The 67,320-nt window shown below is 33.9% G+C and overlaps 4 protein-coding genes across 7 annotated transcripts; 1 reads left to right on the plus strand and 3 right to left on the minus strand.

Moving 5' to 3' along the window:
• The first annotated feature begins 2,608 nt into the window (after positions 1-2,608).
• On the plus strand, positions 2,609-3,277 carry LOC120070931 (dynein light chain 1, cytoplasmic-like). The gene is made up of 2 exons (XM_039022843.2): positions 2,609-2,925; positions 3,015-3,277. The coding sequence occupies exons 1-2, from the start codon at positions 2,788-2,790 to the stop codon at positions 3,156-3,158; spliced, it is 282 nt and encodes a 93-aa protein (XP_038878771.1). The 5' UTR covers positions 2,609-2,787; the 3' UTR covers positions 3,159-3,277.
• Positions 3,278-20,135: 16,858 nt separating this feature from the next.
• LOC120070755 (uncharacterized) lies at positions 20,136-23,697 on the minus strand. Its single transcript, XM_039022631.2, has 3 exons — positions 21,336-23,697; positions 21,077-21,221; positions 20,136-20,838 (listed from the first exon to the last, which is right to left on the minus strand). Exons 1-3 carry the CDS (start codon positions 23,055-23,057, stop codon positions 20,210-20,212), a joined length of 2,496 nt encoding a protein of 831 aa, XP_038878559.1. The 5' UTR covers positions 23,058-23,697; the 3' UTR covers positions 20,136-20,209.
• Positions 23,698-36,894: 13,197 nt separating this feature from the next.
• On the minus strand, positions 36,895-39,853 carry LOC120071378 (putative protein ABIL1). Of its 4 annotated transcripts, none has more exons than XM_039023625.2 (8): positions 39,443-39,853; positions 38,703-38,785; positions 38,126-38,273; positions 37,941-38,040; positions 37,791-37,827; positions 37,498-37,700; positions 37,241-37,311; positions 36,895-37,138 (listed from the first exon to the last, which is right to left on the minus strand). In XM_039023625.2, the coding sequence occupies exons 1-8, from the start codon at positions 39,521-39,523 to the stop codon at positions 37,049-37,051; spliced, it is 813 nt and encodes a 270-aa protein (XP_038879553.1). In that variant the 5' UTR covers positions 39,524-39,853; the 3' UTR covers positions 36,895-37,048. The 4 variants fall into 4 exon arrangements, with proteins under 4 accessions (XP_038879553.1, XP_038879554.1, XP_090166978.1 ...); XM_039023626.2 differs by having other exon boundaries at positions 37,513-37,700; positions 39,443-39,679; XM_090310852.1 differs by having other exon boundaries at positions 37,513-37,700; positions 38,126-38,286; positions 39,443-39,615.
• Positions 39,854-39,865: 12 nt separating this feature from the next.
• On the minus strand, positions 39,866-44,290 carry LOC120071377 (proteinaceous RNase P 1, chloroplastic/mitochondrial-like). The gene is made up of 7 exons (XM_039023624.2): positions 42,433-44,290; positions 42,262-42,351; positions 41,984-42,165; positions 41,717-41,837; positions 41,453-41,521; positions 41,138-41,276; positions 39,866-40,374 (listed from the first exon to the last, which is right to left on the minus strand). The coding sequence occupies exons 1-7, from the start codon at positions 44,182-44,184 to the stop codon at positions 40,151-40,153; spliced, it is 2,577 nt and encodes an 858-aa protein (XP_038879552.1). The 5' UTR covers positions 44,185-44,290; the 3' UTR covers positions 39,866-40,150.
• Positions 44,291-67,320: the final 23,030 nt, after the last annotated feature.

Below are 67,320 nucleotides of genomic sequence, written 5' to 3' on the forward strand. Positions count from 1 at the left end.
AGACCTGGAATCATCACTTAAGGGAACAACCTATCTACTATCACTAAAAGCGGGTAGGAGTGAATTCCGTCTTGCACCCTCTTTGGTTAATGAACTTCCATAAAAGTAAGAATTTAATCTCTTAACTTTAGTTTGTAATGGTTGAATCTTTGTACTTTTAAATTTTGTAGCAATTTAGTCTCTAAATATTAATCATGATCAATTTAGTCATTGCACTTTACAATTTATAACTATCTAATCCTTATTGTGGAAAGAGAAATTTTCACGAATAGAAAAATATCAAACTATTTACAAAAATAGAAAAAAAGGGGGAAAAAAATATTGTTAGACACTAATATACTTTTATCTGCGTCTATCACATAGTATCAATGATAGACTTCTATTAGTTTCTATCACTGATAGACACTAATAGACTTCTATCAAGTGTTATTAACCTTTATCAAAGAAGATTAAATTCGCTATTTTGCATAAATAGTTTTTTTTTATTTTTCTATTTTTTAAAATTCCTTTGTGAAAAATACTTTATCCTTTAATTTTTCCAACTTTTTTGGGGTTTTCATGCTAAATTTTAGAATAATGTTCAAACTAATGAAATTGAAAGTTGATAAGAATAATACCTTTTTGGTCTCTAGGTTTTGGATCTAGTTTCTTTTTTGTCCCTAATTCTAAAATGTTACAAATTTGGTCCTTAAAGGAGTTTTATTTCATACATTTTAGTCCCTTAATTTCAAAATGTTACAATTTTACCCTTAAGATTTGAGTTTTGTTTCAATCTGGTCCATGAATTTTAGGAGTTTACATTTTTAACCTCAAATTTTTATTAAATGCTCATTTCCAACCATTGACATCAATTTTCTATTAATTGCAAATAATTATGAAGTGAAATTTTGAATTTAATTTTAAAAATGATAAAAGTTATGAGTGTTCGCACGAGATTTCAATAGAAATTTATTTCATGGAACTTGAAATTTGTATTTGTATTAATTTTGTGGAAAGTGAATACAATTTCTAATACATAATATTTTTATGCTTTCAAAATAAACTATAGTCTTTAAGCTTGTTGATCTTCTTGGATGATCGGCTTTTGGGCTTGTTGATCTTCTTGGATGATCGGCCTTTGGGCTTGTTGATCTTCTTGGATGATCGGCCTTTAGGCTTGTTGATTTTCTTGGATGATCGACCCTGGGCTTGTTCATCTTCTTGGATGATCGACCTTTGGGTTTGTTGATCTTCTTAGATGATCGACCTTGGCTTGTTGATCTTCTTGGATGATCGACCTTTTGGCTTGTTTATCTTCTTGGACAATCGGCCTTTGCGCTTGTTGATCTTCTTGGAGGATTAGTGTTCACACGAGGCTTCCGGAGAAACTTGTTTCGTGGAGTTGAACTTAAGTTGGTGTTGATGTTGATGTTGGTTTGATGTGATATGGTTCGATCTCTAGTACTTGATCCTTTGATTCTATCTCGGTTGAATGCATATGCTTGATGTTTAGAAGCAAGGCGTGTGGATGTTCTTAAACTTCGAGTCTTGGAAGAATGTTTGTATCTTCAAAGGACTTCAGTCTTCAAGCGTGGTCAAAATGCTTGTTTCTTCAAAAGACTTCAGTCTTCAGAATGCTTGTATCTCCAAATGATTTCAGTCTTCAGAATGCTTGTATCTCTAAAGGATTTTAGTCTTCAGAATGCTTGTATCTCCAAAGGACTCCAGTCTTCAAGCGTGGTCAGCTTCAAGAGTCAAGGAGTCTTCTGATTGTAGAGAATTTCCTATAAGCTCTCTAGAGTATAGATTTGCTGACCTCTCCAAATGAGGAAAGCTTCTCTATTTATAGAGTTAACAGGTGGACTTGGGCTTAGTTGATCCATGGGCAAATAATAATATCAAATTGGGTCAAATTAATCTTATCTGATTCAGTGGTCATGATAAAACCACGTCATCGAAATTTTTCTTCAACTTCAGGACATATGTCAACTTCTAATTGAGCCCAAATTTAATGATTTGGAATTTCGTCATTAATTTAGTAAATGAGGTGGCAATTTGTGATTGATCCAAAATTTCTCATTCAACCGTGAGTAATTAATTATAATGATTTTAATGATTTTTAAATTATTAACATTAATTAAATCTAAAAAAAAAGTGAATGTTTAGTGAAAATCAAAACTAAAAATATAAATCTTGAAACATATGGATCAAATTAGAGCAAAACTCATATATTAAGAGCAAAATTGTAACATTTTGAAATCTAGGAACTAAATTAAAATGAAACTCAAAACTTAAAAGAACTAAATAAATAATATTTTGAAATCTAAAAACTAAATAAAAACTATAGACTACCAAAAAGTTATTTTACTCTAGGAATTAATACGGTAAAAAATGATAAAGAAAGTAAAAATAGAGCGAGATAATGTGGGGAAAAAAGGGAAAAAAAGTGCTCGATTTTCACGTGAGTTAAAAATCCCTGAAGAAAAAGAAAAAAGAAAATAAATAAATAAATGATAATAATAATTAAAAAAAAAAAAAAAAAGTAGAAAAAGGTTAGAAGTATTCCATACGCAACCCACCAGTCAGCTCCAACAAGTCGTTATAAAGTAAGATGAGAGAGTTTTTTGTTTGTTTTAGTCTTTTCGCCTATGTATTTCCATCCCCCATTCCAATTTGGCAGCCAGAGATTTGCATTCCCTTTTTTAATTTCTCCACTTATATAATACCATAATAAATAATAATAATCTTCCATATTCACTATAAAGAAATTAAAGAAGCAGCCGTCAGCCGATACCGATACATAAAACGATGTTGGAAGGGAAGGCCACCGTGAAAGAAACCGACATGTCGGAAAAAATGCAGAGTCACGCCATGGCCTCTGCCTCTCACGCCCTTGATCTCTTCGACGTCTCCGATTCTCTCTCTCTTGCTGCCCATATCAAGAAGGTACGCCATACGCTACAATAATTATTCATTTCATAATTAACTTATTTAATTATTTCATTTTTATTTTTAAAAATTAAAATTAAAATTAGGATTTTGATCGGGCTTACGGAAGTGGTTGGCAATGCGTAGTGGGTTCCAATTTCGGCTGCTTCTTCACTCATTCCAAGGGGAGTTTCATCTATTTTTCTCTTGAAACTCTCAATTTTCTCATCTTTAAATCCCCTTCTAATTAAGTTCTTCTTCAGGGGCACCCTCGTCTTTTCCCTCTTCTTCCCTATTATTTACATCACTACAAACCCTATTGTCACATGTATCTTCTAATTTCCCTTAATTATTCTCATTTCTTTCGTAATTCTCTTCATTATTTGAGATATATATGCCCTTTTTCTTAATTGTTATTGCAATTTATATCAAGTTTCCAAAATTAGTTTTTGTTTTTTATTTCAAAATTTGACATGGTGTTGTTTTAGAAAGTTATTCCAGATTTTGACAACGTCCAAGAATGAAGTTGGACTTGGAATATTTCTAAAAAGTCAAAAATAAAATAAAAAGGAAGAAGAAAAAGTTTATGCTAGGAATGCCGTTCAGAACATATCCTCTAATTTACCACAAATAAAATTGTTTGTTATATTAATAATTTGGCTTCCATCTCTAAGCCGTTGAATTTTATTTTCAATAAATCTTAAATTTAATCTCTCAAAATTATTTTTTTTATTAAAATTAGTTAAATAATGATAATAATATAATACAAGAAATATGGTAAAAAAATATTAATACATAACGAAAAGTTTTTTAAATGTAAAAAATAAAAACCAGCAATGAAAATTAAATTTGAAATTTATTGTAAGTACATAAATTAAAATTAGACAATTGAAAATGCAACAATTAAAAGTGGACAAATTTTAAAAGTATAGCTTGGACAAAAATGATATTTTAAACCAAATAATTATTGACCAATTTCCGTTCAAATTTGTTCAAATTTATTTCTTTAAATAAAATCTATCACATATACTTATCTTTATGTTCTAATAGCTTGGATGGAGAATCTTTCTAAGACAATTTAGTATAAAGTCTTACCATATAATACCTAATCACCACTCCCACTTCCTTTTCATTAATTTGTGTATCTCTCATTAATTTTTACAAATTTTCCATCAAAGGCATTAAAACCAATTTTCATCTAAGCATAACCATGTTTTTCATTTTAAGGTGAATATGAAGAGTTTTTAATAAAAAAAATGCAATAACTTTAATTCCATAATAAAAGATCGAATGGTTTATTATAACACACATAAATGCAATAACTTTGAATATTTTCTAATTTCATAATAAAAGATCAAATGGTTTATTATAACACATATTTTCCATTGCCGATAAATAGTTTGTGCATTTATAAGAGTTTCGTTGGCAAATAAATTTTTCATCTTTTTCTCTTTTTGGCAATGTATCTGACCCATGACAATGGTAATTATAGGAAAGTGTATGATTCAAAGTACATCTCAATCTTATGGTTTTTTATCGATAATTTTTTTTTTAATTTTGAATTATGTTGTTGCATTGGATTGTACCAAAAAAATTATATTTGTGCAATTTTTGTTTTTTTGTCAAATAGATTAAAGGTCTCTGATCTTATGACTTTATTTTGGCAAATTGAACTTATTTGTAAAAAACATTATCCCATTAATTTTCTTTTTTTAACCGTAAATGTATGAAATATGAATTGATGTAATAAATACAAAATAATAAATAAATAATGATCCATTAGAATAGAAGACATCTTAAATTCTCTCTCTAACTATAGAGTCTGACGCATTTGTTTTTTTGACTTATTAGAAAGTAGAAAATAATTATTTTTCCTTTGTGGCAAATTTATCATTCATGGTATGTCCCAAATTTTTCCAAATTAATTTATTTTAATTTTGAAAATGTTGCATATCATTGCATTTTCTAAGTCATATAATTAACAAAACGTGATTATGATTTTTTTTTTCAAATAAATTGAAAGCCTCTTTGAATTTTACAACGTTACGTTTACATATAGTTTTATGTATTTGTATTTAGAATTTCAAAGAAAAAAGGTATCAAAATGAGTCTAACTCAACTAACATATGAGCATACTAGTAACTACGAGGTTTGTGATTCAAATCTTTTTATCCCAATTCATAATTGACATGTATTTGCTGAAGGTTCAAATTACTATACTCAAACTTTAATTGTGGCTAAACTATACTAGAACTAACTATTTTTTATAATCAATTATATGAAATATGACAACACTTAGATTTATATTGTAAAATATATGAGTAAATGTTAACGGATACAAAATGTATAACATTAAATATAACTCAACATATAGAGAAAAAAAAGAAGAAAAAGAAAACTCTGCCAATAGAGTTTGAGAGAAAATGTGAGGAATATTAGAGAACTTACATCAGTTCAATAGATGAAATGATATAAAATTGAATAAAAAAAAATTGAATGAAGTTAAAAATAAATATATATTATTTTTCTCAATTTTGATTTCTTGAAAATGGTTAGGATGGTAAAAAAAATAAAACTCACCTTAATTCAATTTTGAGATGAAATGATGTAAAAATTTAACGAAAAAGGCTTGAATGAAATTAAAAGTAAATATGTAGTTTCTTGAAAATAATTTTTATAATAAAAAAGAAAATTTTCTATCGAGATAGCATAACTAATTACTAAAAAAAATTTGAAATTTGGATGAAAATCTCGAGAAGTAGAGATAAATCGAAATTGTTCCCTTACCAAAATTACCGAAATTTCAAACATACGAAATCTCGAGATTGAAATTTTCTATTATGATTAACATTTAGGAAAAAAATTGAGAATAAAGTCATAAACTTTAATTTGAAAGAAAAGAAGGCACTTTCTTCTTTATTTGCTTGTTGACAAGGACAAAGGTCGCCTTCTCTGGCGTGTGGGATGGGATGTTAGAAATCATGTTCTCCTCCAAAAACGTCACAAATCCTAGGGTCAGTTTCAGTATGTAAACTTTTTGTATCTTTGCAATCTTTAATCAATGATATCAATTGCATTATTGAATCCTTCAATTTTCTTTTCCAAAAAGTACGTGTAGATGACAAATGGTAAGATGCTTCCACTTCTTTCTCCTGACTTGTTTGAAATGATTTTTAAGTAAAAAAAATTGTAACGACCTAACCTTTTAAAATGGAAATTAGACCACTATTATTGCATGCATAAATCTTGAAACGGTTTTTTCACATAATTTAACTAAGTTCAAAAGAATACAATAACTTTTTGCTATAAAAACTATATATGAAAAAAAAAAACATAAAATCTCTGCTCCAGATACCCTTAGCCTTAGTTTATAATAAATTAAATAGAAATTAAAAACAAATGAAATATTAAAAGAATTTAAAGGTTTAATTACAAAGCTAAAATTTGTAAACATAAGGAAAACATATGCGGAAGTGTTGTCAAGTCCTAAGGCCTGGTCACAAATTCCTCTTATCATTCGTCAATCTGTAGTTCTGTTCTTTTCTTTACCTAAAAAAAAAATATAGATAACAAAATGAGTATAAAAATACCCACTAAGTGACCCACTACTAGGCTCACTGGGTGCAAATGTTAGTATCCTTATCAAGACAAATGTGTACATTCTGACATAGGCATAGACATAGGCATAAGGAGTGAATTTGAAGGCACGCTTTCATAAGAAGTAACTCTGAAGAGTCACAATAACACAATCGTAGTTGGCGATCCCATTAGAATGCCGAAACATACTTAGAGGATGATCACAGTTCGATGAAGGTGCTAACAGTCACCATCAGTCTTACATACATCATACATCGTCCAAAATCATAACAAACCATGCATATTATAATAAACATAGTAACATATCTCATGAGTTTTCAGAACAATCTCAACAATCCAACCATAGCAAGTTATAGCAATTTAACCCATCAAAATAGAATCATGCTTTTAGTGCGACACAATCTTAATACCAACTTGAGTTCTAGGGCGAACAGGTAGTAAATCACTTACCTTGATTAAACCCAATAAAATAGCCAGTTCAATCCTACTCTTGGCCTGGCTAGAATCTTGGATTAAGTTCCTGTCAAAGACCGTGTTTAGATTTTATTTCATCATTTACGACCCTTAACCATGCTGTCAATTCATTTTAAAGTGTTCCTAAGAATTTATCCAATCAAAACTTAAATAAACAACACAAGGGATGTCGAAGCCTTAAAACTTACCCAAATTGCCAAATTCAACACTTAATAATGTCGAACAACTTGATATAAAATTTCGAAATTCTCCCTAAGCTTGAGTTTAACGCTAAAGGCCCATGGACAACAGTAAATCAAACCATAAGTCAGTAGATTTTCAAGTGTAACTAAAACCCATACAAAACTCACTATGGCTGGTCAGTAACTTGATTTCCTTCAAAACTCCAACCTAAAATTGAAATTCAATGGGCAGCAACTAATTAGTGCCAAAATTCCATGGGTATCAAAATGTCGGGATTGGTGTCCTAAATCTCTCTTGTATTCTTGTAGTTTGTAAATTTTGTATAAACAAATTATTATTTTTTGAGCATACACTAAATCCAATAAACAAAGACCCTAGATTATTTTATGTAATTTAAATATGTATGTAGAGACATACGGGTGGATCATGTTTAAATGATAATCTAAATGGCCTGTAGTAGATGGATAAGGCTGGGTACCTTATCCTAGTGACACTACGGATACGACCCGCTTTGTAAATGTTACTGTTGGGGTTGATGTCCTAAAGTCTCGTGTCCTGCAGTTTGTAAACAGTTTGTATGAACGCTTGTGTTGTATAATATATGATATTTACTTCACATAATTTTTTTTGTTTTTGCTCAATTTCATGTTTTATTTGCTTTACCACAAACCAATAAACTTAAAATCCCTGGTTATCTATATGTAACTTAAGCATGTATGTGGTGACATACAAGTGGATCATGTCTTGAATGATAACCAAAATGGTTTGTAGTATATGAATATAGGAGGGAAACCTTATCCTGGTAACGCTACAGATGCGGTCCGCTTTGTGGAATGGTCATAAGTGTTGTGACTTGTAACAGATGGTCTGATCCTGATCATTCGTGTTGGAGACATGCGAGCGGGGACATCCTAGACAAAGAGTTTGTATAAGACTTGACCACGAAGTGTTAACGTCTCGTTATATAACACTGTTCATGACAAAGACTTCACTTCACTAGGATGATCATAAGTAACATGACCTCAATCCTGAGTGAGTTAGGAACTCCAGCCATTGAGGGCGGTCCTTTGATTTGTATGGGTACGAGTGGCCAGGTCGCGATTCAAACCTACCATTTTGGGGATTCGTCTGATTTGGGAGTTGGGAACTCAGCTATACAAGATGAAATTCACTCATTCCCCGAGGCAGGGGGTAAGTAGATAGATAACTCCCTTAAGGGTTGATTCCAAGGCTTGAACAATGTGGCGCCACATACCTTCTCTTGGCTCGAGAGATGTTCACACATAGTTGGACTATGTTGTATTGTTCATTAGAGGAATCAGTGGTACTTAAGGAGTGAGATGTAACTACAGGGGAAAAACGGTAAATTGACCCAGCTATACTTACGAGCATTTGTGAAGGGTCATCGTACTCATGATTGGTTATATCTGATGGACACAGAAACTCTTTAGTGGAATCACTGACAATTAACAGATGGTGGATCTCGTGGCTAAAGAGTTTAGTCAGCTATTCACGTACCGTTGGAGCTTCGAGCCACATGTCCATTAGGTCACCTGGGTAGCTTGGATAAAGTCGAGAACCATTGTTTCGGTTAATTTGAAATGTTCAAATTGACAAGACGATGTTCAATTATATATGAAATAATTGGACTGGTTAATTATATATGATATAATTGGCTAAATGTATAAGATACATTATTTTGGAGGAAATTAGATATAAATATGATTTATATCAAGTAGAGGAGAAAATACTATAGTAGATATATGATATTAAACTATAGGATATAAATATAATATGATTATATTTATTAATTAAATTAATTGATTAATTATTTGATAATTAACAGATTTATCCACGTTCGGACATGGGAAGTGGGGCTGCGATGGTTATGGTAACCATCAGATTAAAACAATGAAAATCATTTTCATTTTGATCAATTGTGCATTTGTATTATCACGCGCCCAAAAAGAATCCGTGAAAGCGATGCGAGAGCATATACGATAGAAGCTCGTTCGTCTAAACGATCGTCTGCCTCACGTTTTCTCTAAACGATTGTATACGTCTTTCCTAAATGATTATTCAGTTTTTCCTACACGATCGTGTAGCTCTACTATACAATTTCATCTCCCACTTGCTTATCGTCTACACAACGCCTTCTCTTCCATCCTCTACCAAACTCACCAAAGCCCACTCTTTGGGTTTTTGATGCCGAGGATACCCGGGTTTCTCTTGTGGTGGTGTCTTCCCCACTGCAGTGTTCGTGTGCATTCTGATCGTGTTGTTGCAGTCGACATACTCGTCGGGTGCTGGTAGATCTGTGGGAGGTTTTTCGCTGTATAGGGTTCAGACGTTCAAAGGGTGTCTTCATCTGGTATGAACCCTTTCCATGGTTATTATTGTATTCTAAGCATGCTGATAATTATTTTATATGCATAACTGTATGTGTTGAATGTATGTCATTTGTGTTTCGTCACTGTGAAATCGGGGCGATCTAAACCCGTTCATGGAACTCTCGATATGAGATCCTTCAGTCGAATCCTGATCATTCGTGTTGGGGACATGCGAGCAAGGGCGTCCTATACAAAGAGTTTGTATAAGACTTGACCACGAAGTGTTAACATCTCGTTGTATAACACCGTTCATGACAGAGACTTCACTTCACTAGGATGACCATAGGTAACATAATCTCAATTCTGAGTAAGTTGGGAACTCATACCATTGAGGACGGTCCTTTGATTTGTATGGGTGTGAGTGGCTAGGTCGCCGGGGATTCATCTGATTTGGGAGTTGGGAACTCAGCTACACAAGATAAAATTCACTCCTTCCCCCGAGGCAGGGGTAAGTAGATAGATAGCTTCCTTAAGGGCTGATTCCAGGGCTTGAACGATGTGACACTATACACCTTCTCTTGGCCCAAGAGGTGTTCACACATAGTTGGACTATGTTGTATTGTTCCTTAGAGGAATCAGTGGTACTTAAGGAGTGAAATGTAACTACAGGGGAAAAATGGTAATTTGGCCCAATTGTACTTACGAGCATCTGTGAAGGGTCATCATATTCATGATTGGTTATATTTGATGGACACAGAAATATATCTGTGGTAAGAAGAGTTCAACTGTTGGTCTTTAGTGGAATGTTTGATAGTTAACGAATGGTGGATTTGGTGGGTAAAGAGTTTTAGTCAGCTATTCACGGACCGTTGAAGCTTCAAGCCACAGGTCCATTAGGTCCCCTGGGTAGCTTGGATAAAGTCGAGAATCAGTATTTAGGTTAATTTGAAATGTTCAAATTGACAAAAGGAAGTTCAATTATATATGATATAATTGGACTGGTTAATTATATATGTTATAATTGACTAAATATATGAGATACATTATTTTGGAGGAAATTAGATATAAATATGATTTATATCAAGTAGAGGAGAAATGACTATAGTAGATATGTGATATCAAACTATAGGGTAAAAATATAATATGATTATATTTATTAATAATTTAATTGGTTAATTATATGATAATTAACCTAAAATCTCTCTCGGATGTGCGTTAATGGAAAAGAATAAATGAAATTGTGTTTCATTTTGAAAGCTTCGAAAAAGGTTCAGAAAAATATTGAAGGTTTTTGCGTTGGTGTGGAAGCCTAAACGATCGCATACCTCGCGCCTAAACGATCGCACACTAATTCCTAAACAATCGGTTAGCTTTCCTAAATGATTGTATAGTGTGTCGTGTTTGCTAAACGATCGCCTACCTTTTTCTAAATGATCGTTCAGTAAAATCTACACGATCGTGTAGTTTCTTCTAAGCGATAAGCATCTAGCTATACGATAGCTTCTTATTTTCTCCCACTTGCTTATCGTCTACATGATCAGTTCTTCCTCCTACCTCTACCAAACTCACCGAAGATCATGCTTTGGGTTCTCACTCCGAGAATACCTAGGACTCTTTTCTGGTGGTGTCTCCCCACTGCGTTTGTTTGTTTACGGTTGTTGTGCTGCTATCTGATGCTTCTGATGGGCATTTGTTGATCGGGTAGAGGTCTTTCGCTGCGTTAAGTTCCATAGATTGAATAGTGTTTTCACTGGTATGAGAACTCTCTCCCTTGTTATTTTTTTGTTTAAAACATGCCGTTAATTACTGTTTGTTTGCATAGCTGTATGTTCAAGTGTATTTGGTATATTTCAGTCATGGTGAAATTCGAGAGATCCAACAGCACTTATGGAACTCTTCATTGAGAGATCCTTCAATTGGTATCGGAGCCAGGTTTTGATACTCCAATTTCATATGTTGCAACGAAATTACATATACATTCTTGGTGGGTGCAAATCTACACTGTTTAATCGTTAAATTGCTGTGGATGTGCGGATTAATGGATGTTTTCGTGGATGATTAGCCTCGGTTTGATTTAATTCTTTTACATTTATGGTTGTTTGTAAAGGCCCCTACGTTTTTGGGCATTAATAATCGTTATCGAGTTTGTATTCAAATTTTATTTGAGTTTTAAGTCATTTGTGAAGAAGATCGGAGCAAGTGTTGCGGTTCTTCGAGGAAGGAGGCGATCAAGGGTTGATCGCATCGTGCAGACGATGGGGTACGCAATCATTGTTGATCGCATCGTGCAGACGATGGGGTACGCAATCATTGTTGATCGCATCGTGCAGATGATGGGGTACGCGATCGCTGTTGATCGCATCGGTTAAACGATGGGGTATGCGATCAAGAGTTGATTGCATCGTGTTGACGATCGGGTATGCGATCGTCGAGAATCGGGTCATGTAGACGATGGAATGCTCGCGTATCGTTTAACACGCGTGCGCACTAGACGATCGTTTAGGTCAGCAAGCTTCATCGCTTAGTAACTGACTAAACGATCGCTTAGTAACGTAAGGTAAATCGTTTATCTGTCGCCGCATTAAATGTTCGCATAGATGATCAGGTTTTGCAGCCTCGTTGTCATCTATGCGATTGTTTAATTTTGCTTCTATCGTCTAGTGCGCACTGGACAATCGTTTACCTATGGCGTTTACTACACGATGGAGTCCTCCTGGCGGTTCAAGACCCGGCTCGTCTGTGAACCGGTTTGCTCGATGAAAAATGTAATAGATAGGGTTATTTCATTCCGACTTTTTGTAAAGGCTCATCCCGATCCATTAATCCTTTATTTATTACATGCGATGTATGTTTATAATATGTCATATGGTATGCACATATAGTAAATCCCACCTTAGGTTATGCATTGGTCATGCATCATCTTTTTATTGTAATTGTTATAATGTAGAGAAGCATGATTTAATTATGTAAGAGCATCCTCATGCATCATATAATATAAGAGTTATATTTATGCATGAATAAAAAGCATTGGCATGCATCATCTTTATATTATAATTATTATAGTATAAGGGTGAATGATAGCATGTTTTCTTGGTTATTACGTGTTATATAAAAGATATGTATAGTAATAACCGGATATTGCATGAAGCATGACACACAGGTTACTTTATAAGTGTTATAAACACCTCGTTGTGCCTAATGGTTTTAGTTGTTTCTTTTTTAAAAGTTAAAGAGAAATTAGAACTAAAAGAAATAAGAAAGATATGCATGCTCACTTAGATTTAATTCATGGTTTTAAAGTGTTTAAAACTTGGATCACATAGACCTAAGATCACTGTTCTAATATGACTAGCAATCTAAGGCTTTAATCTTTTAATCAGTTTAATAGGATTAAATTAGCTAATAAAAGGTTAAAGTGTAGCAAATCTATCTATAGGGGACCTTTTGTCTAAGGCGGGTTCTGCCTAGGCTGGGGTATCTAAGTTGACGGAAACGTAATACCCCTACCTGGGAACTTACTTGGAAAGGTGAATTAGATAGATTTGATGCATGCATACAAGTTAAGGACAATCCATTAAAGTGTTTACATGTGATTACTTGAACTTGTTTATATTTCATAGACAAACGTTGTTTATGAGCAAATTTTAAAAAGACGACTTAGACTAAAATTAGTAGCCGGATTGTCTAGGTTAATGAACCCTAGGTAGAACATTCAGTGGGAGGTACTTGGGGCATAAGATGCTTCACTTAAACCTTTCACTTTTCTCCTAAATAGTCCACACCGTGAGATCTACTTCGGCCTCGCGGCACCTTTGGCGTGTCCACCTAACGGATGGTGTTTGGGTAGGTTAATATCAAGGTGGATGGAGAAAGTGTTCATAGTAAGTGGGAACAGGAAGTGCGACAGCATATCCCTCGGCCTCCCTCGTTAGGTTGAATAAAGTTACTGCATATCGCCTCGAGGCACCCTGGGATTGTCCCCCTAAAGGATGACAGTTTTGTGCGTTTCTTTATTTGATCTTCTATAAGAGGATAAGATAACTTAGTCTCTTGTCCTAATCTACTTCTTCCCTACGGTGGGCTCATTGGGAATGAGGTAGAATATCTAGTTGATGTTAAGAGATGACTGGATTCACAATTCTAAATGAAAGATTTGGGAGAAGCACAATGTTCTTGGAATCCAAATAGTTCGGAATTGCAAGAACAAAACTTTAGCTTTATCTCAAGCATCTTATATAGACAAGATATTGTCTAGGTATAAAATGCAAAATTCCAAAAAAGACTTTTTACCTTTCAGGCATGGAATTCACATGTCTAAGGAACAGAGTCCTAAGACGCCTCAAGAAGTTAAGAAGATGAATCGAATTTCATATACATCTGCAGTTGGGAGTTTGATGTATGCAATGATGTGTACTCATCCTGATATATGCTATGTCGTAGGAATTGCCAGTAGATTTTAGTCCAATCCTGGTCATGACCATTGGACTGCTGTTAAAAACATTCTCAAGTATCTTCGGAGAATGAGAGATTATATGCTCGCGTGTAGGGCTAAGGATTTGATCCTTACTGGATACGCCGATTCTGACTTTCAGACCGATATTGATTCTAGAAAATCAACTTTGGGGTCAGTATTCACTCTAAACGGAGGAGCATCAAGCAGAGTTGTATTGCAGAGTCCACAATGGATGCTGAGTATGTAACTGCAAGTGAAACAGTAAAAGAAGCAGTATGGCCCAGAAAGTTCCTGATAGATCTGGAAGTAGTTCCTAATATGCACCTATCTGTCACTCTCTATTGTGACAACATTGGAGCAGTTACAAATTCAAAGGAACCACGATGCCATAAAAGGGGAAAGCATATTGAGTGGAAGTACCATCTCATTAGGGAGATTGTACACAGAGGAGACATAATCGTCACCTAGATTGCTTCCCAAGACAACTTAGCTAATCCATTTACAAAGGCTCTCTTGGTTAAAGTGTTCGAGGGTTACCTAGTAGGACTAGGTCTACGGGTTTTGTATCGTTAGGGCAAGTGGGAGAATTTATGGGTATTGTAATGCTCTAGTTTATTGTATTTGTACATTTTATTCTCTCCATGTAAACTCAACATTATATATATTTGTATATATTGATTCACTGGAGTTTTGTCCTTACAAGTCTTACTCCAAACAAAGGAAATTCCTTTCCTGGTTAGCTGAGTCAACAGAGTGGCTTTGTGAAAGAAATCCTTTACAAACCGATGATAATAATCTTGTTAAACCCATAAAAGTACGCATCTCGCCAGCGGTGGTGGGACAAGGCCAACTTGTAACAGCCTCGATCTTTGCAGGATCAATAGATACTCCCTTCTTTGACACCACATATCCTAGAAAGGACACTGGTCGTAGCCAAAATTCATACTTGGAGAATTTAGCATACAACTTATTCTCTTTTAGCGTTCCCAAAACATTCCTAAGATGTGCCTCATGCTCTGCCTCTGTCTTGGAATATACCCAAATATCTTCAATAAAGACTATCACAAAAGTGTCAAGTTATTCCTTGAACACCATGTTCATAAGATCCATGAATACAGTAGGAGCATTAGTCAAACGAAATGACATCACAATGAACTCGTAATGCCCATATCTAAAATGGAATGCAATCTTAGGAATGTCACTGTCTTTTATCCTCACCTGATGATACCCTAAACATAAATCGATCTTGGAGAAAATTGTAGCCCTTTGTAATTGGTCGAATATATCATCAATCCTGGGGAAAAGATACTTGTTGTTGATGGTTACCTTGTTCAACTCCCTAGTTTATGCATAGGCATAATAAACCATCCTTTTTTTCACGAACAACACTGGCGCACCTTATGGTGACACACTCAGACGTACGAATGTCAAGCAACTCTTGCAACTGGGTCTTAAGCTCTTTTAGCTTTACTGGAGCCATTCTATACGAAGCTTTAGAGATAGAAGTATTGTTTAGTTTTAAATCAATTGTGAAGTCTATCTCTCTGTATGGTGGCAATCTTAGGAGATATTCTGGAAAAGCATCTGGATAATCTCTCACTACCAGCTCAGACGACAAAGTGACCTCAGAGCCTCTAGTATCAACCATACTAGCCAAAATACTCCAGGTACCTTGATTAAGTAACTTGTTGGCTTTCATAGCAGAAATTACCTTGGGCATGACTATAGTCCCGACCCCTCTAAACTTAAAACTAGCTTTTGCAGGAGGGTTAAAAACCACCTCCTTGCGAGAGCAGTCAATATTGGCATGGTTGGCAGCCAACCAATCCATGCCTATTATCACATCAAAATCTCACATGTCCAACACTATTAAACTCATATATAACACATGGTTCTCTGTTTCAATCTGGAATGCTTTTATCTTCTCAGTTGCTAACATAATTTCTCCAGATGGAGTAGAAATTGATAAAACATAGTTCAAAGGCTCTAATTCTAGCACAACATGCTTAACAAACACTGATGATATAAATGAATGAAACGAGCAAGAATTAAATAACACTAAGGCATAATGTCCTAAGATTGAGAGTGTACTTGTCACCATCGTGTCTGACTTATCGGCCTCTGGCCGAGTTGTAGTATAAACTCGACCGTGTTGTTTTTGTCCATTCAATTCCCCATGAGGCGTACTCGAAGACTAACCACCTCCAATCTCAACACCAAGACATTGATCAACTGTATGTCCCACTTGCTTGCATCTAAAACATGTCTCTATGCCAACCAAGAAATGCCCCAGTGGTGTTTTCCATAGAATATGCATATGGGCCTATCTTTCTAGACCTCTCTGGACTCAAAAGCCTACTAGTTAAAATGTTGTGGTCGCCTGTCTAGATTCTGACTCTTTTGTGACTGCTCAGAAGCTTTAAAATCTTCTTTCCTTTTCTGGCTCGAGCTAGATTCCCTTGCTAATGATTTCAAATATGTGGAAGTGTTGTCAAGTCCCAAGGCCTGGTCACGGATTCTTCTTGTCATTCGTTGATTCGCTATTCTGTCCTTTCCTTTACCTAAAAATAATATAGATAACAGAGTGAGTATAAAAATATTCAGTAAGTGACCCATTACTAGGTCCACTAGGTGTAAGGGTTAGTATCCCTAACAAGATAAAGGTGTACATCCTGATATAGGCATAGACATAGGCATGAGAAGTGAACCCGAAGGCACATTTTTATAAGAAGGGACTCTGAAGAGTCACAATAACACAATCGTAGTTGGCGATTCCATAAGGATGCCGAAACATACTTAGGGGATGATCACAGTCTGATAGAAGTGTTAATAGTCACCATCAGTCCAACATGCATCATACATTATCTAAGATCATAACAAAGCATGGCATATTATAATAAACATAGTAAAATATCTCATGAGTTTCCAGAACAGTCTCAACAGTCCAACCATAGCAAGTAATAGCAATTAAACCCATCAAAATAGAATCATGCTTTTAGTGCAACACAATCTTAACACCAACTTGGGTTCGGGGGCGAATGGGTAGTAAATCACTTACCTCGATTAAACCCAATAGAATAGGCAATTCAATCCCACTCTTGGCCTGGCTAGAATATTGGATTAAGTTCCTATCAAAGACCGTGTTTAGATTTTATTTCATCATTTGGGACCCTTAACCATGTTGTCAGTTCACTTTAAAGTGTTCCTAAGAATTTATCCAATCAAAACTTAAATAAAGAACTCAGAGGATGTCGAAGCCTTAGAACTTACCCAATCGCCAAATTCAACACTTAATAATGTCAGATAGCTTGATATAAATTTCAAAAATCCTCCAAAGCTTGATTCTAACACCGAAGGCCCATGAAAAAAAAGTAAACCAAACCACAAGTCAATGGATTTTCAAGTCTAACTAAATCTCATACAAAACCAACAACAACTAACTCCAAAATATGCAAAAATCGTCCAAAAACCGAACTTACTATGGCTGGTCAGCAGCTCGACTCCCTTCAAAACTCCAACCTAAAATTGAAATTCAATGGGCAACAACTAATTAATGCCAAAATCCCATGGGTATCAAAGATCCTCAAAGAAAACCCTCAAATCTTGCCCAAAATAAACCAACTTTTATCCAAATCATAAATGACAAGGAACGACCACTACCGATAGAGATGTCCACGGGGTAGGGCGGGGCCGGGGATGCCATTCCCCATCCCCATCCCCACTCCCCAGTTCATTTTCCATCCTCGTGAAATTTCCCACGGGAATCGAGCGCGGGGATTCTCCGGGGGAATTTGTGGGGATCAGGTTCCCGTGAGAAATTTTTTCCCATTATTTTTTTTGGTAAAAAATCAATTAACTTAAATCATTAATATGAGCAAATTTTAATTAAATAATTAACTTTATCACTAAATATTATGCTTAGTTTTGACAATTTGAATTTATGTGAGTAAATTTTAATTAAATAATTAATTTTATCACTAAATTGTTTATTATGGTTAGTTTTGACAATTTGAATTTAAAGATCAATTACTCAAATCTTGGCTTAAAAAAACTAATTAATTTTTTAGTAGAAAGAAATAAATATAAATCAAATTATTTACATATATAATCTAAATTTAAATATTCAATTTAAACGTATTTATTATCTTTCCCAATAAATAATCAAATTTGAAATTTAAATGTAATATTTATATAATAATAATAATAACATAACATTAGATAATTATATGAAATAAATAGGTAGAAGTTAATTGGACGGAAACGAGAAACAAGGCGAGGGTGGGGAATTAGTGAGTCTGACGTGGCTACAAACGACGGCTTTGACAAACGCCTTCGACGACTGGATGGAGTTGCGAACGGCAAGACGCGATGACCAATGGCGCGCTTCTCGGCGGATGGTTGGCGAGCGACGACGGCGTCTGGTGATGAAGACCCCACACGGGTGCTAAGACTGGAAACGTATGCGGGGGAGGGAGAGTGTCTTTTCTAATTATTTTTTTTTGTTTTTATTTTATTACTTTTTTTTTCCTTTTTCCTTTTTATTTTTAATAACTGATTCTAAATCCTAATATATATATATATATATAAATGAATCCCTTAAATCCAAATCCTATTTGGATTTTAATTAAATACATATACACATTCCTTTCCCCCTCTTAACTTCCAAAGTGAATCTAAATTCCTTCTGAAATCTCAAATCCCCAAATTTATTCTAAATTAAAAAAAGTTGTCTTAACCCAATCATCAAATTCCAAATAAATTCACCAATTAAATTAATTCTAAATAAAATTCAAATAAAACCTGATCTTTCCAAAGCCTTCAATTAATTTAAAGCAAACCCCGAACTCCTTGTCACACTTACTTAAAATTGAATCATTGAAACACACCAACTCCAATTTTATCTCAATTCACAACATAATTCAAGAAGAATTAAACAAAATTTTCCGAAAACTTGGGTTATCACACAAACACTTATCATTGCCATATTATTCTTAAGTTAAGTAAAAAATAGGACAAATGTAAAATAGGACAAATATTGATCCTAAATTTGGAGATTGTATCAATTAAAACACCTAATTAATGATAGTATCAATTTAAACATATAATTTTCATAAATATATCACTTTATACGATCTATTGAAAATCTTACATTAAAAAATCAAGGGATCTCACCATTATAAGTTTCACATGAGGTCTCATGTTTCTAAATTAAACGTAATTGAACGTGTAAATTGATACATTTGCAAAAATTCTAAGTTCAAATTGATATCATTATTAGTTTGAAGTTTAAATTGATATAACCTCTAAAGTCTAGATTATACATTAATATTTTCTTAAATTTTATGTCTGTGAGATAAGTTTTTCCTCAAATATGCATTGGAACAAAGATTTTGGGTGTAGTAAACAACAATTGTTGGGAAATTGTCAAAAATAACATGTTTAAGTTTTCATCTTAAAAAACTAGAGGCCATTGAGATTTGCTATTTTTTTTCTAAATGTTATGTAATCTTCCAAGTCTTTCTAAAACTAAAAAATCACACTACCAAATATTATACCATTTAGAGAAATTTGAAAAACTAACTGATAAACATAAATCAATAAATCAATTTAGAATTTTTGTGTAATTATGTGAATCTTGGTAGGACAAAATAACACTGAGATTCTATATATTTAGGCTTTCTCGATGAAATTCGACCATAATTAACACCAAAAATTGATAAATTTGAGTTTTGTCGGTGGAATCTTAAATAGAATTAACATCGAGATTTAATATACATCTCAAATCTTACCCTCTTTTTTTTGCAAAATTTGATATTTCCCAAAATTTAAAAATAACAATGCATTTCTCTTGAATCAATTTTTAAAAATCTGTTTTGATAATTAAAAGCCCCATTCAAAATTTTGGAAATTCATACAATTGTGAAAACGTAAATGATGCTAAATATTTGAAAAATTATAAACTAATTTGATATAATATTTAGTAAAGATAAGAAAAAATTTGAAAATATATAAGATTTGGTATAGATTTGAAAAGATTACCTATAAAATTAGCAAATTAATGTATAATCTAACAAGATGTACCAAGAAATGCCAAAACAATGAAAAAGTTGTTTTTTTAACTAAATCTCGCCGGCGAACTTGAGATGGGATGAATTGAGAAAAAACTATTCTAACGATTTTACAAAAAGTCGTGAAAACGTGCTACTTCTGACCATTTTTCAAAATTATTTTGTACATAAAATAAGGAAGATACAGTTTTCTGATGTTATGTGAAGGACTCCTCAATCAGTCCACTCAAAATCAGCTTCTCTATGTCATTTACAACTTCCTCACTTTCACTTCTTGAAAATCCTTTCTTCCAACCAAAATCCCACATTCCGTTCATCACCTCTTTGCACCGTAGATCTCTACTCAACACTGCATATAGAGTATCTACAAGAAGATTATTGCCACAAATTGTTTGGTAACTCGTTAGAGTGTCGATGTCGTTGTTCACTTCCTCAACGAGTTTTTCTACAGAAATCTCTATCTTTGTATTGCGCCTACCTCCTAGTAATAAAGAATTGGCTACTTGTAGGTCGTAATGGCCTTTGCGCTTGACTAATTCGATTGCACAATCTATAAAAGGTTTCGTATTCAGGGATTCGAGATTATTGCAGCCAGATGCTGTCTGCAGCATTGTTCTATCATTTAGATTGAGGTCAAAAACTTCCCCTGCATGACAGAGGAATGAGGAGCTTCTCAAAAGTAATGCTTTCAGATTGGTTCCTTGACCGCAGCTTTCGATATCTGTTTCCATACGACTGTTGGGATCAATATCTTTGACAACACTCGTATTGATCTCGAGTTTGGGGCTCAATGGCGGCAGAGAGTTTGGGTTCTCATTGCAGCATTCTACAAGATTTAAGAGAAAACTAAGTATAAATCACAAACATTAGACAATGCAGAAGTACTTGTTCTACTTAGGAAGGCAAAGTTATTAAATCTCACTTAGAATCTCTCTTTGGATGAAGTTAAAAGAGATTCATATAAGTATGAGAATGGAAAATGAATGCATTTTGCTTTCCCTTTAAGATGAATGGTCAATAATAGTAGATATTGCAACTTATCTTATTTGAGATGGAAAATTTACCTATAATCTTTGTATCACATTCGTCAAATTCGTTCTCCATTGCAATTAAAGCCATAAGGGTAGTAGTTTTTCGATTTATTGGAAGATCAACACTTTCATTTGTATCAGTACTCTCATCATCTTTCTTGGCTTCAACCATATGAGTCTGTAAGATAAACAATGCTTTACTCTCCTTTTACAAGGGGAGAAAAAAGGATACTGATGCATAAAAGAAAAAGAGTTTGATGTACAAAAAGTTAAAGGATAGGTAAGAACTCACAAATGAATTAACTTCTGATTGGGGAAGCACTGGTTCCTCCTTTTTTTGACGGTCACGATCATTAGATATCGCGCTCACTGATTGTCTTGGCACAGAATCTGGAAGGGAGCTACGTTGTTTATGAGTTTTGTTCTTCCTTGGATTAGTGGATGTTACTTTTTCTTGATGCTGTGGTCTTGACACAACTTTTTCTTTTGCAAATTCTTTTTCCACTGGTTTTCTAGTTGCTTTAGTCAGTTTTTTTGATGTAAGAACTTTCCTATCAATTGGTTCTGTCTCATGGGGCATATCAGGCATTGAACTAGATGTTTTCAACTTCTCTGCAGCCTTTTTCTTAGTATCAACAGTATCTTTTCTTAATTTCTCAGTATCAACTGTATCTTTTCTTAATTTCCTTACTTCTTTTGGTTTTGGTTTTGGCTTTCTTTCTTCCTGAGCGATCTGCTTGAGTGGAATCCCTTCTGCATTCTGCTTTCTGTGCAATTTATCTGAACTCAAAATTCCTCCATGGAAATCAAACTCATAGAACGACCGAATCTTTTTCGTACTTCTTAGAATAGCTTTTTGGTTGAAAGCATCATCTTTTGAGGAAACATGTGCTCGGTGTTCCTCCAATTCATCAGGTGGAAGAGGCTTGTGTTTTATCAACACAGTTGGTGGTACGTCTTTCAACCTTTGTTTGGAATCATTATTGTAGGAATAAGGGCAATGAATCTTAAACTCTATATCAGAATCACTCTCTCTAAGCCTGTTGACAGGAATTTTTTCAAGTTTTTCTCTCAAGGTTCCTTTTTTATGATCCTCCTTGTTGATGACAGATTTAGACTTTGCCGCACTCTGTGTTGCATCGATGCCAAACAGAGATGTTTTGTAGCCAGACACTTTTTTAAATTCAAACTCTTTCTTTGGAGTAGTTTGCAATGATTTTGATGGAATTTCTTCAAGCCCCATAAGCTTAGCAATCAGGTTATTACGTTTCAAATTCTTCTGTTGAGATGTTGAAACGTGAAAACAGTTGACATTATCATCAATCATTGAAGATTGGCTGGAGCTAGTTGATGGAATTTCTGACCCCAAGTCAGAATTTATATCACGAAAACAGGATTTGTGTTCACCAATAGTAACGTTAGACATCGATTCTCGCTTCACTAGGCTGTCTCTGATCACCTTCTTAACCTCATCAGCACCATTTCTGGAAGAACCATGTCTAGAAAGCTTTGATCTTTGAACCTCAACTGGATAACATTCATCTTCAAGATGACAAGAAAAACTTTTTGGATACGTCATCTTCAACCGAATCGACTCGTTTGATGCTCCTTGCAACTTAGCCAGCATAATCAGTGATTCTCTCAAACTTGAAGTTCCTTCCAACAAATCCTCAGCAATCTCCTCAGTTTTCATCTCAGATCTCATCCCCTTAGACCATGAACCAACCATATGGTTCAATTTCTCAGCTCCTTGGTAAACCTCCATGAGTGGAAGAGAAGATTGGCCATAATTTCTGCCTCTCATCTCTTCCGAGATCAGCTCCTCTTTCTTCTCTACCTGAGATACCAAACCCTTATTTGAATTTCTACTTGTCCTATGGGCTCTAATTTTTTGTTCCAGCTTCTGAGAATTCACTTTGGATATCTTGATCATATTGCAATCAACCACCCCTTTTGGATCATCACAAGCGATAAATGATCTATAAACCACTGATTTTACACTGTCTAGAGGCATTTTCTTCAATGGAAAAAATTACATCAACAAGGTCAGTTTCTACTAATCCTCTTTCCCTAAAAATATTTCCATGGTCTTAATTTAAGAACAAATAATCTTTGTAATGCTCGGACGGCAGTGTTCAAATGAAAACAAACCAAAATGGGTTCATCAGATGAGCCAAAATAAACAACAACGTGGGGAGAAGGTTGAAATTTTCAAACTTTACGACTTAATCAAGCAATTTTAACAGAGTGTTCATATGAATAACAACTCATTTAAACATACAGCTACCTTCCTTTGATCTTCCCTTTAAGCTTCTTGCAAGATTCTCGTAAATCAAGACCAACCCCAGAAGAGAAAAAGGATTAAAATAGAAAGAACTTACCAAACCCAGAAGAAATAGGCAGAAAAGGGCCAAGCCAGGCAACAAAGAGAAAAGACACAATATTTGCAGAGAATTGTCAAACCCCATGTGAAGTAACAGAGCACAAACGAAATAGAAACAGAGGAGTCGGTGCATTGACTTCGTGGCAGCTTAAAACAGAGGATTCAAAACAGAGAGAGAGAGAGAAAGGAAAAAAAAAAAAAGAAAAGAAAATAGGTCCAAGATTTGGAGCTCAAATTTTAATTTTTGATTAAATGGGTTTTGTTTATTTTTATTTTTCTACAGGACAACAAAATCGTTGGAAGATCATAGTTGTCATAAATGGGGGACACTCGGTTTTTTCCATACGTGTTTCTACAGAGTGCTAAAACAGCAACTCTGTTTTTTATAAAAAGAAACAAAACCAAGCAGCAGGAAGGTCAAATCCAAGCAGAAGAACCCTTCTTCTTCACGAAACCTAAAGATTTTCATGGAGCTTTAATTTTAAAATGTTTAAACACAGTATTTTAAACAGGAAAACACAAGCGATTTCTTATAAAAACATGTTTTCCTGATATGAACTCAGAAGACAGAAATTTAAATGCAGTGACAGAGATGAGTTGTAATATTACTATTTGAATTTTGAGGGTACTCTATATAGAGTGTAAATGTGGTAAAAAGAAAAAAACTTTCTTTTCTGACTCAATTCTTTTTCCACTTTTTTTTTTTTTTATTAAGATATAAATGGTGAGGTTTAGTTTAGGTGATGCCTTCCCAACTAAATTTTCTGGGCGATTTTGTTGACCTTTGCAGCAGTCATTGGGTTTCCATTAAACAGGCCAGGATTCTGGGTCTTTTATAATTAATTTATGTGTGATTGCTTTTATTTTATTTCTTTTTAATGAAAAAACATGGTCGAGGTCTTTTATATTGTTCATGGGAAGGGATAACAGCTTCCCAAATCTCATTTTCATCAAATATATATATTAAATTACAAATTTAATCTCTGACTTTGGTATGTCTAATTGATGGGAAGATTTTATTTTTCGAAGGGAAGGTAAGGAAATGACCAAAGAAGAGAGACGTGGAAGGTAGAGAGAGAAATTAGAGAAGAAACACCAAAGTGATGGAGCAAAATGGATTCAATTTTCACATTTTCTAGAGTTTGAGGTTTTGATTTTCATTTTGTCATAATTTGAGAGTTTAATCGTTATATTTCAAAGTTTAGGGGTACAATTTTTATACTTTTAAAAGTTTGAGGGTTTAATTTTTCAATTCGTAGTTTAGGGGTGTATTTGTTATAATCACCATAGTTCAAAGATGGTTTTTGCAATTTAACAATATTTTTAAAAAATTGTAAATATAACAAAATCTATTGGTGATTAAAGATGTCCATTTAACTCGTAGGGACCCATATCAAACGGAATGGAGAATCTCCGATTAGACAAGGAATGAAAGAGGGAGTTGAGAGATTTTTTCTCCATTGACTATACAGGGATGAGAACGGGGATTATATTTCCGCCCTCGTTTCTATATATATATATATATGAAAATTAAAACATTTTAATTATATCTTTGTCATATTTGAGTGAGTGAGAAATTTAAGTGTTTTATTAAAACTTAGGCAAAATGTACTTTTGGTTTTCGAAGTTTGAGGCTAATATCTATTTTGTTTTGAAGATTCAAAATAAACACTTTAGCCCCTAACAATTGGAAAATAGTTCTAAATGATCCCCTACTTAATTTTAACCTAATAGAAAGATGATTAAACTGCTATGTGATGACGTAAGTGAGATGACATGGTTTGTTACTTGACAATTAATTACTTATTAAAAGAAGCAAATAAATGTTAAAATGGTAAAAAATATCCAAAGCCCTATTCTCTCCTACATTGCCTTCATTTTCCTTCTCCCTTCCTGCCATCCGTCCGAAGCCAACAAGAAAGCCTAATTTCAAATAGTAGTGTGATACTTCATGGGAGACTCTAAATTTGAAGAAACAAAATTAAATTGAATAGGAAAAGCAATTAGTCTATGATTGGATACTTGATAGATGATTAACATCTTTGGATGGTGAAAATTGTCAAATGGAAGAAACAAAAGTTTCACCTCAACATGGACAAAATGGAACAAACAAAAATTAATAGGATGATTGAGTTGAATTGGTGGAACCTGACAATGATGATCTCCAGTTGATCATTTTATTTTATTTTACAACACGAAGAGGAAAAAACAAATGTTAAAATAGAGTTTTTAAATCCGATTGATATCTTCTCGACCATTAATAATTAGTTAGAGCTTTCTTACATTTCAACTCGGATGGTCGGAGCTTGCTGGCGTCAATGGAAGACGAACTCCGATGAGACTGGAGTACGACAATTGTGGACGCTTGTTTGGGAGTTTTGAATATTTTAACATTTTTAACCATTCTTACATTTATTTACTTTTCCCATAAGTAATCTATTCTAATTACGGCATTCCATTCACATCATTACATAATGGTCTAATCATCTTTTCATTAGGTTCAAGTTAAGTAAGAGACCATCTAGAATAATTTTCCAAACTTCAAGGACTAAAATGTTTGTTTTAAAACTTCAAGGACCAAATAAATATCAACCTCAAATCTCAATGACTAAAAGTGCGTTTTGCCCTTAAAACTTTTCATAATAGTAATTTTAGTATTTTTTTTTTTTTTTTTTTTTTAAGAAAAAACAAACGGAGAAAATTTCCCGTGGTAACCCGATCCTCGCGATTCTCCGCAAGAAATCCCTACCCCTATTCTCGTGGAGATTTTTTGTAGGGATGGAGAATGAAATGTGGTAGCTGAGATGGAGACGAGAAATTCATCTCTGTCTTCGCCTCGTCCCATGGACGTCTCTAATAGTGACGATCTAATAAACTCCTATTAGCAATATGGTCTATTACTCATAAACTCTTATTAGTGATATGGTCTATCACCTATAAGACTTTGAGAGTTGGATCTAAAATTTGACATTTTTTGTAAATTGCGTTGTGTTATATTTACTAATACTTTGGGTCTGATTGCTATATTTACAACTGCCATACTTTTTTCTTTTTTGTTGTCCATGAGTGTTCGGATAGCTTGCATGCACCTCGACTGATCTCACAAAAAATGTCAGATCCATGAATTCTACATAGGGCACTATGTAATATAAAAAGGGTAAAAAATATTTAAAAACCCACATATAATATAGTTTTGATATAGAGTTATTTCTATAGAAGTATTAACCATAAAAATATCATGATTTATTATATAGATTTAAAAGTATGAAAACTCAAAAAAATTGAGAAGAAAAAATTTGAAATTTACTTGTGAATGGTATGATGCGTATATCTTGACGATGAATGAAAAAAATAATTTGTAGCTTTAACTCTGAAATTAATTAAAATGAATATATATTAAATAATGCAAATATGAAAAATATGTAAAAGAAAATGAATGATATATTTTCAATGGAATGTTGTTGAGACTTATTGAAAAAAATTTCTATGATAAAAAAAAAATTGTTGCTAATTTTTTTCTTCCTTTAATTTTTTGTAGAAAACCTACTCACGACTAGAATGTAGAAAGTGTGCACCCCTATTGCTGCGTTACTTGCAGATTTTAGCAAATAAATTGAATTTGTTTATATATATTTTTAAATAATTACTTAATATTTATATTAAAAATACAAAAAATGATAAGTTGAAGAACGCATGTCTCTCTGACCCCTACATGGATCTGCCGATGTTCAGAAGACAATTGTATGACACTAACAATATTCTTTCTAATCCTTTTATTAAATCCATGTCTTTTATTTACCATCAAATCAACTCCTAGTGGTTCAATATTTATATATTATTTACGTGTCTTGTTTGTGCATTTTTAAAATTTTATTTAATCTATAAATTTTTTAAATAAATGTTTAATAAGTTATATGATCTATAGGCACTTTATAAAGCTATTAGATATGGGGTTCAAAAAGTTCAACGACCGGTTAACATAATGTTTAGACAATTATCACATTTATAAAAAAATTACTGATTGAGGCTGCCACTACGTTGTTCCTCAATAACCATCTTATATAGATTCAAGAACCTACATATTTTAAATCATAAACCCTATGATTATAAGAACCACTAATAATCAATTACTCAAACTTTCAAATATATTTGATTTCAATCTTAAAGGAAAGAATTAGATAAAAATTACTTTATAACTGAAGACTAGGAAGTAAGGAGAATTGGTCCACTACTCAAGGTTAAACCACTCTGCATACAAGTCTATCAGATCTACTGAATGTTCTTGACATGCAATTCAAGCTCAAGAATTGCAAAGTGCCAATGAAGATCTTGACATATTTCTAAATAATTGATGGAGACACGTTCAAATATTTCTTTTATAATTTATCTCCTGTACATACGACGATCTAAAATTACTAGTCACAATTTTAGATAAGATCACATTATGATAGATTTGTTATGAGTATTGTAACGAACCGACTTTTCATACTACATTTAGGCCGTTACAACATGCTTGTGTAAATTTAAAACAAAACCACTTTTAACACATTCAACCAAAATCCAACATGTTAAGAAAAAAGGAAAATTTACCAAAGCATAAGTTCATTTAAAAATTCTTGCTCGGCGGTAAAAGCGCGTGATGTCTGCAACTGGGTGTGACAGCAAGCTGAGGAGGATCGAGTGGGCTGCACAGAATTGACACACATAGAGAGAGACGAAAAAGAAAGAAAAACCACCAAGCATCCAAAGATCCACGACGACGATGGTGCGATCGGCGGCGAACTCGACTTGACAATCGGCTACGCTTGGAGGACTAAAGGTGAGCAACGACTTATAACTTTGACAGACAAGAAGAAGATTGTGTGGTGTAGGGTTGGCAAAATTTTCGGTGGGGTCAGGTTCCTGCGAGGCCCCACCCCGATCGGGGCGAGGAATCCCCAGTTTGACCGGGGATGGGGTCAAATCGGGGAATTTTTTCGGGACCCTGTCCGAGGACGGGGCGGGGACGGGGATGGTATCCCGACCCCGACCCCGACCCTAATTAATCCCCAACTCCGATTTTATATAGTTATATTTTTAATATTATAAATATATATTTATAATATATAAAATAACTTATTTATATGTATGTTTATAATGTACAGACTTATAGTGTTATAAGCCCAATATCGAATATATAAATTCTAAATTTAAGTCCAAAAAGTCAAGCCCAAACTTAAAAAATTAAAAGAAAAAAATGGGAAATCCCCGCGGGAAACAGGGAATGGGACCCGCGGGGACCCGTTTCCCCGATGGGGAACCCTCCTCCACCCTGACTCGGCCCCATTGCCAACCCTAGTGTGGTGAGGGTTTGTACGCATGAAGGAGAGAGAGATTTAATTTCTTTTATTTTTTTTAACTCACTATGCAATATATATATATATATATTATTTCCCTTCTCCACCTCAACAAATCCATCAAATTAAAATTAATTCCTTACAAAATATTAAATCTCCAAATTAAATTCAAATTCTAAATTCTTCCAACAAAATTAAATCCAAATTTTCAAATATTTTCTTATCACTTATAATTCAAATTGCATTATCTTACCCAACAATTCAATTTTAGCCAAAAATATTCAAGAGACAATTCAAATAATTCAAGATAATCATGTTAAAATTACCTGAAAATTCAGGATGTTATACTCTTCCCTACTAAAGAAACTTTCGTCCTTGAAAGTTCTAGTCTTGAAAGAGCTATGGATACAGTGTTCTCATCTCATCCTACTGTTCCCATGTTGTCTCTTTGAACTATTGATTTTTTCATAGAACTTCTATTAACGCGATCTCTAATTGTTCAAAGTTCACTTCTATTGCAAGAATCTGCTTAGTCTTTGCTTCATAACTCAGATTCTCATCTGAATATACAAGAGCTCGAAGTCTACTATATGAGATGAATCTACTATATACTTTCTTAACATAGAGACATGGAAAACATTGTGAACTGCAAAAAGTTTCGGCGGTAGAGCTAACCAATAAACTACAGGGCTGACCCACTCTAAGATCTCAAATGACCCAATAAAATGTGGACTTAACTTTCCCTTCCTTCCTAACTTTAGAACACCTTTCATAGGTACTACTTTCTAAAAATACTTTATCACCTACCTCAAACTCTGTGACTGTGTCTAAAATTGGGGTAATCTTCTATATGCTATTAGCTTTTTGCATTTTTCTCTAGTTTTTTTAATAGCCTCATTAGTAGTTTACACTAACTTAAGCCCCAACAATTTTCGTTCCCCAACCTCATATCAATACATAAGAGACTTAAAACTCTTTCCTAGAAGAGTTTCCAATGGCATTATGCTAATTTTCGCTTAATTACTGCTATTAGTACAACTTCATAAGATGCAAGTGAGAATTTCAACTTCCTGCAAAACTGACGTGCAAGAGCACGACATGTCCTCTAAAGTTTGGTTCAAACACTCAGGTTTGACCATCAATATTTAGGTAAAAATTTGTATCAAACTCTCATGAAGCTTTTACCGTTTCTTGAAAACTATCGAAAATGGTTGTGGAACAAGGGTCTCTACTTGACATAAATGAAGTTGGTTTCTCATGAAGTGTGACAACCTCTTCCATATTCCACCATGAACTTAAGATGTTGAAAGTCAACAATGCTTAACACATTCACTCTAAAAATTGTCTTGAGCTTAAGAAGTCCCATTCACCAAAACATGTATCTCAACCCATCATGCTAACATAGAAAAATCTCTGTACGTGCACATGAGCTACTGGCTATACTATAGATGGCATAATCTCGAGATATATAACAAAGAAAATCTGGTCAATTGGAAATTGCTTATATTGTAGGAGCGTCAACTGTGATATCCTCTCCATTATCTATGTGTTTAAGGATCGACTTTGTCCAATTAAGCCTCATAATCACTAGGATCTCGACACAAGGCTTTCTACTGCCAAGGGTCATAAAACTTACTCATCAATCCTCATGTTACTCTTTAGTCTCACAACAATCACATACCACTATTTAGTCCCTAATACGAACGAGTCTAGAAATCCCTTTAAAAATAAGGTTCCTGAATAATAGGATATACTAGCATGCAACGGAAGCAATCAGAATCAATAAGCACTCTAAGTACATTTAATTTGAGTGCTAAAGCATATTATTTTAGAAAATCAAAAGGTGGGTTTCAAGTTTTACATACCTTTGATGAATCTTCCAATCCAAGCTGCTCTTCACGTTAATTCACATCCAAATCGACAATTAAACCACCAAGAGATATTCTCTACTATTCTCAGCCTTGAATTTGAGTGGTGGAACTCGAATTTGAGTGAATTTGTGAAGTTAGAAAATGTGGGTTTTGTGAGGAAGAAGATGAACTTCAGAAAACCATTTTCCAGTTCTAGAACTCTTCAATCTTAGCAAAAATGGAGAGTTTTAAATAACCTAAACATGCAAGCACTTCAGATCAACTTCAAGGCCAACAACTACTTCAAAAATTTAATGGGATTTGTATGTAGTTAAAAAGAGCAACACCTCATCCTTGAAGAAAGTGAGAAAAACCCACTAAAAGCTCTATTTTTTAAAAAAATCCATTTTTTTTCAATTAATTGTAAAATAATCAAATCCAATTTGATTTAATTTCATAATTAATCAAATTAAATATTTAATTTCTCAAATTGAATTTAAAATTGGAATTTAATTTGATTTTTAGTTAATTAAACAATTTTAATCAATTAATTAATTAATTTAATATCAAATATTAAATTAATCACACATTAAATTTTAAACATGAATCTTATTCATGTAATTGATATTTAAATCAATTTTTAAATATTATAAACTCTCCAATTTCGTTTAATTTCAATAAATTAAACGTTAATTATATCAAATATAATTATACAAATCCTAATTTGAATTTGAACATTATTCAAACTCAAACCCTAATTTTAATTTGAACAATTCAAATTGATACCATTCCAAATTCACCCAATTTAATAATTCAAGGTGTTCATGTTTTACGAGCTAGTAGAGGGACCTTATGGACCTACAAATCATGAGCTCTAAGGGTTTTAGATTAATTGGCTAATACTCTATAGTCCAAATTAATCAGTAATCGTTAACTGTCAAGTCACACCACTATAGCTCGATAGTTGCACTCTCTTCACTGTAGATATATTTGTGTCCACATGATTTAACCATAACCAGTAAGTCGATTATTCACAGGTTGTTCGTAATAAAGGTTGGGTTAATATGTTGTTTTACCCCGATATTACATCTTGTTCCTTATGTTTCTACTGATCCTCTCATGAACAATTGGTTTATGATCCAATCATTAATCAGATCCCTCTCGGGCTAGTTAGAGGGTGGGGTCCCTTGTTCAAGATCTAGATTCAGTGCTTAAGAGAACAACATTTCTCCTATCTCTAAATTGGGTAGGCGTGAATTCCGTTTTGCATCCTATGTCCCTAGCTATCTACCCGGTCTTACCCTTGAAATGGAAGACTTATTGAGTCGGTGTTGTTGACCCAACCCTCACCCATGCAATCTAAGGATAATCCCGAATAAACAGAAGTTCATAGTTAGCTCAGGAATAAGATCGAGTTACCTAGGTCATCTAAGCGAAATAGTCAATCTTAAACAATAAACAACGTTACAAAGTAAGAGTGACTTATTTCTTAATCTGATCTTATGCAAGCTCATTGCATAGAACGTCTCCACTTCTCATATAAATACATGAACGAATCAGAATCACTTCGTTTGTAGCACCTTTACAACAACTTGTAACCACTACAGAGTAGGCCACATCCAATAGTGTTACCAGAATAAGACATCCAACCTTATTCATATACTATAGACTATTTTGGCTATTACTCGAACTTAATCCATCTTTTATGTCTCTACATAAAGTTCTAGTATTCATGTAAAAGCCATGGATCTTAGTTTATTGAATTTAGACTTTATGAATGTAATTTAAAGATTCAATAACAACTTTATTGAAGGAATGTTGAATAACATCTCTATTGATAATAGAGTGTGTTCAACTTTACAAACTGCGAGTTTTAGGACAAACAACCCAACATTGAAGTCCTTGGATACTAGAGCATCAATCGATTGAAAGTGCACCACCATAATCTCATAATAATTGTAATTGACTTATGGAGATAGTTTCTAAAATGAAAACCATCTTGATTCATAAATCTATCTTGAGAATATCCATCTCCATAGAGTCGATCAACTTGTTGTCCATGCTATAAGAAATATACTATGTGTGATGCTTCAAGTCCAGGATTTGAAATCTAGATTTGGCACCTGATTGCCTTGACATTCCATTGCATCCCATGATAGTTGATACGAAACATTAGGCATAAGAAAACTTCGTCTGATAATTCATGTATTTGTAACTTGGGCTATTTCATCTTTGCTATAAGAGCTTCTTGCTGTCAACTCAAGCTCTACTCTCAAGGCTACCTCTTGTACTAATGGCGATCTTAAAAGATCGAACTTACTCTACTATTACTAACACGAACTTGTTGTTCCATCAAGCAATATTTACTTTTCTTTTTTTAATTAAGATGACTTCACTTATTTCTGGTCATAACTTAAGATCAAAGTTAAAACCTTCCAAACTTCACCAATAAATTTATATGTGTACCTCCTTAATGACAAGCCTCGATGTTCCATATCAATAGTTCCTGAAAACTATTGTTACTGTAACTCTACTTAAAAGGTTATCTCCACCAACACCTCTACTAATTTAAAGAGGAAACTTGCCGTAACACCCTTCTAACATTCTATTAATCTTTATCTTACCTCTTATTTTGGGGAAAAAAGGAACACTCTCATGCTGAAGCTCATATCTAAAGTTTCAAAATTCAAAGAGATTCTCTATGATACCAAACTCAAAGGCTTGCAAACACAAAAATTTTATCTTAGAACACCAAAATCATACTTATGTACTTGGGAGTTTTGAACACATTAGTTTTTTTTTATCTCTCCAAAATAATAACTTTCCTGAAGTACTTTTATTTTTCTCGCACTTATCTTTGTTAAACCCCATAAATTTAATGTGTTCTTTTCACTTTCCAAGTGAACATAATCTCTATAGCAAGACATGTGACCATTTATAATCCCTTCAAAATCTACAGTTTAATTCCAAACTTGAAACTTTAGTTGGGTACTCTCCACAATTTAACATGGCTTTTAAGCTCCAAATACTTATCCTTCCTCTTGGTATAGTTAATTAAACTCGAGTCATTTCATCACAACAAGAACATAAACAAAATCCAAGTATCCAGCAACTTGTTTTCTCCCATTTTAAGCCAACTATAACTTCAACCATCTTGTCCTTGACCAATTCATCTTACCTAGGTCTTATAAAGAGTTCTTCACATTATCGCTTTATACTTCAACTAGTAATTCTTCTTCCTTTTAGGCACGACACATGAAGAACCAAAACACGACATTTTACTCAATCCACCAATCTCCAACACAAAAAAAAATGATCATGACTTATTAATTCTTTCAAAATTTCTCTTGAAACATTTTGACTTAATATCAAGTAACCTTTAATAGAGCTATAGTCTTTCTTCTTCTCTTTCTTATTTATAAAGCTACTTTAACCTTATACTTGAGTGTGTGCCTTGAGAGAGGGATTTATTCGTTCTACCACCAACTATATTACCTAATGCAAAACATAACACCGTTCCTTAGTGAATTCTCAAATGGACTACTTTGTTCTCTAGTTTAGACAAATACATCTTTTACTATCTTTACTATCATATCATAACACTACATAGTTTCATCAAGTTTAAAGAACTTTGAACTATCTATTCTTTTTTAGCAATCATTTCATAAGATAATATGGTGTCAAGTAACTTTTAACATTTATCGATTTCTTATTAAGTTATAACTGAATAATCATCTCATACTAACTTCCGTAAAGGATTAACCAAGTAGTAGAACATAACTTATGACATTAAATTGAACAAATACTTTCATATAAAACTTTTCATAATATTGTTACTACTCGGACATATTTCGGACTTACATTGTAAGCCAGTCTATAGAACCTATAACCTCGGACTCTGATTCCGACTATAATGACCAACTTTCTCAGCTACATTTAGGCTGTTACAACATACATGTGTAAATTCAAAAGAAAATCACTTTTAACACATTCAACCAAAATCCAACATTTTAAGCAAAAAGAAAATTTAACCAGAGTATAAGTTTATTTAAAAATTCTTGTTCGACGGCAGAGGCACGTGATGTCTGCAATTGGGTGCATCAACGATCGGAGGAGGATCGAGCGGGCTGCATAGATCTGACACGGAGAGAGAGACGGAAAAGGAAGAAAAACCACCAAGTGTCCAGAGACCCACGTCGATCAACAGTGCGATCGACTGCAGACTCGACTTGATGAACAGCTAGGCTTGGCGGACTAAAGGTGAGTAGCGGCTTAGAGCTTGGACGGAGAAGAAAAGATTGTGTGGTGGTGGTTTGTACATATATATATATATATATGTGTGTATGTATGTATGTATATCATTTCATATATATTTTTTATTTCCCTTCTCCACCTCCACAAATCCATCAAACTAAAATTAATTCCTTTCAAAATACTAAATCTCCAAATTAAACTCAAATTCTCAAATCTCCCAATAAAATTAAACCCAAATTTTCAAATCTTTTTTTTTATCACTTATAATTCAAATTGCATTATCTTAACCAACAATTCAATTTTAACCAAAGGCATTCAAAATATAATTCAAATAATTCAAGATAATCATATTAAAATTATCTGTAAATTTAGGATGCTGCAAGTATACATTTCAATCCATTCTCTTTCATTTCTAAAGTAATATTGTAAAGCAAGAAAAGAGGAGGGGGCTAAAAGAAATTAGTTTAAAGAGACAAAAAAAAAGGTCAATTTTTTAAGAACGTAATCAAAATAATATTGTATTATTGGTGGATAATTAACCATTTAAAAATGGCAACTATATTGACTTCGGCTTGTTTATATAGACGTCTGTCTCAACTCAATATAATTAGATTTTTCTTTTGCTTCAAAACACCAACTTCCATTTGAAATTATGGATTTTTTTCTTTTTGAGAAGGAAATTATGGAAAATTTTAACTAACTTTTAAGTATGTCTCCAAATTTTTATTTTGAAAATTAGCCTGAAAACATTAATTAAGCTTATAATTCAATCATCATCCAAATATTGTTTCCCAAATGAGGAAGTTGTTATCTTGATAACACACTGATGTCCCAATTAATAGATTTGTTGGTTAAAATGTCATAAGGGCGGTGGAGAAAGGGCCAATCATTTATATCTAAAATTCTGTATTAAATGTTTACGTATACTTAGATACTTAGAAATCATTCAAAATAAAATAACAAATACAATAAATGAAATTAAAACGAATTTATTTTCCATTTTAAGTTTTTCAAAAATATCGGTAGAAAGTAGGTAATAAATTAAACAAACTTAGAGGTAAAATCAGTGTTTATAAGTCGAATTAAAAAAAAAAATTAACTTGTTACCTACCTTCTACCTCTAAGGCATTTGGGACACTGAGTTGATTAGTAGTTATTATAATTGGTGTTTGGGGTACAATTATTTTAGTTTAGGTCATAATAGTTGGTGTTTGAGATGTAAATTATTTATGGTTGAGTAAACACTAGAAAAAAAAAAAAAAAAAAGGAGGATGAGTGACCAATACTACAATAAAACAAATATAATTTTGAAATAGTATTTACTATACTTATTTATAGATTGTAAATAGCTGTACACACCACGATATATTTGGTATCCCAAACATGAAGTGGATTATAATAACCCATTCCCAAATAGCCCCTTTTCTTTAACTTGCTACCTACTTCGTATCAATGATTTCAAAAAACCAAATCAAAATTTGAAAATTAAAAAGAAAAAAAGAAAAGAAAAGAAAACAATTTAAAGATTGTTTTTTAAATTTGGTTAAGATCTTGTAAATTGTTTGCAAACAAATAAATACAATTTTTAAAAACCAAATAGTCGTTAAGTAGAATACTATTTTTAGTTTTCAAAACTTGGCTTGATTTTCAATGATCTACCTTAAAATGAATAACAAAACAAAGAAACTTATAGATGAAAGTAATGCTTCTAACTTAATTTTTCAAAAACTCAAAAATTATGAGTCATTGTTAATCATTTGATTTTTTGTTCTTAGTTTTTGAAAGTTAAGCCTACAAAGACTTCTACCACCTCTAAATTTCTTGTTTTTTCATCTAATTTCTACTTCTGTTTTCAAAAACCAAGCCAAAATTTGAAAACTAAAAAAATAGTTCTTAAAGTCTTGTATCTGTTTTTAAAATTTGGCTAAAAATTCAACTCTTATACTTAAGAAAAATGTATGCTAACGTAAAAAAATGTGAGAAAATAAACTTAATTTTTAAAAAGCCAAAAATAAAAAAACGAAATGATTAAAAAACGAGGTCTAAATAGTTATCAAAATTTATTTTCAATCTCGTGCTAATATTCTAGTCAACAAGTAAAGATAAGGGCTAAGAGAATATTAAAAAGAATGCATTGATGCTCAAAGAATTATTACAATGCATTCTCAAAGCTTATCTTTTGTTAAGCTATTTGTTTAGTTCGCTTTAGGAGGGAAAATATATCACTCCCAAGTTTTGATTTTCTATGGCGTCCACGCTTCTGATTAGAAACCTGCAAATGCAAATCCAAAATTTAAACAATAAACACACAACTGAACGGGAAATTTCCAAAAGCTTAAAACAGATTCATTAAAGATCACCATGGGATATGTACCTGAAAATAAAATGTAGAATTTGGACCTTTTGGTTGCACTGAAAACCCATGATCACCAGCTGGTAATATTGCTAAAACAAGGAAAAGAAGAAGAATATCATTCCAAAATCCCATCCTTTTAGTCCAGTAAGTTAATGACTGTTGAAATATTTAGTCAAAATCTCATCTTGAAAACACCCAAGATATGAAACTTTATCAAGTGAATGAATTGTCATACTCATTTATATCGTCAGGTTGTAATAGGACTTAATTTTTACCTTTTTGAAGTTTACCTATTGTTTTCTCCTTGTCATCTTTCTTTGAAGTGAATCTATGACTTAAGTTTTTGGAAAGGGAGAGATTATACGTGTAGAATTTGTACAACAGAACTGGCATTGGCTTATCTGTAAAAATGTCCGGCTTGCAGTTATCAATGGTCTTCGCAAACGGGAGGTCTTTTGAGTCTCTCCACTGGTTCATACTGTAATCAAGCCGTCAGACACAAACATTATATATATCTACATGTTGATCATTGAGAGGGAAAAAAATGAGCTAAGGAAAAAAGGTGCACCTCGAACTTCGAGTTAATTGCTCAGCATTTTTGCTAACTGGAACAGCAGAACCATGGAAAGAAATTATTGAAATGAATGGCTATAGATTGGTGTTATTGTTAAATGAGATGACAAACGAGATGAGTGTGTGAGAGAGAGTAATTGCTCACCAGGAGAGACGTAGCGGGGATGATACCTAGGCAGGATTTCGCTCCAACGTAGTCGGCATAGTTCAAGCTTTTGAGAATATTGTTTGCAGGTGAGGAGCCTCTGCCAAAAACCAAAGGTTTCTAATGAAACATGCGATAGGATACGTCTGAATGAATGTTGTAGTTAAGAATCAGAGAATACATACTTGGTTTAAGCAGTTTAATCGAAGCTCAACCTCGTTGAAGGCATTAGTCTGAGAAATGCAGCTCTCTAAATTGGAAGTGACATTTCCAAGATGATCAACCACAGTTACCATGGCCCTGCATACATACTCTTTTGTGTTTTCCAGCACTCTGCAGTTGTAAACTGGTATCATTTTCAGCTCACGGTATGTTACAGGAGTGTTTTTAGCCAAGTTAGAAATTCTTTTGAATGTTTAAAAGTACTTTTACATAAAATATATACGTTTGAAATTTCTCAAAATACAAACTTTCTTTCAGTATGAACCTTCTCAAACCAACTTTTCTTTACCTACACTTTTCCCCTATAATATCCATCTTTACACACACTTTCTTTTGTCATGTTTACCTTTATGCAGTTTCTTTCATTTCCTATCCACTTTCTTTTGTTCATCTTCCACTATGCATACACTTTCTTTAACTAATATCTTTCAATATACACTAACTGTTCTTATTTTACTAATTTTTCAATTCTATAAACATTTTCAAAGTAAATTTTAACCATAGGAAATTTGCCTCAATACAAAAAGAGAACAAACTCACTCATTCTTCTCTTTAGTTTTCAGGAACGTTGTTTCACAGTAGTCTGCCGCTTGATGAAGCTGGGAACGCAACCCTTTCAGTTCCTGAAACCCAAATGATTAAAAATGAAAAATTTACGCATGGTGTTGGAGATCGCACGATTAAAAGAATATATAAATTACCTAACAAAGGTGTGATGCCAATCAAATAGTTACATATACCAATATATGTTGTAGAGCCTGTTCTGATAACCATTCTAATTAATATGTGCATAAAGTGCTTTTAAGTTCTGCATATTTTTAGAAAATTATCATCCCCGCTACACAGTTGAGAATAACTGCCAAAGAAATATTTTTCCATGGTACAGCTCAAAACTCAACCAATATGCAAACACAATACTTCAGTTGGGTTTCACATCATATAACCATTCCTTCCCATTTTTCTTTCTGCAGAGTGTTTGAAACTGTTCCGGGAAAAGAAACCCAGTAAAGTTCATTCATTTTTATAGCCATTCTTTTTTTTTTTCCCCCCTACAGAAAGTTTGAATTTGTTCCCATGAAAAAAAAAAAAAAAAAAACCAGTAAAGTTCAACCATATCATACCCTTCCTTAGTATTTTTTTTCTTTCCTTTTTCTGCTGAGATTTTGAATTTGTTCCAAAATGGAAAAAGCCAGAGAAGCTCATACAATATTTACTTAGAAAAATGCAAATTTGTTTTGCAGATAAGAGATGAAATTAAAGAGGGAATAAGCAAGGTGTACCAGGAGAGCATTCTGAAAGCTAGTAGCTTCCTCAGCCGCCCCTTCTGCATTCAAACCACCAGAAGATATAGAGCTCAACATTCTCCTCACCGTGCTTGAACAGATATGAAAAGTTAAAATGGTTGTAAAAGCTCCCTAGAAGCGGATGCCTATTTTTCTTTCGCAAACAAGAGGAAGAGAAAGGAGCTTTTGTCTCTGATAAGAGAAAGATAATGACTGTAGGCCTGTGATTAATATGTACAAATCAAACTTGGAATGATATTAAAAGCAACAGATAAAGTTCGAAAACGATTGAAGGGAGAGAATCTGACAATATTTTGAATAAAAATTCAAAAACAAAGAAAGAGAAAATGACAGATATAGTTTCAGCCCGTGACTTCTATTTGTATCATTGACACCCATTTGCTTTTTCAAGATTGTAAATACCCGTTGAAAGCTTCTTTATACGAATATCAATAAAAGGTACAATTTTACAATTTCGAGAAGCTATTCTACGAATGGGTTTCGTTGCTGAATGCCAAAATTTTGAAACTTGCATTCTCATGACCACTTATCTTATGATAAACTCTTTTCCCCTTTCTTTTCACTACTCATTGATATGTTAGGTGAAGAATATCTGAGTTACAGTTACAGCACTGAGATAGCAAATGGAAAAGGGAAATTTGGTATGGTGGCCAACCATGGAAGATATCTCTCCATTTTTTTTTTTCATATTTGAAAGTCTATGGTGCAGCCACCACGCTTTTCTGCGGCCTCTATTTCTAATAGTAAGTTGCATTTGTTCAAGAACACAGCTGCAGAAAGTATTTGTTTGAGACTCTTGTAATTTTCCTGTGAAGTTCTCGTGTGGACTTGACTTGAGGGTTGTTTCTTGATCTCAACGTCAGCTCGAGCTCCCAAATTTCCTTTGCTGAGAAGAAGAGGCTGCGGTTCTGTTCAATGATGATGGGCAGATTAGATTAACAGAAAAACAGAAGAGGTTTGAAAGAGAGGTAGACACGTAATTCAGAAATAATGTTGTGACACAAACCAAGAGGTGCCACAACAAAGTTAGTCAATATCATAGGTAGTCTTTTCAAAAAAAAAAAAAATCATACGCTTAATGGTGAATATTTTGGTACTGAATGTCCCATGCCAATTTAAAACACACCAAATTAATCATTCAGAACTCTGACCTCCTGATCAAAAAGTATATGTCTAAATCAGTTGAGCTATGCTCGAAGACCCGATTAATCATGTGTGGCAACCACTTTGATCCAACAGTATTTGACAGGGAAACTTGTAAGTTAATCCAATGTTTTATGGAGAAGTCTAAGATTTTAAACCAGAACTCCGAGACAACACAAGGTAACATAGTCACCCTAAAGAGCGATGGTTTGGGATAGTGCTTGCCTGCTTAAGTAACCAGCAAATGACATATTTGTGATTTGTGAGTGATTCTAAAATGATTAAAATCACTTTTATCATTTTCAAAATCATTTAGAAAATGTTTTTAATATCTAAAAGCAATTTTAGTATGAAAAATGCATTTCAAAATGTAAAACTCAACATTTAATTGATTTTGAGTGATTAAACGTGTGTTTTAGGGTGATATTAAACACGTCAAAAATGATTTTAACCATTTCAAAATCACTCTCAAACATGTCATAAATGTATTCCAATGAGGAACTACTGGGTGAAGGAATTATTAAGTACCTTCAACTTTGTGTGGAGGCTCTTGCCTCATGATCATGTGAGATTGTGAATTCCCTCTTGTAATACATAACCATTTTCTATCTTCTTCATAACTCTGCTCTGATGCAAGGGGCACATGCCAATGCCCTTTCTCCGATTCCTGTTAACAAATTATACGATGAAACGTATTATTAAATATTTAATTCTTGAGATTGTGACAAAAGATATGCCATATAGAGACAAGTCATCACATTTCTTCCGTTCCTACTTCCTAGTCACAGAGAGACATGTTTGTATGTTTGCAATCTATTATTATGACTTATTATAATAGGTGACCTGAATTACGACGGAACATGGTGGAGGCATGTGAAATACTGGACCAGTAGCAGAGAAGCTAAAATGCACCTGCCAATAAGAAACCAAGAACGTTCTGTATTAGCAATCATTTAAAACAACCAATGCCAATCATTTTAAAAATAGAAAACAATTCTCGACCTCATTTACTTAGATATGGAAATGGGAAGCATTGGACAGGGAAAATTAAGTTTGTTGAAAAGCCTTTTTTACTAAGAGAGTTCTCTTTGGAGGAGCTTTACTCACTTGATGCCTTTCTTTCCATCTAGGGAAGAAATCATTTCCAAGTAATTGGAACGTGTGATCTCTCATCTCATCGTTCGTCACGATTAAGCACTTGAATTTGATTGCTGCATACAACCAGTACCTGAAGAATACGTTAGTTGATGCTTCACATCGATGAAAGAAAAGATTTCACACGTTATTCATCAAACTGTAAAGTTAATGTATGTAGATGCGTGTATTGTTGTAGTTTGTACAAGTAGATGCAATTGTTGAGGAATTATTTCTCACCAATCATCATTTGATCCAGTAGGCGTTGCATATAGTGCATCAGCATTTTTCCACTTCTCAATCAATGTTTTATTAACTGGTTCTTCCATCTTACGTCCAGTGATTCGCCTGTTATGCAATACAATCAGTGGCCACTTCTTTGAAGGAAGCTTCTGTCGTATCCCGTTGGAAATTAAATTGACCTAAAGCAATGGCCAGAAATGAGACTCCACAAGAACAAAAAAGGGAAAAACTGTTCAAATGATTAGTACCATTGTGCGCTGATGGTGATAACTTACTTTAGATGGTGTGAATTTTCTTTGGCTAAATAAACCTACATTAGCAGCATCAATCACTGCTTCAAATGGTCCATAATATTCAAGCCATTTCTGCAGGAAAAAAAATCACTTCCATATAACTTTTTAGAACGTTGAGATTATGAAGAACAATACATAAAGGACTTCTCATACTTGAAATTTCTGAAAACTTGAATTTTTCTCTCTTTGTGTGGCTATAGCTGCAACAGATTCAGCAAAATTCTCAGTTTCAATAGGATCAAGATCAATTGTTGCCAATTTTTCCCCACAGGATTTACACAAGCCATCCTTTCCAACATTTGTAGATGATACACTCCACTTTCCCCTTCCCAACCATCCCAGTCCATGCCAACCTCCACCACCATTTTCCATTGCTTTCTTTATTCTTTTTCTATCCAATTTTACTTTTCCGACTCTTGCAGCATCTTTGCTCTTGAACCAGGTACTAATAAGATCGGCTGTAGAGGACGAGACTTGTCTTACACTTGTTCTTAGTTTATGCAACAAATAATACACCTTCTCAGCATTAGACGCGTCTATACTTACTCTTAAAAGTGCTGCCAACTCAGGCTCTTCTGGATAGACACCATGCTCCAACATGTGCTTCTCAACTGAAAATGCTTTATCCAATTCCCCATTTTTGCAGAAAGCAGAAAGGGCAGGGCCATAAGAGCGCAATCTAGGATTAAGTCCTAATGGCTTCATCTGCTTCACCATATCAAAGGCCATATCCCCATCACCCATGGACATTGCCATTCGAGCCACAGACGTCAAGGTTGCTTCATTCATTGGGATCTTTTCTGTGCACATTTTCTTGTAGATTTCAAATCCCCTCTCGAGAGCATATTTTTTAATATCCTCATTTACCAAAATATTAGAATGGCTCTTCTCATCCAAAATCCAAGCTTTGGGCACCATAGATCCATTGGTATGAACTATATCCTTATTTTCAATCATCCCATCTGAGTTACTTCTATCATTTTGGGCACTCAATTCTGTTCTTCCACAACTTTCACTCTTTGAAACATAGCTAGTCTTGGAGGAATGTTGTTCATCCAGTATAATGGGATTTTCATTAGAACCCACCTTAGACAAAGTTAATGAATTTGAAGTTCGGTTAACACTACCACTCTTAGCAGGCTGAATAACACCTAAAGCCGCTGAGGAACAAAGATACAAAATGACAGCATAATGATATTGCTGCAGCTTAATTCCTTCCCTTTGAGCCCATTCATACAATTTAATTGCCCCCATGAAATCCCCTGTCTTCGAACACATATCCAAGTTTGCTCTAAATGGGATATCGTTATTCCCTTTTAATAATTTCTCCTTCTCCTCTACCACCTGATTTAGCTTTCTCTTTTCCTTAATTTTCCCACCATCCCTTGAACCCCCAGAAAGCTTCAGTGAACCACTGTCACTTCTAGTCTTAACGAAAGAAATCCCAGTACCCATTTTCATTCCATTAACAGAGCCAGAGCTATTCCTCGCGTTTTTACCCTTCTCAAGTCTTTTCCCATTTCTCTCCTCCACTTCTAAATTAACAAGGTCTTCCACAGATTTCTTAACAAGAGTTTCATTTCCATACCCTAAATGAGGAGACCCATTTTTGTTTAGCTTCTGGGTCACCGAAGACGAAGGTCTATTCGGAGGTTTACGGTTTTTGGTAGTAGAAAATTCTCCTGCAACTCCATCTCCTACTTTAACTAAACGAAGTGTGTGTTTGGGAGAAGAGAAAGTGGGAACACGCGATAAACTAGGGGAATTGAATGTAGTAAGGGTTGATGAAAACTTACAGAGAGTGTCGGAGGAGAAAAAATGGTTGTGCTGCACAGAAATTAAGGAAGAAGAAGCCATTTGTGGGAGGTTTGAAGCACCATTAACAACGATGTGATATGGTTCCATATTTGCAAGACGTCGATAAGTTGGCTATGCCATCAATAATTTCCCCGCGCATTCAGAGACCATTGTCTGCGTGGCACGTAATAATCTAAAGATTAAAAGTAGTTAAGTTACATCTTGTGGAAACCTCATGATAATGTAATAAGTATGAAATTAAAGGTGATCCGTTACCCAAATATGAATATTCTATAGATAGTTTTGACAATCACATAATAATAAATAAAATACGAATAATAAAATAAGCGAACAACACACAGAGTTTGGTAATCCAGTTCGGTGATATATCACCTACATTTAAGAAAATGTCTGGAAAAGATGAATTCACTAATGTAAAAAAGTCAAGTATTGACAATGTTGTAGTTATTTGTAAAGTAATGACTAGTATAGTGACACACGTAAGACTTAACTTATTATTGATCATCTAAGCTCCCTTAGATGTGAGATTCATTCTCAATAGAACTTAGACTCCTTCTAAGTACATAAATATTAGTGAAGAATTACTTAGATTCTCCCTAAGTGTGAGACACCCTCTTTATCTTTTCACCTTCAATTTTACTTGATAAACTTAGGCTCCTTCAAGTTTGAGAAGACCTTCTAAGTCAATGTTACTTTAGGATCCCCTTAAGGATGAAAATCTCTTTTCAATCAATGATACCTTAAGCTCCCCTAAGGACAAGGATCTCTTCTCAAGATTGATTCAAACACTTCATGAACAATGATACAACATGCCACTAAATATTGATTAAACTTCCTACTTTCACAAACTCTAAGATCACAGAGAACTTTGTTGTTCAGCCAAAATGCACAATCGTACTTCACTTTCAACACAAAAATGGCAACCCTAGCAAGACATCATCTTGCCTTTAAATAGACACAGTGGAAAGAAGGAAAAATAACTCCAATCAAATTCGACATACCATAAATAAGGAGAACATCCCAAAGAAATAAAATTATAGAATATTCCATATAAAGAAAAAATAATTTGCAGAATCAACATCTTGAGAATCATCCAGTGACACATTTTTTGATGCAATAACCAATGACAGAGCAATGACAACCCAACATGCTCTTCATCAAATATAGGCAATTCAGAACTCCAACAAACTATTTTATGTATATAAAAAAGGAAAAATACTTTGTGGTTCATAAATTTTGAGTTTAGTTTTCCTTTGGTCTCTAGGTTTCAAAATGTTACACCTTTAGTCCTTGAGTTTTGAATTTGGTTTCAGTTTACTTCGTAAGTTTCAAAATGTTATAATTTTACCCTTGAGTTTTGAGTTTTATTTTGTCCATACGTTTCAAGATTTACGCTTTTAACTTTTTTTAATTAAATACTCACTTTCAATCATTAGCATTAATGTCCATGGATTAATTTAGAATATTTATCAAGTAAAATTTTAATTATAATTTTAATAGTGATGAGAAATAGTGAAATTTAATTAATTAGAATTTTTTTATAAAAAAAAATCTTTTAAATTAACTAGTTAGAGGACACATATGTAGTTAAAAATCCTTAGGACATAGTTTTTTTTAAAAATACTCCTAATTAAATTTAAATAGTAAATATTTGATATGAAATTGAAAAATAATGAAAGATATAATGACCAAAGTTATATATATGCTTTATTTGGTAATTTATAATAAATATCAAATATGATAGACACAGTTGGAAATACTTTAAACATAATTTCATAGAGTGAAATATAATTTGGTTGAATGAAGATACATATATATGTTTTTGTAAGGAAAAAAGTCCCCAAGTTTTTGAAATAGGTGTGTCTAGTCCCTAAAATTTCAAATTAGCTGTTTTAGTCCTTAAGTTTTCAATAATAGGTTTAAAAGGTCCTCTTCGTTAACATAACTATTTAAATTAACAGATCTGTCCAAGTAGATGATTTAAATGCTGATATGGCTTGCTGCCTAAGTTAATGTTTTGGATTTAAATTTGTGTCGTGAAGTTGAGTTCGTTGAGTTCATTTCTCGTGAAGCTCGTCTTGTGAAGTAACTTCACGAGACAAAAGACAAAAATGATGTGAGTTAAGTGAGGAACTCGTATGAGGAGAACCTTGAGCCGAAACGGATCGTCCAAATTTCATTAATTATCGAATACTAAGTTTACAGTAGACATACAAGTGATATGCATTTAAAATAACTTACAACATGCTTTTACAAGAAATAAGTTCAAGAAATATCACCTTTGAAGAACCTTTCTTCACAAATCCCTCGAACAGTCACGAACCTCTTGAAGACCTTCTTCAACGAAACCTCGAACAAAAATCCGAACACAACAACAATGGAATCCTTGGCATTCTTGAGGTGAAAACCTAAGAGTGGTGGGTTCTAACTATTTTGATTTGGAAGAATAAGTCTTAAGGAGGAGGAAGAAGAAGATTGAGAGATTTCACACACAAGGCAAACTCATAGAAATTTTCTGTAACACTCTCTCAATCGTTCAACACAATTCAACATAGAAGAAGAAGAAAAACTTTTTTTTTTTTTTTTTTTAATTCTTCAATTGCCAAATTGAATAACCACCTCCACTAAAGTGGGTGGAGAGAAAAGATGGGAAGAGAGTTGTAACTCCCATCCTTATTATTCAAATAATAATAATAAAATATAGATAAATATGATAACTAACTTATCATATTATATTTATATTAAATTATATGTTATATCAAATATAACATATAGCATATAGTTTTAATATTGTATCACATACAATATAAACTATAGTTTATTTTCTCTATTTTATGACATTTAATATAAATCATATTTATATTAAATTTAACAATTATGAATCACATTCATAGAAAATATATTTGAATATCATTCAAATTTTTATTTCCTCCCAATAAGCTATAATGTATCAAATACATTATCACAATTATATCATATATAATTGAAACAATTTAATTATCTCATATATAATTAAATCACTCTACTAATTTGAACAATTCAAATTAACCTAAAAACTGATTCTCAACTAAATCCTTTTGAACTACCAAGGAGACCTCATGGACCTATAGCTTGAAGCTTCAACGGTACATGAATAATTAATTAAACACTTTAATTACATTATTCACTATTCGTTAATTGTCAGACACTTCAATAAAGATCGACTCACACTACAGATATATTTCTGTGTCCATTGGATATAACCAATCAATAGTACGATGACCCTTCACAAATTGCTCATAAGTACAGCTGGGCCAAATTACTGTTTTGTCGTTGTAGTTACATCTAATTCCTTAAGTACCACTAATCCCTCTAATGAATAATAGATCATAGTCCCACTATGACTAAACCTCTCTCGGGTCAGGAGAGGGTATGATGCCACATTGTTCAAGACCTGGAATCAGCCCTTAAGGGAGCAATTTATCTACTTACCCCTGCTTCGGGGAAGGAGTGAATTTCATCTTGTTTAGCTGTATTCCCAATCAGACGAATCCCCAAAATGATAGGCTTGTTGAGTCGGCGATCTGGTCACTCTCACTCATATAAATCAAAGGACCACCCTCATAGGCAGAAGTTCACAACTCACTCAGGATTCAGGTCATGTTACCTATGGTCATCCTGGTGAAATGTAAGTCTCTATTATGAACGGTGTTATATAATGAGACTAAACACACACTTACATGTCTAATACATAAATGATCAGGATCAGATCATTTGTAGCACTTTACAACATTTGTAACACCTACAAAGCAGGCCATACTCGTAGTGTCACTAGGATAAGGTACTCAGTCTTATCCATATACTACAGACTATTTAGGTTATCACTTAAAAATGATCCACCTGTATGTCTCCATATACATGTTTAAGTTACAAAGATAACCTTGGATGTTAGTTTATTGGTTTGTGGTTAATGCAACTAAAAAATCATATATTTTATAGATAAAGTGAAAAAAATATCATATTTTATTAATCACATAAGAGTTTGCTCATACAATGTTAACAAACTTTATGACCCTACGAGATTTAAAGTATCAACCCCAACAGAGGGATACATGTGTGAGTTTAGCAGTTGCCAGTGTAAACTCATGTTGGGATTCCAAGTGGTGGCAGTTGGCCACAGAAATTCCACACTGTACAGTTTTCAGTTTAATGTTGTCAAAGGATCAAAGAGACAGTAAATGCCAGTTAGAGTTACAGATGGCAGATGTAAAGGTATAATTAAGGCAGCAACAATGATAGTCAGTGTTGATCAATCAGATCAATGTCCATCAATTCAGAAGTAATTGGGAAGTCCGAGAGAGAAAGTTAATGGCTATCACGAACTCCCAATTATCAGACAATCAAATGGTTTGATGAAGTCGCCTTGGCGAATAAGGACATCAAAGTGGAAGACCAAGGCGATTGCTAAGGTCTAGGATAAAGTCTCCAACTTGATAGCAGGTTTGAAGAAAGAAGTCAAACCATTTGCAAAGTGTATCTTCTTCAAGAACATGTGTTATTCAAGATTGTAGAAGATGTCAATTAGTACAACTTAATTGAAGTGGGAGTACGTGGCTGTCTTTTATGTCTGGGGGACAGTTCCACGTGAAGAAATCGGTGAAGGTCCTTGAGTGTCGGACTCAAATCCCAATTTTACTGAACATGAAATTTACAGTAACAAAATATAAATATTATGCATTAATTTAATTACAGCATGCCAATAGAAAAAGAGAAAAGAGATAGGAGATAAATTACAAAACCTTGAAGATCAGATCTTCACGTATAATTCCTACTCCAAAAATTGCAATGTGCTCGAACTCTAATTTGGCCACCATCACGAAAGTTTCCCCTGTATTCTCTAGGATGAGAATCCAAGAAGTTATGGACTTTTGGTATTTTGGAAGAGAGGAAAATTTTAATTTTGAGAGGAAGGAGAAGGTTAGATTTGAGAACTTTTCTCAGAGAGATCTTTTAGTGAGTCTCTGTAAAACTCAAGAGGAAGAAGATGACCACTCATCTGCACTCCCATTTTCACACACGTAGTAGAGAGAAAAGGGGTAACTCCCTCCCAAAATATTTTTCAAAAAATTAATTAATAAAAATTTTATTTTAATAAAAATAATTAATATTTATCTAGATGATAACCACTTTATCATATAATATATATTGAACTATATGTTATATCAAATATAACATATAACCTATAGTTTAATATTGTATCAAATACAATATAACCTATAGTTTTCATTCTCTCATTAGTGCACAGTATTTAATATAAATCCCATTTATACTAAATTTAATTATATGAATCCAATTCACATAATTAATATTTGAATCATATTCAAATATTTATTTCCTCTCAAATAAACGTTATATATATAATGTATCAAATACATTATAGTAATTATTGAAGATGTTGGGGTTGATGCTCTAAATCTTGTAGGGTCCTATAGTTTGTAAACACATGTATGAACAAATATTTGTGATGTAATAATATAAGATATTTTATTCACTACAGTTTATGAAATATGAGATATTTTAATTGCATTAACCACAAACCAATAAATTAAGATCCCTGGTTGTCGTTGTAACTTAAACATGTATGTGGAGACATACAAGTGGATCGTGCTTTAAGTGATAACCTAAATGGTTTGTAGTATATGGATAAATGAGGGAAACATTATCCGGGTGACGCTATGAGTGTGACCCGATTTGTAGGTGTTACAAGTGTTGTTAAGTGCTACAAATGGTCAAATCTTGACCATTCATGTATTAGACATGCGAGCGGGGATGCTCTATACAAAGGATTTTGTATAAAACCGGACCACGAAATGTTTAGTCTCGTTATATAAAATCGTTCATGACAGAGACTTTCATTTGACTAGGATGACCATAGGTAACATGACTTTGATCCTGTGTGAGTTGTGAACTCCTGCCTATGAGGGCAGTCCTTTGATTTACATAGGTACGAATGGCCAAATCTTCGACTCAAACCTACTACTTTAGGGATTCGTCTGATTAGGAAGCTGGGAACTCAGCTATAGAAGACGGAATTCACTCCTTCCCCGAAGCAAGGGTTAGTAGATAAATTGCTCCCTTAAGAGCTGATTCTGAGGCTTGAACAATGTGGCGCCACACCTTCTCTTGGCCCGAGAAGGGTTTACTCATAGTGGGACTATGACGTATTGTTCATTAGAAGAATCAATGGTACTTAAGGAGTTAGATGTAACTATAGGGGCAAAATGATAAATTGACCCAATTGTACTTACGAGCGATTAATGAAGGGTCATTATGGTTATATCCAATGGACACAGAAATATATCTGTAGTGCGAAGAGTGCAGTTGTCGATCTTTAGTGGAATGTCCAACAGTTAACGGGTGGTGGATATCGTGATTAAAGAGTTTAGTCAGTTATTCACGTACCGTTGGAGTTTCAAGCTAATAGGACCTTATAAACCTATAGCTTGAAGCTCCAACAGTACATGAATAACTGATTAAACTTTTTAATCACGAAATCCACCATCCGTTAACTGCCGAACACTCCATTAAAGACCGACAACTACACTCTTCGCACTACAGATATATTTCTGTTTCCATCGGATATAACCAATCAACTGTACGACAACCCTTCACAAATCACTCGTAAGGATAATTGGGCCAATTTACTGTTTTGCTCCTATAGTTACATCTAACTCCTTAAGTACCACTGATTTCTCTAATGAACAATACATCATAGTCCCACCATGAGTTCTTCTCGGGCCAAGAGAAAGTATGGCGCCATATTGTTCAAGCCCCGGAATCAGCCCTTAAGGGTGCAATTTATCTACTTACCCCTACTTCGGGGATTAAGTGAATTTCGTCTTGTGTAGCTTAGTTTCTAGCTCCCCAATCAGACGAAGCCTCAAAGTGGTAGGTTTGAGTCGGCGATCTGGCCATTCACACCCATGCAAATTAAAAGACCACTTCATAAGCAGGAGTTCAAAACTCACTCAGGATTAAGGTCATGTTACCTATGGTCATCATTGTGAAATGAAAGTCTCTATCATGAACGGTGTTTTATAACGAGTGTAAACCCTCTCATCTTCTACTCTTTCTTAGAATATTAGGAAGCATATAGTTGAGATTGAACTCGAGGACTCGAGATAAAGTTTAATGTGGATCTCTTGTTAAGATTTATAATTAAAAATAAAAAGATTTGGATTGACGTTTATTTCATTTAGGAAGAGAAAATAAGGATTTGAGGAATAATTTGAGAGTAACAAACCTAGTTAAGCATGTAAAGTAAATTCGATAATGAATTTGGCATGCGCGGGACAGGTCAAAGTCAATTGTAAAAGTTAATGGTCAAATGGTCAAAGTCAAAGTAAAAAAGTCAACATTTTGAAAAGTGGTGAAATTTTGGTAATTTCTGAATTTTAAAATTAAATTTGGCTTGTTTAAGACTTATTTGGCATAACTGAGCTGGAAATTAAAGGAAATTAAGGGGAAAATGATGAGAATCGAGAGGAAGGGGAAAAAAGAGAATTTTAGAGATTTTGGAAGAATTAAGGTGCTTTCTATCGAAATTTCTCATTGGATGCCTTTGAGGTTAAGGGTTAATCATCTAGGCACGTGTTAAATCGAAAACTGAAGTTGGAAAACGAAGAGAGAAAGGGAATTAAGAATTTTCTGAGTTTGGCCGACCGAAGAAGAGGAAAGAGTTGTTTTCGAATTACGGCCGTTCTTGTGAAGGAAAATTGGGCAAAATGAAGGAAAATTAAAGAGGAAGTAAAGAAGAAGCTCGTAGAAGACTTCATTTGAAGAAATTTCGCCGAAGAAGTAAGGAAAATGAAGAAAAACAGTGGCGTAAGAGTTATCGTGAAAACAGAGGATGCTCGGGTTTTTAGCAAATTCGTGGAGTTAGAGGCTAATTCCAAGCTCCAACTTTAAATTTAAGTTACTTAAAATGTCCTTCTAGAGTTATATGGTCTTTTATTTGATTTTTATTCGCTGGAATTTCTGATTTTAAGATCTAAAAGTTTTGCAACTTCTCGCTGGAAAAACAGGGGCACCGTGGAAAGATTGGTTGATTCCGGGAGTTCTAGGAAAATTCGGACGTCCAAACTTTGAGGTAATTTAATTGAGAGGATGGGTAAAAGGTTAAATATGCTAATTAAGCTTTAAATGGCCGAAAAATGATGAATTTTAGTCTGAAACACTCACCGGAAAAACAGTTGTCAAATCTGGAATTTTTTTGGGCTGGAGGTTGAAGAAAGAGTTGACTTTGCTGTTTGACTCCTGTCGAATCTATTGTCCGTCATTAAAAGATGGAACATCAATTTTAGGTCAATTAAGGTGTTCTCAAGCATAATTAGGGATCCAATTGATATTTTTATGATACCTTAAACCTGAAATTAGAAGAAAGTGGGATCCTAAGTCAACTATGAAGTTGATTAAAGGGTTAATTTGAAGTAAACCCTAATTAGGGTTAATTGGAAAAAATAAGGAAAATTGGAATAGAATTAGTTCCCATTGAAGTTTAATTTTAAGGTCTTGAGTTAATTTTAGAGAAATTGAAGGACCAAATTACAAAGCAAACTCTGCCTTGAATCAAATTAGCGATTTGAGAAAAGTTTAAAGTGAAATTCGTTATACTTGAAGATTAATTTTCAAATAATTGGATTATGGTCATGTGGAGGATAACTAAAGGATTATCAATATAATTTCAGGATAAACGGGAGATGGAGAAACCGAAATTATGAGGAGGAGCCGGTTAACAGTGAATGGTTTATTTTTGAATGTTTTGATATAGAAAGTAATTATATATGATAGTATGCTATGATTTATGAAATGTGATGGCATGATCTGTTTTACTTGACTAATATTTCAAAAGTGTTTAAATTAGGATTTCTGAACTTTCATTGGTTTATATGAGCCTGATTTATGAATGTAATTTGGAACCAGAGTTTACACAATTGTGACTTGTATGGTTTTATATGAAAACCTCTTGATATTGAATTTAAAAATGCTGAATGTTTGTGAAAGTGGTTTCAAACTATTAATTCCATGCTTCTTGAATGTGTTTCCATAGCATCATTTTCCCGTGCTACTTGAATGTGTTTCAGTAGCATCGCTCAGGCGATCAGGGGTTTACCGGAGTCAGATGTGGCTAGAGTATATCGGAAAGTCCAGAGGAACCTACACCTGTAGTGCTACCTAGGATATCAGGAGGCTACCACTAGGGTCAGATGTGGCCAGAGTATACTGGGGAGTCTAGAGTAACCTGGGCTTGTGGTGTGTATCTATGCTTAGCATTGAGGCAGCTCTGCGTGCACGTATGACCTTGTGATTTGGTTTACACCGCGGGGGCATTCTTTGTCCAGAGTAACCCGCCGTCGTAAACGAGTATTTGGGTACATTGGTGTGGTTCTCTGATAACGACTGAATGCTTTATAATGTGCTTATGAGAGTTGATCATTCCACTTTTTTATTAGCACGTGTTGGAGATGTTGTTGAATCTTTTATACTTTGTTCAATAGTTTACTGAATGATTTAGAAAGCGATAGCTTATGTTTATATTAAACTACCACTCACTTGACTTTAGCTCATGCTTTCCATGTTTTATGTTTTTCCCCACCCCCAGCTAGCGACAAGTTCCTGGTGCCTGTTTAGCCGTCAAACGCCACTAGTGTTGTTAAACATCTATTGTATTGTTTGTACATGTATTTGAGAGTATCCCAGAATAGCTAAAACTTGTGAGTTACATGTCATGGGAGGTTTTGTTAAAAATAATCCTTACTATTGGTCTATAAATATCTTTAAACAGTATTGTGATTTAAACTAAATCAAATTCCTAAACTTTGTAATTAACATAGATTATTTTTGAAAATGGGTTTGGAAGTCTGGGTTTAATCTTGAGTATAAGATATGTTAAGAGTTAGGACATTAGATGTCATAGAGAGAAGTGATGTTTAACGTCTTCACGCTTCGTTCTAGGTTAGAAGGGAAATCTGAAATGGGGTGTGACAATAAGACTAAACATTTCGTGGTCTGGTCTTATACATCCCTTGTATAGAGTATCCCCGCTCGCATGTCTAATACATGAATGATCAGGATTAGACCATTTGTAGTACTTTACAACACTTGTAAAATCTACAAAGCGGGCCACACTCTTAGGGTCACCAGGATAAGGTTTCCCTCCTTTATCTATATACTACAGACCATTTAGGTTATCACTTAAAGCATGATCCACTTGTATGTATCCACATACATGCTTAAGTTACAACGATAACCATGGATCTTAGTTTATTGGTTTGTGGTTAATGCAACTAAAATATATCATATTTTATAGACTGAAGTGAATAAAATATCTCATATTATATATCACAAAATTGTTTGTTCATATAGGTGTTTACAAACTATAGGACTTTACAAGATCTAGGGCATCAACCCCAACAATTATATCATATATAACTCAATTAAATTAATCATATCACATATAAATAATCCCCACAATTAATTTGAACAATTCAAATTAATCCAAAATGATTCTCATTAAATCTTTGCTGAGCTATAGAGGAGACCTCATGGATCTGTAGCTTGAAGCTTCAATGGTACTTGAATAATTAACTAAACCCCTTTAATTAAATTATTTAATATTCATTAATTGTCAGGCACTCCACTAAAAACCGACAACTGAAATCTTTGCACAATAGATACATTTCTGTGTCCATCGAATATAACCAGTCAAAAGTGCGATGACCCTTCACGAATTGCTCGTAAGTACAGTTGGGCCAAAATTACCATTTTGCCCCTATAGTTACATCTAACTCCTTAAGTACCTCGGATTCCTCTAATGAACAATAAATCATAGTCCAACTATGACTAAGCCATTCTTGAGCTAAGAGAAGGTGTGGCGCCACATTGTTCAAGCCCCGGAATCAGCCCTTAAGGGAGCAATTTATATAATCTACTTACCATGACCTCGGGGAAGGAGTGAATTTCGTCTTGTGTAGTTATGTTACCAGCTCCCCAATCAAACGATCCTCAAAATGGTAGGCTTATTGAGTCGGTGATCTGGTCACCCTTACCCATAAAATAAAAGGACTACCTACATAGGCAGGAATTCACAACTCACTCAGGATTTAGATTCTGTCACCTATAGTCATCATGCACTAGAAGAAATTTGGGGTTTAATGTCAGTTTTAAATCGACATTAAAGATAGTGTTATTAAAGCCCTTTAATGCCAGTTGCCTTTAATGTCGGTTTTAAATCGACATTAAAGGGCTTCAATAACACAGCCTTTAATGTCGGTCAAACCGACATTAAAGAACTTCAGTGAAATTTCCAACCGACATTAAAGACCTTTAGTGAAATTTGCAACCGACATTAAAGGTCTTTAATGTCAATTGCCTCTATTTTTTTTTTTTAATTATTAACCAACATTGAAGCCCAAATCTATCCTTTTTTTAAAATTCCGTTGCCGAATCCATTTTTTTGGTCAAAAAGTATAACATGACATATCATCATTGAACGTTGTGGCTATGACATATTATTCATGTATGGATTGTAAATCTATTACATTTAATCCACAAATTCTGCTATAAAATTATAATTTAAAAGGCTGTACAATAATTCAGGCCTTGAAAACACAAATTACAAGTAATATAAACATTATGATTTAACAAACATTATGAGATTACTGTCTCTCTCCACTTGGTAAGTATGGATCCCTTCATAATTCTTCTTGAAACAACCCCCCAGCTTCAGCAGTGTCTGGTTATAGGCATCTTTGTCTGACCACTGTTGTTCAAAGCATCACAAACAAAAAAGGAATAAGACAAAGGATTGAAAGTGAAAATGTGATAAGAATTCATATTCAACTAACCGTGTTTATTGGGAATGTGCATAAATGGTACATTAGGCAAAATTCTTGTAGTGAATGTGTTGGATCTAAAGTTTCCCAAGAAAAAGCATAAAGAGGTTGCGATACCAAATATTTACTCCTTTGTTGCATCTGCAAAACAAGAAAACTCAATAGTTGAATAAAGGAGAGAATCTTCTTTTTCAAGATCTTGAAGAAGAGAAGCTTGGTTACCTAGATATGAGATACGAAAACGGAAAATTTTCAGCAGCATAACGATGTTATCACAACAAAACCAAAAATTTACCTTGAACTTGTTCCACAAACCGTAAAAATCAAAATCTAATTTCTACCATGAAATAAGCCTTACACAAGCCATAAAAATCAAAACCCAACAATTGAAATATAAAATAAAACCAGTCCCCAAATATTTTCACTACCGCATATACCAATTCTTCACAAAATATCTTTACATATAAGAAAAAAGGAAACATGAAATATGAAACATGATTGAAGATCAAACCATGATTCATTGAAGTAGATCAATTAAGGATGGTAAGAATTGGAACTTCATCTTCAATGGGATAATTGGGTTGAAGCACTCCTCCATTTATCAACAATTTTTTTTTTTTTTTAAAAAGGTCCCATATTACTAAAATTTTCCATCAGAAGTCATAGTTTCTAACAAGAAAAAAGAAATACATTTTCAGCATACACCAATAGCATAGGAATCTATACAAGTTAAACACATGAGAAAGAGAAACTAAATCAAGAACTAGTTGTAACAACAATGTCCAACATAAAAATTACCAACTCAGCTAAAGATCTATGAAATGCAAGTAAAAATGATATGAAAAAGAAATGAAAACCAATTAAAAGAAAAAACTAGTATCTTATCCTTTTTGCCACTCTTAAAACATGAAAAATAGATCTCAATATTCCCCAAGTCTGTACATCAGGAGCCTTTGATGACTTGCAACAATCAAATACCCAATTAAAATACTCAAAAAGAAAGTTGAAACATTTGTATGCTTACTTTTCCAACTTTACCGTCCCTAACACATTCATTTTTAAGAAAGCAAAATTGAATACTGCAACAAACATAAAAAGTAATAATACATAGATATCTAAAAGTTTCAAATAACATAACCTTTAGACGTCAAAAAACCATCCACTTTTCAAAGATTACAAGATTGAATATTATAAATAACTATATAAGATTTTACCTAAAATTCAGAAGGTTTAGATATAAACTGATGGAAGAGAAAATCAAATTGTAGAAGGAAATCAAATAGAAGACCTCCTCCTTATATATTACATTTTATAAATATGCCACATATAGAAAAGTTTAAAATAATTTACAATGATAACATTGTAACAAATTGCAGAATTAATAACAAAGGAAAAAATAATTATTGGGCAAACCTTTTCTCGTCAACACAAAGTAAGCCTTCTGTCTGACTTTACTTGAATTGGCAACATTTATAAATAGGAGTAAGCTTGGAAAGCGATTCACAAATCCAATCTGACATAAAATTCCCTACAAATTCAATCAAATAAATATTCCAAATCCAATAAGGAATCATTCTGACAAACCATTCCTACTCCCAATCAGTACTCATTTTTTCATTAACAACCAAACAACCAAATCCCTTTTCCATTTATTTTCTACACAAGAATCCCTTTTCCATTGCAAATTCCAAGCTCCCAGACTTAGAGTAGAAGTTCAAAAAAGAGTTGCCACATTTGCATCACGGGGATTGCTGGGCTCATGACTGTTGTACGTCACCAAATATTTCTCACCAGGAGAAAAATCAATTAACTTAACCTACATTTTATATATTAAAAGCTTAAGGAATTTGGGACGTTAGCAAGCACTATCAGAAGGTCTGAAGCAAAAAACAATAACAAACCTGTTGATGGGCAAAGCGCATCAGACGGTTAAAGGTACCTGCTACACCCCAAACTGCAGCACCCTATCGGTGAATTGTTGCTAGGCTGCCGTGAGATGGAACTTGCATGGACAATATCAGAAATATCATCCAAGCACATTAAAATCTTTCTCGACATGTCGGGTTGAAGCAAATTCAAGAAATCCAAACAGACTTCCATTTTTTGGCAACTTACAATAAGAAAATCCAGCAGCTTCCAAAATTTAGACCTGAGTTAAAAGGGAAAGAAACATACTTATAATTCCCCAGTAATGTAATGATACAAATTCAAAATTCTAATCAACCCATTAACCAAAATGGCTCGAACATAATTCCAATGAACAATCGTCAAATATGAAAAAAGGAGCATACAAAATTTTAGAATGAAAACAATAAAACATACAATTATGGCCGTGGAATTAACCCCTCGAAATGAAAAACTTCAATCGCAATGCGAAACCAAAACTTCCTTGACAGAGGAACAATCAACGGAGAAAATTAAAACCCCATTAAAGAACCAATGAACATAATTCATTCAAAACCCCCAATTCATAGAGATGCAAAAAACGAAAGGACACCTCAGAAGATTAAAGAAAATGGGGAAAAACATACAAAATCAAAGAGAATAATCAGAAAAACGAGGCAATAACTCAAAATTTCCCATCATTTTTCAACTAAAATGTCCAAACGAATTCATTACCAGATACCCATTTCATGAAATTAAAAGGAGAAACTAATGAGTGACATAAGAAGAGAGAATGAAAAATAAAATTTAGAAGAAATCGAGAGATTTCTTAGTGCTTACTTCCATCAGAAACCGAAAGTGTCCCCTAAGAAAAGCTTGTGGAGAATCAAAGAAACAGAGATTTGATAGAGAAAGATAAGTTTCAAATAGATGATTATGAACGGCGACAGTCGATGAGATGGTGTCGAGCAGGAACGGCGAGCGGCGGTAGTCGATGAGATGGTGTTTAGTAGGAACGGCGAGCGACGGGGCGAGGTGCAGTGGCTGGTAATGGGAGGGAGGAGGTGGCTGATGAGGAAAATAGGTTTAGAAAAGGGATAGATAGGGAAGTCTGGGAATGAAAGGAAAAATAAAATTGGGGGGGGGGGGGGGGGGGGAGGGAAGCAGAAAATGAAAAAAAATAGGGGGGAATGGGTTTTTTTTGTTTTTTTTTTAAAAAAAGAAAAGCGGATCTTTAATGTCGGTTTAAAATCGACATTAAAGGTATACCTACAATTTCGGTTTAAAATCGACATTAAAGATCCACTTTTTTTTTTAAAAAAAAAACCGACATTATACATCTAGTTTCACTTTTTCAACTGACATTAAAGCCCAAAATTTTTGTAGTGATGGTGAAATGTAAGTCTCGTTATATAATGAGACTAGTCATTTCATAGTCTAGTCTTATACAAACTCCTTTATATAGAATGTGTAACAACCTAACCCTTACATAATAGGGTCTAATCACTACGATGTGTATACTTAGACTTTTCTATCATGAGATGAGTTTTGGTAAAGATTTCAAAATAACATATCTAAAATTTGATTAATTAAGTAGAAAAACTATACAAAAAAGTTTGTTTTACAAAACACCAGGATCCATAAAACATTAGCGTAGTGGAACAAAATGCATATATGACCAAAACAATGAGTTTGATGGTTGGCCTCTTGAGCGACGACTAGTCATGCCACCTACGTTGTGTTCTTACCTACAAAGTCTATAAAATAGGATGAGTATATAATATACCCAGTAAATAGTTCTCACTTAAGGTAGTGACCAAATGCACAATAACATGCAACATGTCATGAAAACATATGATTGGGACCCAAAATGTAAACTTATCATAATATGAGGTGGTGGTTACGCTTCCAACATAAGTTCCTCTACCCTGGTAGGAAGATGAGAACTTAAGCGGAAACTAACCCATCTGATGATTAGCGGTGTTGGCGTTGATGCTCTAAATCTCGTAGGGTCCCATAGTTTGTAAACATTGAATGGAAAAACTCTTATGTGATTAATAATATATGATATTTTATTCACTTTGTCTATAAAATAAGTGATATTTTAGTTTCATTAACCACAAACCAATAAACTAACATCCAAGGTTATTGTTGTAACTTAAACATATATGTGGAGACACATAGATGGATCATGTTTAAGTGATAACCTAAATGGTTTATAGTAGATGGATAAGGCTGGGTATCTTATCCTGGTGACACTACGAGTATGACCTGCTTTGTAGGTGTTATAATTGTTGTAAAGTGCTATAAATGATCTGATCCTGATCATTCATGTATTAGACATGTGAGTGGGGATATTCTATAAAAAGGAGTTTGTATAAGATCAGACCATAAATTGTTTAGTTTCATTATATAACACCGTTCATAATAGAGACTTACATTTCATCAGGATCCTAAGTGAACTCTTGCCTATGAGTGCGGTCCTTTGATTTGTATAGGTGAGAGTGGCCAGATCGCTGACTCAACAAGCCTACCATTTATGGGGATTCATCTAATTGAGGAGCTAAGAACAGCTACACAAGATGAAATTCACTCCTTCCCCAAAGCAGAGGTAAGTAGATAAATTGCTCCCTTAAGGGCTAATTTCAAATTTTGAACAATGCAGTGCCACACCCTCTCCTGGCCCGAGAGAAGTTTAGTCATAGTGGGAATATGATCTATTATTCATTAGAGGGTTCAATGGTACTTAAGGAGTTATATGTAACTATAGGGGCAAAAAGGTAATTTGACCCAGCTGTACTTATGAGCAATTTGTGAAGGGTCATCATACTATTGATTGGTTATATCCAATGGACATATAAATATATATATGTAGTGCGAAGAGTGCAGCTGTTGGTCTTTAGTGGAGTGCCCGATAGTTAACGGATGGTGGATAATGTAATTAAAGAGTTTAATTAATTATTAATGTATCATTGGAACTTCAAGATATAGGTCCATAAGATCCCCTTGGTAGCTCGAAAGAATTTAGTTGAAAATAAGTTTTTGGGTTAATTTGAATTGTTCAAATTAATAAGAGGGATTTAATTATATATGATATAATTTAATTATTTCAATTAAATATGATATAATTGTCATAATGTATTTGATACATCATTGTTTAATGGGAGGAAATAAATATTTGAATGAGATTCAAATATTTTTTCTATGAATGTGATTCATAGTTGTTAAATTTAATATAAACATGATTTATATTAAATGCCATAAAATAGAGAAAAGAAACTATAGTTTATATTGTATATGATACAATATTAAAACTATAGGTTATATGTTATATTTGATATAACATACAATATAATATAAATATAATATGATAAGTTAGTTATTATATTTATTTATATTATTTTATTATTATTTGAATAATAACTTCCCATCTTTTCTCTCCAACCACCTTAGTGGGTAGTTATCATTTTATGGTAAAAAGGAATAAAAGAAAAATTGGTTTTTCTTCTTCCTTAAACATTGTAATTGCTAAACAATTGAAAGTTACAGAAGTGTTTTGTGTTCTTGTTTTTCTTGAGAGATTGCAGAAAAGTTCTGTAAGTTCTTGTGAGAGATTCCTCAATCTTCTTCCTCCACTCAAACTATTCTTTCTAACCAAAATAGTCAGAGCCCAACACTTTTAGATTCTCACCCCGAGAATATCAAAGACTCTTTGTGGTAATGTCAGGGTTACTGTTCGAGGCATCTTAAAGAAGGTCTTCAAGAGTTGCTGTTTCTGTTTGAGGCTCGTGACTGTTCGAGGGAGTTTCACGAAGAAAGGTTCTTCAAGGGTAATGCATCTTGAACATTTTTTCTGTAAAAAGTATGTTGTAGTCTAATATAAATGCATATCTAATTGTATGTTTGTTGTAAATTATGTTTTCAAAAATTATTGGAATGTGGATGATCCGCTTCCGCTTAAGGATCTCTTCAATATAAGTTCTTTCAATTGGTATTAGAGCCACGTTGTTGGTTTTTAATTCCAAATTCCATTCTTGTATTGAATTCGTTTACAGTGCTGGTGGGTTTTACAATCTGCATTGCGTTTATATGATAAATGTTTGTGGATGAAATGTTATGGATGTTTACGGGATAGAAATCTTTTTTTATGTTTTTCTAAATATTTTACAAAGTTAATTTGTAAGGGCCCCTACATTTTTGGGCAATAAACTAAAGTCGAGTCGGTATTTGTTTAAGTTTTTGAGTCGCTCGTGAGGCTTCAAAGAAGAAGCGTTGCAGTGCGTTTTGATGGAGAAGACGAAATAGAGGTTGTCGCATCGTGTAGCTAGATCTAAACGATCGTTTAGGTTTTTATACGATCGTGTAGAGTTTACTACACGATCGTGTAGCATTTGCTAAACGATCATATAGCTAATACTACACGATCGTGTAGAGTTTGCTACATGATCGTGTTGCGTTGGCTGCATGCTCATGTAGGCGCTCGCTTGGTGAAAGATCGCACAATATATGATACTTGACGCATCTTTGAAAGCCAAACGGTCGTGTAGACTATCATGCTCATCACATAGTCATTTACTACACGATTGTGCAGTATATGATACTCGACGCATGGATGATTACTACACGATCATGTAGACTTTCATGCTCATCGCATATTCATAATCTACGCGATCGCATATAAATATTCGTCTATACTCGATGCCTCGCTGCTTGATGATTAGGCGTTTGCTACACGATCAGCTGTAAGGGTTCTTTGTGGAGTGGTTCGAAGGGAGCGGTTCAAGACCTGGTTCACTTGTTCCGAACCGGTGGACTCAATTTGTAATAGTTAGCCTTAGTTTTCCCATTTTAGAGATGTTCTATCCTGGTCCATCAACTTTAGAATTAATATACATGTGACGTATGTTTTTATTATATGTCATAATGTATGTCATATAGTTTTAAAATCCACCATAGGTTATGCATTTATTTTCATGCATCATTTTATATTATATGTGTTATAATATATTAGTATGCATGATTTAAATTACATAAAGTATGCTCATGCATCATATAATATAAGAGTTATAGTATATGTATGCATGCATTATAGCATATCCATGCATCATTTATATTATAAATGTTATAATATAAGGTTGAATGGTTGTATGGAATGTATGCTATAGCATGGTTCATTACTTAGTTATATAAAAGTTTTATATTAGTAATGAATGAACATTGCATGAAGCATGCCACTACTTTAGGTTACATTATAAATGTTATAATTAATTTATGCATGTCTTTCATGTAATGATTGATTTTATTTGTTTTATTTACTTATAATTGTTATAATAAATGAAATTAGAATTAAAATCAATAATAAAGAGTTGCATGCACACCTTAGGCTTATTCATTTTTTGAAATTGTTTTAAAATATGATTGAGATAGACCTACGATCACGTTTTTAATGAGATTAGAAATCTAAGTTTAATCTTTTAAATCAGTTTAATAGGATTAAATTGATTACTAATAAAAGATTGAATATGTAACAAATATATTTATAAGGGACCTTTTGTCTAAGGCTGGTTCTGGCTAGGCTGGGGTACTTAAGTCGATGGAAACGTCGCACCCCTACTTGGAAACCTACCTGAAAAGGTGAATTAGATAGATTTGTTACATGCATGCAAGTTTGATGAAAGTCTGTTAGAGAGTTTAATCAGACTTGAATCAAAGTTGTTTAATCATCAAAGACAAGAGTGTTTTTGAACAAATTAAACAAACACTTAGATAAAATCAGTAGCCGGATTTTCCTACGTTAATGAACCCTAGGTAGAACACTCAGTGGGAGGAAAATGAGGAATATGATACTTCAATTTTTACCTCTACACGTTTCTCCCTAAAAGTTCACACCATGAGATCTACTCTCGGCCTCGAGGCACCATGGGTGTCCCCCTGCGAGTTGCATTTGGGTAGGCCAATACCAAGGTGAATGGAGAGAGTGTTTATAGTAAGTGGGAGCGGGACATGTGACAACATATCCCTCGGTCTCTCTCATTATGTTGGATAAAGTTTCATGCATCACCTCAAGGAATCGTGGGTATCCCCCTAAAGGATTGAAATATTGCATGATGCTTTATTTGATCTCTAGAAATGGATAGGGTTGCTTTAGTCTTTTGTTCCAATCGGCCTTTCCCTAAAGTTGGCTCATTGGCGTGGGACTCTAAAACCTAAAATAAGGGGTTACACTTACACATAATTGTTAAGGATGTTAATAAATTCTGGATCGAACAATGGTGACTATTAGTTACAGTTACAAGGAATTGTTTCTGTCTAATGGTTGAAAATGTTTCATTTCAGTGAAAGGGCACTTGATCACCCTATGGTGACTTTTATCCTGCCTCACCGAAGCATCATTGTAAAATAGATGTCACTTAGAGTACACTAGACTATTTTGCTAAAACTTGATTGGTTTTCTAAAAGTGGTTTAATGCAAGTAGACTAAGTTAACTTTGTTCTTTTTTAGTAATTTAATATGGCTACCACTACACTTAGTTTGCTTGCCGTCGATAAACTAACTGGAGATAACCACGCTAGTTGGAAAAACACGATCAACACAATTTTAATCATCGATAATCTACGTTTCATCCTGATGGAGGAGTGTTCTCCCATTCCACCTCCTACTGCTCCTCGAAATGTTTGGGAAGTATTTGAGTGTTGGACAAGGGAAAACAAGAAGGCCCGAGCATACATCTTGGAAATCCTTAACGAAGTCTTCGCCAAGAAGCATGATCCCATGCTCACCGCCTATGAGATCATGGAGTTCCTGAGGGGAATGTTTGGACAACCGTCCGCATAGCTCAGGACGACACTCTCAAATACATCTTTAATGCCCGTATGCAAGAGGAGGCATTTATTTGGGAACATGTTCTCAACATGATGATTCATTTCAACGTGGAAGAGATGAACGGGTCAAGCATCAATGAGGCCAGCCAGGTTAGCATTATACTGGAATCTTTACCTGAAAGTTTCCTGCACTTCCATAGCAATGCTGTTTTGAATAGCATTGACTACAACCTGACTACCTTACTCAATAAGCTACAGACTTTCCAATCCTTGTTGAAAAGCAAGGAGAAGAAGGGTGAAGAAAATGTTGCTTCATCTTCCAAAAAGTTCCATAAAGGTTTGACCTCAAGAACTAAGTCTGTACCTTCTTCCTTCGATACCAAAAAGTGGAAGAAAAAGAATGGTGGAAAGGGGGAGACTAACCCTGTAGTTGCTACAAATAGGGGTAGACAACCCATCAAGACTGACAAAGAAAAATGTTTCCACTGCAACCAAGATGGGCACTGGAAGAGAAACTGCCTCAAATATTTGGCAGAAAAGAAGAAAGCCAAACAAGGTAAATATGATTTCCTTGAATTGGAAATCTGTTTAGTGGAGAATGATGATTCTGCCTGGATTATTAACTCTAGGGCCACTTGAAGGAAATAGAATTCGAGGATTTTCATGAGCAGCGAAATGATCTTTCCAAATTTCAATCGTATATGAACATTACAATTACAATCACAAACAGACACATACAGTTATGCGAAATACAGAAATTACAGCATGTTATACAAAAAATCAAGGACAAGAATCAACACACTTTTGTAGAATATCTTCGAGTTCCTTGATCACGAGCGCTCGATCACAGTAACACAACAACACACAAACGCTCGTTCAACACGACCGTTGCACTGCACGAACACCATGCACTCGAACTAAGCGATTGCAAAGGTCACGAACACCCTGAACACCTCGAACGACCTCCACAGAACCTCGACAATGTCGAATTGAGTATGACACCACCAAGAAGGCTACCTTGGTATTCTTGGTGTGAGAATCCAGAGGGTGGGCTCTGTGTGAACTTGGTTTGAGGCAGAAAAACAGAGAAACCACAATCGTGTAAACGATTGAGCAAGTGGGAGATGGAACAACCTATCGTATAGGTCGATGCCCAATCGTTTAGAAAAAGCTATGCGATCGTCTAACAAAAGCTATGCGATCGTTTAACTCATCACTTAGCTGACTATCTATCACCTAAGAACTCTCCACGATCGCTTAGCTAACTCTAAGCTATCGCTTAGTAAATCTTATTTACTTGACAACTATCCACGAGTATTTTTTGAGATTGAAAATCTCAAATTTTTTGCATCTTTTTCTTTTCTTCTTACTAAAATTAGGAAAATATTTTTCCTTTTTATCTCACGGTTATCATGAAACCACCAATAACCTCCCACTCAATTGGTTATAAGAGAAAAAGAGATTTATCCAATAATTAATATTATTATAAATATAAATGATAACCAACTTATCATACTATATTTATAACCTATAGTTTTAATATTTCATCTCATGAAACAATAGCTCTTTTTCTATTCCATGGTACTTAATATAAATCTCATTTACATTAATCATCCACTAGATGTATCTCATACACCATACCGATCATATCTTATATAATCGAATTACCTCTTATCAATTTAAACATTTCAAATTAACACCAAGAACTGATCCTCAACTTGAATCCATTGTGCTACTAAGGGGACTTTATGGACCTGTAGTTTGAAGCTCCAACGGTACGTGAATAACTGACTAAACTCTTTAGTCACTGGATCCACCATCCATTAACTGCCAGGTACTCCACTAAAGACTGAAAACTAAACTCTCCTTACCACAGATATATTATGTGTCCATCTTAACTACACCAATTGCTCGTAAGTACAGCTCGACCAATAACCATTATGCCCTTGTAGTTACATCTAACTTCTTAAGTACCACTGAATCCTCTAATAAACATAAGTCATAGTCCTACTATGACTGAGTTCTCTCTTCCAAAGAGAAGCTGTGGCCATTATGTTGAAGCCTCGGAATCAGCCTTTAAGGGAGCAATATCTCTACTTACCCTGCTTCGGGGAATGAGTGAATTTCATCTTGTGTATTGAATTCTCAGCTCCCAAATAAAAAAAAGTCCCCAAAAAGGTAGGCATGTTGAGTTGGCAATCTGGCCACTCTCACCCATACTAATCAAAGGACCACCCTCAAAGGTAGGAGTTCCCGAAACACTCAGGATTGAGGTCGTGTCACCTATGGTCGTTTAGGTGAGATGTAAGTCTCTAGTATCAACGGCGTTATATATAGAGTCTAGTCATCTCGTGGTCAGGTCTTATACAAACTCTTTGTATAGGACACCCCCGCTCGCATGTTTCCACATGAATGGTCAGGATGTACCATCTGTATTAGTTTACAATACTTGCAAACCTTTATAAAGTGGGCCGTAACTATAGTGTCACCAGGATCAGGTATCCCACCTTAATTCTTATACTACAGACCTATCAGGTTATCACTTAAGGCATGATCCACTTGTATATCACATATACATGCTTAACTTTACATAAGATAACCATGGAGTTTTGTTTATTGGATATGAGTAAATGCTAAAAATGAA

This window comes from Benincasa hispida, chromosome 2, assembly GCF_027475165.1.
Source record: "Benincasa hispida cultivar pf3 chromosome 2, pf3_genome.v1.1, whole genome shotgun sequence".
NCBI lineage: Eukaryota > Viridiplantae > Streptophyta > Magnoliopsida > Cucurbitales > Cucurbitaceae > Benincasa > Benincasa hispida.

Coding starts and splice junctions, on each gene's coding strand:
- LOC120070931 (XM_039022843.2), top strand. CDS start 2,788: ATGTTGGAAGGGAAGGCCACCGTGAAAGAAACCGACATGTCGGAAAAA. Junction 2,926..3,014: donor TTGCTGCCCATATCAAGAAG/GTACGCCATACG, acceptor AATTAAAATTAG/GATTTTGATCGGGCTTACGG.
- LOC120070755 (XM_039022631.2), bottom strand. CDS start 23,057: ATGCCTCTAGACAGTGTAAAATCAGTGGTTTATAGATCATTTATCGCT. Junction 21,222..21,335: donor AATCAGAAGTTAATTCATTT/GTGAGTTCTTAC, acceptor TTTATCTTACAG/ACTCATATGGTTGAAGCCAA. Junction 20,839..21,076: donor ATGTGATACAAAGATTATAG/GTAAATTTTCCA, acceptor TAAATCTTGTAG/AATGCTGCAATGAGAACCCA.
- LOC120071378 (XM_039023625.2), bottom strand. CDS start 39,523: ATGTTGAGCTCTATATCTTCTGGTGGTTTGAATGCAGAAGGGGCGGCT. Junction 38,786..39,442: donor GCTTTCAGAATGCTCTCCTG/GTACACCTTGCT, acceptor TTTGGGTTTCAG/GAACTGAAAGGGTTGCGTTC. Junction 37,828..37,940: donor TCCCCGCTACGTCTCTCCTG/GTGAGCAATTAC, acceptor CTGCTGTTCCAG/TTAGCAAAAATGCTGAGCAA.
- LOC120071377 (XM_039023624.2), bottom strand. CDS start 44,184: ATGGAACCATATCACATCGTTGTTAATGGTGCTTCAAACCTCCCACAA. Junction 41,838..41,983: donor ACTGGATCAAATGATGATTG/GTGAGAAATAAT, acceptor CGTATTCTTCAG/GTACTGGTTGTATGCAGCAA. Junction 41,522..41,716: donor GATGGAAAGAAAGGCATCAA/GTGAGTAAAGCT, acceptor TCTTATTGGCAG/GTGCATTTTAGCTTCTCTGC.